The sequence below is a fragment of the Ctenopharyngodon idella genome, chromosome 21 (genome assembly GCF_019924925.1).
Source record: "Ctenopharyngodon idella isolate HZGC_01 chromosome 21, HZGC01, whole genome shotgun sequence".
NCBI lineage: Eukaryota > Metazoa > Chordata > Actinopteri > Cypriniformes > Xenocyprididae > Ctenopharyngodon > Ctenopharyngodon idella.
In genome coordinates, this window is record NC_067240.1 from 25,952,967 (window position 1) to 26,025,055 (window position 72,089).

A 72,089-nucleotide genomic window follows, 5' to 3' on the forward strand; every position below is an offset into this window, starting at 1 on the left:
TATAACAACAATTAGTTTTCTGTCTATAAATATATCAAAACAGTTGTTCCCTTGTCTATTAAAACATGTAAATATTAAAGCGTCTTTGGTGTTTCCATGGTTTCTACAAAATAAAACCAGAAACCGAGGGTAACGCGGGTATGACGCAATTGACAGGCGATTCCTCACACGTCCCGGAGCCATGGTTGAAATTGCAATTTTCTCACGATTTACAAATAGTTGCAAACATTTGGGATATTGTAAGTACTCAAGTGAACAAAATATATAACACTGGCCTAGTGGTTTTTGGATATTTTACTGCAAAATTCTTACATATTGCACCTTTAAGGTCTGGACTCAAAGGTGCCAATTTATGATTGAAAATGATTGTTCATGCTACCTTTCAACCATTTTCACAATTTGAGCCTGAGGAATCATGGCTTTGTCATCAGTATGGCCATGATACGTCTTCCTACATGGATGTTTAAGAAATGAAAAGCTACACACTGTTAAAAGAACTGTTGCCAAACAGATAACATGCTAGAAACATAATAATCACAGCAATAATGGTCCAGTCATAGACTTTTAAGGTTTGCCAATTTAAATCCAAACAGCGACTTTTGCTTGCCAGTGTGTGTAGTGAGCGCTTCTTCCCATAGAGGACGCACTTCAGATTTATACAGCCTAAACGTACACATTGACGTTTTCATCCCCATGACCCGGAAGTTCTGCTGCTATTTCTTGACACGTAGTTAGCGGTGTTGGCGGACTCTTGGGCGATTAACGGTGTGAGTAAAACTGCAGAATTTACTTCATTACATCTTTATGTTTTTGCTGTATTGCATGTTTGAAGTTGTGTGTAGGACAGTGTTTGAACGGTGCTGACAGTGACTGTATGTGCCGTTGCAGTGCTTTTGTTGAGCTGTGCTAACTCACCCCAAACAAAACAAACGTTTTTATTGCTAAAATCATCTTTAAATGTGTGGGACTTCTACAAATATGTGAAAGACAGAATTAGCACAGCGTGCTTTTAGTAAACATACAATCTGGTCTATAATGTGTACTGCTTATCTAACCAAAAAAAAAAAAAAAAAAAAAAAATTAACGTGGTTTTTGGACTTGTATCATTGTAATAGCAAGTTATTTTACATATTTCATGGTAATACCATGCTTATTTGCACATGTACTTTAGTAATACCGTGGTTTTACTATGGCAATATCATTGTACTGTTATTGTAATACCATAGTTCTTTCCAATAAAACATAGTAGGACCATAACACTTTCTGGTCCTTTTTTGTAAGTATAATCTTTCAATACCACGATATTAAAATCTGATTCTGTCTCGTTACCATAGTACCTTTTGTGTATTTTGATTCTTTATCCAGATCATTTGTGTTTGATTCATTTATATCATCCATCTTTTTTTGTCAATGTATATAATTTGCATGCATTAATCTTGTTTGTTACAACAGCATTTGTGTGTGTGATTTAAAAATGTAGTTGGTTTCATCTTAACCAAGTTCTCCAGCAGATCTCCACCCAAGTAACCCAAATGAGCTTCTTGTCTTTGATACTATTAGATAAAAATCAGTTTTAATAATATTGTCCACTGCTGACTGATTTTTTTCTGCTTGATGTCTTCCAGGCTAATTGCAATGTCAGGGTTTGACAACCTCAACACAGACTTTTACCAGTCTAGTTACAGTGTAGATGACCAGAACCAAGCAGGATATGGCTACAGCAACACAGATGACCCGTACAGCAAGTAGGCCTGAGCCTTGCACAAAATCCTGATGTTATTATTATGATATAGCCCTGTTTGTCAAGTCAGTTTTATTTGGAATGCTCTTTTTCCCAATACATATTGTTTCAGAGCTGCTTTACAGAAAATCATGATCTTTAAGTTAATGATATCTTAATATCTTACCTCATACCTTATGTCGCATTTAGCAGATTTGAGGTGGTTGATGATATAGTTTACATTTTGTGATGATATAAACAATGCAGCAGGTGAGATTTGCTATATAGTATATATCTCTTCAGGTGAGTATACTGTATGTGGTTAAAGTTTGATATACTTATATATTCAACTTTATATACTGTATAGAGCTGTGCGATCATTTAGTTTACATTTTACAATGATATAAGCAATCACGCAGCCGAAATTTGCTATCTAGTTTGCATTGCTTTGAGTCAACTGTATGAATGTGGTTAAAGTTGCATGCAATATATATTAGGGCTGGCTTAAAAAACTAAAGATTTTTGTAGTCAACTCATTTCAGTCATTAGTCAACTAGTCGAACTTTTTATGATAGTAATAAATTACTTAAAGGGATAATTCACCCAAAAATTTGTCATTACTTACTTGGTAACCAGACAGTTGACGGCACCCATTGACTTCCATAGTAGGAAAAAAAAAATACCATGGAAGCCAATGGGTGCCGTCAACTGTCTGGTTACCAACATTCTTTAAAAATATCAACAGAAGAAATAAACTCATACAGGTTTGGAGGGTGAGTAAATGATGACAGAATGTTCATTTTTGGGTGAACTAGGCCTATCCCTTTTAAATATATACTTGGGGTTAGGGAGTGGCATTGGAAAACGGTTTCAGGACTGAGAAATAATATTGTATGCAACATTGTTCTACATTACAGAGGAATAACTAAACCATAATAATGAGCATTTAAAATATTAAGTGCACACGCATAAAGCTTGACGCAGAGCATTGGCAAAAGTAATGATTATGAATGTGTCAAAAATCAGCAAGGAGACTGTCTGAACATTTTAACAATTTATTATTAAACTAGTGTTTTCTGAGTCAGTGTTGCCTGATGTAAAGATGAAGTTGACGATGCTGACTCGTCGTCTCTACAGTATAGTGGATGCAACTTTACAGAGAAATTCACATTAAGCTCTCCACATGAACACTTGGATATGCATCTAATAATAGCGCACATTTATTTTGGTTAAATAAATGTCGCTTGAGCAAGCGGGCATGTAAAGAAGCTACTATTTACAAGTTTCAAATGATGAGCCATGTCTGATGTCGATGAATGTTAGGCGAACGTTTGGATTTAATACCAGACAACTGGACATAATTACCATATGGGACCAGCCTATTAACTTTTTTTTTCTGAGACCGAATAATTACAATTTGGTCGACTCTTAGGAGGCAGCCCTACTATATATCCAACTTTAAATCTATATAATTGGTTGATAACATAGTTTACATTTTGCAACAATATAAGCAATCACTCAGCTGAGATTTGCTATATTGTATGTATTGTTTACCTGAGTGTAATGTATGTGTTCTGGTGAAATTGGATACACTGTTTGACTTTAATTATATCACTTGGCTATAATATACAAAACTTTAGGCAGTAATCAACAAACCATAATGCAAATTTGTGTTTGTCAAAATTAGGGATGCACCGATATCAATATTGGTATTGGGCCCGACACCAAGCTCATGTACTTGTACTCATACTCGTAAAAATACCCCCGATACCAAAGACCGATACCTCACGTGATGTAACTGACAGAATTTTTTGTGCAGAGATATACCGGCGGCAGCAGCAGAAACAATGTCAGCCTCAGAGGTGTGGAAGTACTTAATAATTAATGATGACAACACACACATTGCGAACTGCATGCTTTCAATCACAATTGATTAGTGAAGGCGGGATAGGTGGAATCGCGCTGAATGACACAGACCAGAAGCGCTCTCTGTTGCACGCGCGATCAGTTGTCCTCGCGCCTGAATGGTCAAATGCACACATAGTTGTCAAAATGTCCATTGTGTGGAGTATCTCATGTAAATACAGTCGGTTATGGCTTAAGTCGACGTAAACATTTGGGTGAAAACAGGATATGTGTCAGTATCCATGGACTCGGTCATAAAGGGACCGTAGCCTATATTTGTCATTAATGTTAATAATACAACAAAAGATGTTAAATAAATGTATACATGGTAAATAAACCTACTGTACCTGAAAAACAAGTTTATTTAATTTGTATCTCTATAGTATTTGTTGTATTGTTTGTAATTTGTTTGTAAATTTCTTTTTATATAACAACAATTATATATATATATATTGGTAATTATGCCCTGTGAAGGTTATTGGACACTGTGAAATTTTTGTTCTTTAAGTTTTTGACAAGCACATAAAAATTATTACTTTTTTCATTAGAGTAATGATAAAGAAGCTGTCCTACATTCATTAATCTCACTGTGTTGTTCTTGGAAAACTGCAACATCAAAAAAAAAAAAAAAGAGAGAGAGAAATTAATAAATGTATAGGTATCGGCGAGTACTAGGGGGAAAAAAAGTATCGGTACTCGTACTCGGTCCTTAAAAAATGGTATCGGTGCATCCCTAATCAAAATAGACAAGGTGTTTTTATTTCATATTTGTAGTAAAATAACAAGCCCTACATGTTGAGTATGAGAATGTCTGTCACCTAATTATGACACTAAATCTTTCGTTGCATCCGACAGACCTTATGGACAGTATGATTACTCACAGCCGATGGGCTACACGGGACCTCCGGGAATGATGCAGCCCCAGCAGCCGTACATGGGGCAGATCTTCCAGCCCACGCCAGCGTTTACACCAGCCTCCCCTCAATCCATGTACACTAGCAGCTTTGAGGACGAGCCCCCATTGCTGGAGGGTAAGTGAGACCTGCAACTGCTTTGATCTTGAAATTAGCTGATGATAAATAAAATGAAGCTCATATCTTGCTTTCATTGACATGAACTCTGTTAAATTTGCATATAGGAATTGAAGATTAGATTTGGATTCATTTTGAGGAGACACAGTTATGTTGCCAAGTGTAAATGGAACAGTTTTAACAAAACGGATAAATATCCAATCAGTAAAAACCCATGAATGACCAGGTGTAAATAGGCCTGTTGGAAATCTGTTCTTCAAAGTGTAATTTAAACCTTAAAACAGACAAACTAAAGGATTTTGACATTTAAAACAAATGTTAGGAAAAATTGCTTCATAAATATTTTTAATAGGTTCTGCACTATTTCTATGCTAGCCATTATGAATATTTAAAATATGTTTGTGTATTTGTACAAAATTGGGGGGGTTGTGGATCAGTGATTACCTCAGAAACTTAAAAACGGCATTTCATGAAGGGTTAAAGGGTTAGTTCACCCAAAAATCAAAATTCTGTCATTATTACTCACCCTCATGTCGTTCCACACCCGTAAGACCTTCGTTTATCTTTGGAACACAAATTAAGATATTTTTGATAAAATCTGATGGTTTAGTGAAGCCTCCATTGCCAGCAAGATAATTAACACTTTCAAATGCCCAGAAAGCTACTAAAGACATTTTAAAACCGTTCATGTGACTACAGTGGTTCAACCTTAATGTTATGAAGCGACGAAAATACTTTTTGTGCACCAAAAAAACAAAATAACGACTTTATTCAACAATATCTAGTGATGGGCGATTTCAAAACACTGCTGGCAATGGAGGCCTCACTGAGGCATCAGATTTTATCAGCAATTTCTTAATTTGTGTCCCGAAGCTGAACGAAGGTCTTACGGGTGTGGAACGACATGAGGGTGAGTAATTAATGACAGAATTTTCATTTTTGGGTGAACTAACCCTTCAAATGATACAAATGTGTATTTGCTAAATGCTGACGGTACAGAAAGTATTATAGTGTTTGCCTTTTCATTACTGATAAAATGAAAACAAGGGCTATAATACTTTTTTTGTATTGTTTACTTTCTTTGTTTAACAGTTCTCTAATGATGAATTAGTTAGGACCGTTAAACTGAGACCTTAAACTAATGAAGACGGTGTGCTCAGGCTCTGGCGGTCTCAGCGCCGTCAAAATAAAAGTCCCGCTTCCGACACATCTGGCAAACAGAAAAACTTATCTGCCGATATTTAAAAAATGCTAAATATATCGGCCTTGGCAATAATCAGTCATCCACTATTCCAAACCCATATGATTTTCTTTTTTTCTGTGTAACACAGAAGAAGAAATATTGAGAAATGTATTTCCCACACTTTTGGGAAATGGGAAACTGGGCGTGATACAGAAGTAGTCCATACAACTTGTGCCCTGTATTTCAAGCCATACAGTATGAACAGTTTGGCTGTCACTCTTAGAGATCATTGTAATAACATGAATGTGTTTCTGTAGTTTTACACTAACACAAGTAATTTATATTATTAATTAATAATAATACCTAATGATCACTTTTTTTCTTTTCCGATAATCCGTTTTAAATCTGATGTACATCACAAAATGGAAGTGTGCAAATACCTTTGGGGTCACTAGATCAATATATGGATCTATTTTTAAAATTGCAGTAGAAGAAAAAAAATCTCTCACACTCCAGCTCTACTGAATGAGTCTTCTCACTGCTGTGTTTGCATCGTATAATGCCATTATCAAAAGTAATTACTGTAATTCTTCTGAATTGCTGTGAAGTTTGAGACTGAGAGGAACAGGAAACTGCACGTTATTAAACAATGCAAATGCAAATTTGAGTATGCTTAAATAACATATATATATATATATATATATATATATATATATATATATATATATATATAATATATATAATATATATATATATATATATATTAAAAAAAAATCGTAATTTCATGTGTAAAGTCATAGTTCACTTTTGGGTCAAAATGGACCCAAAATGATTATATCTCTTACACTTATTTTTTCCAGATTTTTTTTGTATTTCGACAGTCTTAACACATTTACAAAAACTGTTTGCTTTTATATATTGTGGGTCAAAATAGACCTGAAAAGTTTGGTTAGTCCTTGTTATTTGTGAATGATAAATGAGGAATTTTTTTAACTCATGACATATTTTTCTGTAGTACTTTAGTACACATGTAGAATCATTTTCAGAATCAGTGATTCCCTTCTCTTAGTCACACTGCTGTGATTCCCAGGGGTGAATTTATTCTTGTTTACTGAGAAATCAATAAAGCATTGTCTCTTGCGTCCAAAAGCCAGAACTCTGAGAATAACTTACTGCTTCAAAAACAAATGTGTGTCACCTGGGGCTGTGTTTAATACAACCACATCTATGTCCTTGCATACTGAAGTTAAGTAGTCCTTGTGAAACCTACTTGCCCCAGATAATAAGAGCTGTGCTTAAAATGAACCACCAGTCGGCAGAGAAACTTGGAGAAAGCCACTTCACTGATTACTGCTGGCTGCTGTTATCATCCAGTATCGGAAGAGCATTTATCATGCTGTGCAATAATGTCAATCCTGTCTTATTCTAATGTTCTGCCTTATTAGCAGTGCTCGCTGAGGCAAGCATCACTATTACCGCTATTAGCATTACTCATTATCGTTAGAAAATAAACAGCGAAGCAGTTTTTTTTTTTAAATTGTATAAAACTTTTAGATAGTTTTGTCTGGAAAATCAAAACTGCTAAAACAATAAATTATATCATGGAGATATAGGATTAGATTTGTTGCATATTTCCAAATAAATAGGTTACGATTCACAATTCTCAAATTAAACAAATAAATAGATTGAGATCTACAGGTATGTTAGAAATTTCGCATACATTTGTGGACTTTGAAACATTTCAGGTGTCAAGATGCCTGTATTATAGAGCCCTGTTTCCACCTGGTATTAAGATGCATTTTGGTCGATCGGATCACAAGTAGACGAGGGAGACACATTCCTGTTTACACCTGGTGTTTTAATCCGTCTCTTTTGTCCACTTTCAACCACTTCTGTCCTGTCCTTTTTTTTTTTTTTTTTTTTTTTTTTGAGGGGAGGGTCTATGGGCGAGTAAATGTATGGGTTTTTTCAGATCTTTCGATCTAATGGACAAAATAAGCTCACGCAATTTACATATGAACGTGACTGGAGATGACAGAAAACGTATGGAAAGCATTAGCTTTCATTCCTGCTCTGACAGCCTCAAGACCGGCCGAACGCTGTGAGTGTGTTAGAAATCAGGAATGATGAGAGAACATTGTGCTTGGTACGTTTTTCATCTTCAAACCAAACTTGGGTCTTCAACTGACAAAGTTCAAATCCCGTCTGGCTAGTGCGCTTCCCATAATGTTTACTCATTATGTCAGTAGGTCAGAGAGTAGGCGTTCTTTTGTGGCTGTTCGAAAACATTCAACCACATGAGTGTTTCCACTACAAAAGCAAACCGGTTGAACGAGTTTTCGACTACCTCTGGAAGTGGACGAAAGTGCTTAAAACGTTTTACACCCTGTTTACACCGTCTATTTAGTGTTGTCCACTTATGATCCAATCGACCAAATCTATTGAAAAAATATCCAAATCTACAAAAATATTTTGAAGAATGTTGGTAATCAGACAGTTGATGGTAGCCATTGACTTCCATAGTAGGAAAAAAAAAATACTATGGAAGTCAATGGCTACCATCAACAGTCTGGTTACCAACATTCTTCAAAATATTTTCTTTTTAGTAGAAACTCAAATGGGTTTGGAACAACTTGAAGGTGAGTAAATGATGCCCAAATTTCATTTTTGGATGAACTATCCCTTTAAAGCTGCAGTCCGTAACTTTTTTTTGTTAAAAATTTACAAAATGCGTATACTGAGCGAGTACATAATGAATCCATTTTCCCAACCATGTTTTTGTCTTATCCTGAATCACTACAGTACACTTATAATAAGCGTTTATATTTTGACTATTTTAGACTGGTAAGGTCGCCACTGCTGCAAAGTATCCCAGTACCTGTATGACTTGTAATAGAAGTAAACAGAGAGAAGTAGCTCCGGCTACAATGTTCTTCCGCAAGACGCATTCAGTTTTGTTTATTAACCTGCTAGAGCGCCAGAAGTTACAGACTTTAAGTTAATATTTCACATTGTCCAGTTTGGGAAACCCTGCCCTAGTAGCATGGCGGTGCAGGGCAAACACCACTTATTCTTCAAAAAAAAGTGAAAATCTATTTTCCATTTCCAGAGCTGGGGATCAACTTTGACCACATCTGGCAGAAAACTCTGACTGTGCTGCACCCGTTGAAGGCAGCAGATGGCAGTATAATGAATGAAACAGATCTGGCTGGTCCCATGGTGTTCTGTTTGGCCTTTGGAGCGACGTTACTCTTGGTAAGAGGCAAGAGTTTTAAATGGCTCAAGACGAATATTGGTACATTTTAAGCATCTTTTTGAGCTTCGGAAGCATTTTTTTATTAATTCATTTATATTCTGATGAGGATGATAAATCTGACAAGAATATTTTTGTTAAATGATAAAAGTGGCAACCGCAGGACATGTTTTTCTTCCTCATTGTAGACGGGTAAGATCCAGTTTGGTTACGTGTATGGTATCAGTGCCATCGGGTGCCTCGGCATGTACTGCCTGCTCAACCTCATGAGCATGACGGGGGTTTCATTTGGGTGTGTCGCTAGCGTTCTCGGGTACTGCCTGCTCCCCATGATCATCTTGTCCAGTTTCGGGGTCCTCTTCTCCTTACAGTAAGTCATACTTTACAACCTTTTAAATTACAATTTGAAATAGTTTTACTATAGTTTAAAATGTAATTTATTCCTTTGTTGGCAAAGCTGAATTTTCAGCATCATTTCTCCTGTCTTCAGTGTCACATGATCCTTCAGAAATCATTCTAATATGCTCATTTGGCGCTTAATTATTAATCCAAGTTCTTATTATCAACGTTGAAAAGAGTTTTTGCTGCTTAATGTTTTTGAGGACACCATGATACTTTTTTTTTTTTTTTTTTTTTCAGGATTCTGATTAGAAACTTCAAAAGAACAGCATTTATTTGAAATATAAATCTTTTGTAACAAATTTCTTTACTCTTGATCAATTTAGTGTTATTAATATTGTATTATTAAATTTAAAACTCCAAACTTAGTAGTTTAGGGTAGTGTATCAAAGTTTCTACAAAAATATTAAGCAGCAAAAACTGTTTTCAATGCGTATAATAACAAGAAGTGTTTCTTAAACAGCAAATCAGCATATTAGAATGTTTTCTGAAGGATCATGTGACACTGAAGACTGGAGTAATGATGCTGAAAATTCAGCTTTACATCACAGGAATAAATCTTAAACATTTGACCGGTTGTGTGTGTGTTTTTAATGTACAATAAACTATTTAAAATATAAATTATTAATACCATAATCTATAATAAAATATATTAATATTAAATATTATAAAGTGTTTTTTTAGCGCTGCCCCCTAATATTCAATCAAATGTTAGTCAATTAGAAGAGGCTTGGTCTACCAAATTTTAATTAGTCAGTTGGTCGCAGAAGAAGAAGAAAAAAATCTCCATAGGAATTGAAGTCGCTTATTACATGACAGACAGATCCTTAACACAGCTGGTCCATGTGGTAATTATATTGGGCAGGAAATCCAAAGTGTGGAATCATTTCAAGAGGTTAAAGGGCGACCCCAAAAAGGTGACGTGCAAACATTCTTATTAATCAACCTTAAACGTGGCTTATCATTTGAAACATGTAAGTAGTACCCTAACGCTACATGGCCACTCGCTCTAACATTAACTTACACATAAAGATAAACATATGCTATTATAATGCGCATATCTAAAGGACCTGATATACTCATGGCAAAGTTTTTCATTTTTCACTTGGGAGTAAAATACTGTTAGCGAACATCCCCACGTTGCTGAGAGCAACATTTAGTTGAATATATAAATATGAGCTGCGCACTTTCCTTTTAAAACAAAATAAACACAACCAAAATGACAGCACTAAGAAAACAGCAGTTAAGGAAGCATCTGATCATTGTGATGTGGATATGTTTGAAGCAGCTCTGCAATTCAGCGCTTAAGTCGCGTCACGTTTATTTATTTAGCACGTTATACAATAGATTGCTTTAAAGCAAGCAGCTTTAAATTATTATACATGAAAAAACTGTCAGTGTCTCCTTCAATTAGAATTACAACTTTCTACTATAAAGCGACTGTCCAGTGTATTCTTGTTTGTACTTGTGGATGTCTGACCTTGATGAACTGAATGGAAAGCTTCTCCACTTAATTTCTTCTGTGTCAAAGAAGGCGGAGCCACAGAGCTACATAATCGCCATAGACCAATGGTAGTTTGATGGTGTTTACCAGCCAGAGCAAACTTTTCTGGAAAGTTTGCTTTGGCAAGCTGTTTCGGACACAACAATCTTCGTTTTGTTCAAATTGATGACACATTAGTTTGTTCTTCGATTTTGCTTGAAGTATATTGGGGCCTTAAAGGGATAGTTCACCCAAAAATGAAAATTATCCCATGATTTACTCACCCTCAAGCCATCCTAGATGTATATGGCTATCTTCTTTCAGACAAACACAATCGGAGATATATTTAAAAATATTCTGGCTCTTCCAAGCTTTATAATGGGAGTGAAGGGGGCTCGAGATTTTGAAGCCCAAAAAAGCACATCCATCCATCATTAAAGTACTCCACACGGATCCAGGGGGTTAATAAAGGCCTTCTGAAGTGAAGTGTTGGGTTTTTGTAAGAAAAATATCCATATTTAAAACTTTATAAACTATAATAACTGGCTTCCGGCATCGAGTTACGAGTTAGTTGTATCGAAATCCTCTGACATTTCTATTTAAAAATTCTCATTTTAGACTTCTAATTCATGTTTTATTTTGCTCAATCCTCTGCGCTTCCATGTTTGCCAAAACGTCATGTGTCAGGTCAAAGTTCACTCTTCCGCCGGAACTCGACTCATGTATGGCCATTCGCTGGAAGCCAGTTATTTTAGTTTATAAAGTTTTTAAATATGGGTATTTTTCTTACAAAAACCCATTGCTTGGCTGGATGGATGCACTTTTTTGGGCTTCAAAATCTCACCCCCCATTCACTACCATTATAAAGCTTGGAAGAGCCAGGATATTTTTAAATGTAATGCCGATTTTGTACTTTTGAAAGAAGATAGTCATATACACCAAGGATGGCTTGAAGGTGAGTAAATCATGGGCCATTATTTTCATTTTTGGGTGAACTATCCCTTAAAGTTTTCATTACGGCTGCCCCCTATATATAGCTAGCTATTTTATAACAGACCTTGCTAACCTGGTGTTTTCCTGTGTCTTTCAGGGGTATGATGGGTATCATTTTAACAGCCGCCATCATTGGTTGGTGTAGTTTTTCGGCTTCTAAGATCTTCATCTCTGCTTTGGCCATGGACGGGCAGCAGCTGCTGGTGGCATATCCCTGCGCCCTGCTGTATGGAGTCTTTGCCCTTATCTCTGTTTTTTGAACTCTCAGCCTCTTTTAATGGACAAAATGACCTCCAATACGCAACACCTTTTATTTGAGGACTGCTTTTGATAACACCCACCACACACCCGCTCACCGAGTGTGTCCAGTGTTTATCATGTTCTGTGAGAATGTGGCATTAATTTCTTCTGCTTTATTCTTACCTGCCCACCTACTCTGAGAAATGTTCTTGCTTACATAATGCAGGTTAAAACTCGGTTCTTTTTCTTTAATGCGTTCACTGAATTATTTTGTTCAAAGTCAGAAAATGAAGTGTGTTTATCGAAGAGAAGAATGTGTAATCGATGCAAAGGGCACAACTCTCCTCCTACACAACAATGCTTTTCCCTCCAGAACGGAGTTTGCAAAGTACAGTAGTAATTTTCTTTCTTGGAATTGTTTTCTTTTACATTCCTGAAATGCTGTCGATTTATTCTGCCTGTGTTCATTCATAGACTTGGGTCAGTAAGAGTGCCTACATGTTCAGACATTTTCACACCATTTCCATCATGTACTTGGCAAATTAAATGGAATGAAAAAAAAATACTCTTTTGTGCATCTTTTGCAAGTCGATTTGAAGGAGTAGTTCGGCCATAAATAAAAATGCTCTCATTTACTCAAACCTGTATGACTTTCTTTTATGAATTATATAAGGAGAATTTCTGAAGAATTTCACTGGTTATTATGTTCAACTACCCCATTCATTGGATTTGGATGGGGAAAAAAGCATGTAAAACTTTATCTGTGTATTCCATTGGAGAAAGTAAGTCATACTTGTTTAAAATGAGTAATTGATGGTGAAATTTTTTTGTGAACTTTCCCTTTAAGACTTTATTTCAGACTTCTGCAGGTTTTGAGGTTTGTGTTTCCAAATGCATTTCACCCACTAACACAATCTCACGTCTGCAGATTAGTCTTGGTGAACTCTGGCTGAATTTTGTTTCCATTTCTGATTTATTTTCTTCCACACACTTATCTTTTGAGCCAAGGTTTAGCACCATTCCAAATAACTTGAGTCAAATTTACAGAGCAAATCTTTCTGAATACGTATAGGCTCTTTGTTCATTTTAAGGGGCCACGACTGTCCTCTCAGATGGATGGGTATATTTATATACAATGTAACTTTGTTTTGTATGTCCAGAAGAGTAAAAATGTTTATATCAATCCTGTCTTGTGGAAAATCCGTGGCCAACTGGTAGGGTGTTAAACGTGTGCTGTTTCACAGGCTGTTTTAATTAAATAAAAGTACAACTTTTGTTTGAACACTTGTTTGAATTGTCCTTATCCTTCTTTCTTTAAAGCAGTGGTCCTCAATCTTTTAACTCCACATTGTCCATGATATTTGAAAGCCCTAGTTGCTTGTGATATACTGTGTAAGGATTAAGCCACTGCTTTAAAGGGTTAGTTCACCCAAAAATGAAAATGTGGTTCCAAACCTGTAAGACCCGAATGGAGATATTTTTTTAATGAAATCAGAGATTTCTGTCTCTCCATTGACAGTCTACGCAACTACCAATTTGACGCTTCAAATGTTCATAAAGAGATTATAAATCTAATCTGTAAATGGTTTAGTTCTTTCTTAGTCTCTTCCAAATTCTCTGAAGAGACACGATCGCTTTATATGAAGAGCAGGTTTAATTTATTCACATATAAACATTCATCAGCGAACATAAACAGAAGCTCAACCGTATTTGCTTGACGTGCAAGAACAAACATGCTGTGTAACATGAGAATAAACCTCATTGGTTCTTGCTGAAGCTCAAACGTGCTGCATAACAAAATGAACCTCATTGGTTCTTGCAGAAGCTCAAACATGCTGCGTAACACACAGGAATGAAACTCATTGGTTCTTACGGAAGCTCAAAAGTGTTGCGTAACACGAGAATGAACCTCATTGGTTCTTGCGGAAGCTCAAACGTGTTGCGTAACACACAAGAATGAACCTCATTGGTTCTTGTGGAAGCTCAAACGTGCTGCGTAACACAAGAATGAACCTCATTGGTTCTTGCAGAAGCTCAAACGTGTTGCGTAACACAAGAATGAACCTCATTGGTTCTTGCAGAAGCTCAAACGTGCTGCGCAACACGAGAATGAACCTCATTGGTTCTTGCAGAAGCTCAAACGTGCTGCGCAACACAAGAATGAACCTCATTGGTTCTTGCAGAAGCTCAAACGTGTTGCGTAACACAAGAATGAACCTCATTGGTTCTTACGGAAGCTCAAACGTGCTGCGTAACACAAGAATGAACCTCATTGGTTCTTGCAGAAGCTCAAACGTGCTGCGCAACACGAGAATGAACCTCATTGGTTCTTGCAGAAGCTCAAACGTGCTGCGCAACACAAGAATGAACCTCATTGGTTCTTGCAGAAGCTCAAACGTGCTGAGTAACACACAGGAATGAACCTCACTGGTTCTCGCACGCGTCAAGGGAAACATACTTGAATTTCCATTTACCACAACTGATGTATGAGTTGAATGTTTATATTTAAATGAAAGCCTAAATTAAATCTGTTCATCATATAAAGTGATTCAGCCTCTTCAGAAAATTTGGACTAAACCACTCAAATTGGATTAGGTTTACAAACTTTTTGAAGCGTCAAAGTGGTAGTTGTGTACCTGTCTATGGAGGGACAGAAATCGCTCAGATTTCATCAAAAAGATCTTCATTTGTGTTCCGAAGATGAATGAAAGTCTTATGTGTTTGGAACGACATGAGTAAATGGATGACAATGTTCATTTTTGGGTGAACTAACCTCAACATGTGTGTGAGTTTTACATATATGGACAAAAGAAACCATACAGTTTTCAGTGGCATAAGGGCGAGTAATGATGACAGACCTATTCTTTTAAGCCAGGTTTAGGTCTAATACTAACATTAAACACCACTCTGCACTTCAGAAACAAGACCGCCATAAATGATCTTGTCAGATGAACCATTACCTTCATACTTTGTTCTTTGAAGAGAACAACAATATACTGTCATATCACTAGATAGATAGATAGATAGATATACAGATAGATGTTGAAGTTCACATCTGCTCACATCTCACTAAAGACAGCTGGAAGGAAATTCCAGCTGATGTCATGGGCGTCTTCCTGCCTGAGCCATTTCCTCTTGTAAAGCCAACTCAGTTCATTTGTAAGACAGCAGATGGCAGTGTTGAGTTATTCTAATCGATTCTGTCACCAGCAAAGGTTACATAAGGTAAGCCCAGTTCTTTTTTTTTCTTGCTCGAGGGCACAATAGTGATCAACCTACAACTTTTCAGATAGCAACCCAAATATGTAAACGACCCCATATGCATATATACTTCTGTGAATAGCCACATTAAGTGATGCAGACAAACTTTCATCTACTAATTCATTCAGCACTGACGTCAACAGACATGATCCAGTCTCGAGATGATATCATCATATATAAATATATGCAGCATTCATTTGCACGTATTTATCATAATTGCTATATTTATACAAGACTTAATCATTTGAGGCATAGACTCAGATTTTTTTTTTTTTTTTTTGTATATCAGCAGGGTTTCCTAAAGTATTAATGTCCTGTGTATAACATTAAAACATGTTTGTGCCATTTGAGAGCAAAGCAATTCATACAATAGACATGCCACATCTTATATTAGGCCTATGTGACTGTATTTGACTAGGTTTACACAAGATATAACACTTTCTTCAGTTTTGGAGGGAAATCTGCAGAATGGATTTTAACTTGGTTGATTATGTAAAACTGCGTACTATAATCATGCTGTTGTTTGAAGGTTAATGCTGTTTGAAGCTACTAATACTAACTCGATAATTCAAAGAAGAATAAGTTGTACTACATATTTACTAATGGTAAATTAAGTGTTAGACATTTTTTCTCATGTAGCGTTATGTTTATTGCATTAGCCCTGAGAGCATTATGCTAACTTTACCAACAAGCTACGTTTTAAAATGCTACCATTATTGTTCCTGTTGTTGTTGTTGTTGTGCAAAATTTGGATTTACATAGGCCTAATCCAGCTATGACTTTTGCATTACTTTTTTTTTTTTAAAGGGACCTTTTATGCCCCTTTTCACAAGATGTAATAGTCTCTGGTGTCCCCAGAATGTGTCTGTAAAGTTTCAGCTCAAAATACCCCACAGATAATTCATTATAGCTTGTCAGATTTGCCCCTATTTGGGTGTGAGCAAAAACACGCCGTTTTTGTGTGTCTCTTTAAATGCAAATGAGCTGCTGCTCCCGCCCGCTTTCCAGAAGAGGGCGGAGCTTTAACAGCTCGCACTTCAGTTGCTCAACAACAACAAAGCTGGAGAATCTCATGCAGCCAAAATGAGGATTGTCAGTAACGGTGTTCAGCCTTACATTGTTCAAACCAGAGTTGGACACTGATGGAGAGACTCAGGAAGAAGTTACAACTTTTAGAATGAAACTGGATGTTTCTGAATGGTTAGTGGATAAATTTATGTAGTTGCTGTGGAGTTGTCTACTACAACAACTCTTCCTCTTCTCTAAAGCAGCCCAACATGGCCTCGCTCCCTTTGTTGTGTGTTCTCGGGGGCGGGGTTTATGTAAATTTTAGGGCTAGTGATGTCACCAACCCGGAAAGAAGCTCGTTGTAGTCCCTACCAGCTGTTTGTTGTATTCCTTAAAAAGTGATTTCTGTAAAAGAAAATATCTCCTTTGCATTGAACTTTGAGCGTCGTAACTTTGCAGATGTTGTTTATGCTCAAACAACAACATTACACACTAACTAAAGTTAAAAAGTGAAATCATAATAAAGGACCCCTTTAATAACGCTATTAGCATGGTTTAATTAGCTACACAAGAAAATGAGATCTCTGACGTCGATCTCGGACGTTATGAATCTTGATTCGGATCGCGTGTCAAACCATCAAACTGCTAAAATCACGTGACTTTGGCGCTCCGAACCGCCGATTCGACACAAAAGATTCATAACGCTCCGAAGCTTCATGAAGCAGTGTTTTAAAATCGGCCATCACCAAATAAGTCGTTATTTTGTTTTTTTGGCGCACCAAAAATATTCTCGTCGCTTTATAATATTAATAATGTACCACTGTACTCACATGAACTGATTTAAATATGTTTTTAGTACATTAATGGATCTTGAGAGAGGAAATGTCATTGCTGGCTATGGAGGCCTCACTGGGCCATCGGATTTCAACAAAAATATCTTAATTTGTGTTCCGAAGATGAACGAGTGTGGAACGGCATGAGGGTGAGTAATAAATGATATTATTTTCATTTTTGGGTGAACTAACCTTTTAAACAAACTCTTTAGAGATCTAATTGTGCAAAGATGGGCTGTATTTAGCTGTTTATATATATATATATATATATATATATTCTGCAGAGTTGGCATCAAAAAGTTAAAACACCCCTGATCTAAGCAATACCAATTTCTTCTGGGTAGACATTAAACTCTTATGTGACTTGTTTTAGGAAAAAATATGGCTTGCTTTGTGCCCTTTCAAAATGGCAGATGTTATGTCTGTGAGAAGAGCGAACCAAAAATAATGAACTCAATGAGCACGATTAGAGTGTGAGCGTGCACAGGCAGACATTGCATTTGGCGGGAAATGCAGCTATTGGTATTCAGCGGCGCGAGGCATTATGAATATGTGAGCTGCCAGCACATGAATATTCAAGGCATCAGTGTTACTTGAGCACTAAGTGTGACTTCCTAATGCGTCCGCTCTTCATTAAGTTAATTGTTGCACTCGTTGCATAGACTCCAAGTGGATTCAGAAATCAATGAGCTGCTGCTTTAGTAAGATCGCCATCCATTGTGTTTATGTCGGCCAGCTAAGGTGTTATGTGAATAATAAATATGATTGTTTATGTGAACTAAAATGAGATGCACACTTCAGGGTCAAAGAGATATAGAAGAGTTTAGGATACAAATCATTCAATTTAAAGAACCACACAACACTGTCTTGTAAAAGAGAAGTTTATTCATTGTTATTTTTCCACAAATGAAAGTCACATGGAAGGTGCACATTCCAGTGAGACTGATGTTTGTTATTCTCCGTGTTTCTGCAAATAAGAAAGCATGAACTGGAATTAGACAAACAATGCTTTGTTTAAAAATGCCGATTTTCTTTTTCTTAAAGGTTTAGTTCACTTCAGAATTCAAATTTCCTGATAATTTACTCACCCCCATGTCATACAAGATGTTCATGTCCTTCTTTCTTCAGTCGAAAAGAAATTAAGGTTTTTGAGGAAAACATTCCAGGATTTTTCTCCATATAGTGGACTTCACTGGGGTTCAACGGGTTGAAGGTCCAAATGTCAGTTTCAGTGCAGCTTCAAAGAGCTCTACACGATCCCAGACGAGGAATAAGAGTCTTATCTAGAGAAACGATCAGTCATTTTCTAAAAAAAAAATAAATAAATTATATATTTTTTAACCACAAATGCTCATCTTGCACTGCTCTGCGATCCGTCAGAAAGGTTATACATGTGATGTAGGTGGAAGTACCGCAGTAGGGCGAAAAATCTCATTTTCTCCTCCAACTTCAAAATTGTCTAACATCGTTGTTTTACCTTTTTTTCTTTTTTGTAAAGGGCATTTGGCTTAATCTTTGCACGTTCGCTTTGTAGACACTAAATCTGTACTTTCACCTACGTCACGCGTGATTTTCCAACGTGATTACGTAATGCGTGGCGCAGTACAAGATGAGCATTTGTGGTTAAAAAGTATATAAATGTTTTTTTTTTTTTTTAGAAAATGACTGATCGTTTCTCTAGATAAGACCCTTATTCCTCGTCTGGGATCGTGTAGAGCTCTTTGAAGCTGCATTGAAACTGCAATTTGGAAAAATCCTGGAATGTTTTCCTCAAAAACTTTCATTTCTTCTCAACTGAAGAAAGAAAGACATTAACATCTTGGATGACATGGGGGTGAGCAGGACATTTTCATTCAGAAGTGAACTAATCCTTTAACTTTTCCTCTGAGCATTCTAATAGGAGTAGTGTTGCCAAGTCTGTGGTTTTCCCGCGGAATTGGGCTACTTTTAAGTTGTTGCTGTGGGTAAAAAAATTTTCCGCAGGTTGATTTCCACCTTCGTACATATGATTTTGGCGCTCCAACACCTCTAAAACACTCCCTAGATGTACAAATTCAGCGGAAAATTTGGCTGCTAGATGGAGAAAATTGCATCGGCTATTTTTGGGCTAGTTTTGACTGGTCATTGGGCTACTTTTGTTGCACAGACCTGGCAACCCTGAATAGGAGGGGCCCACGAACAGGATGACCCAAAAATGAATGTCATTTATTACTCACCCTCGTGCCGTTTTACACCCGTAAGACCTTCGTTGATCTTCGGAACACAAATTAAGATATTTTTGTTGAAATCCGATGGCTCAGTGAGGCCTGCATAGGGAGCAATGACATTTCCTCTCTCAAGATCCATAAAGGTACTAAAAACATATATTTAAATCAGTTCATGTGACTACAGTGGTTCAATATTAATATTATAAAGCGACGAGAATATTTTTGGTGCGCCAAAAAAAACAAATAAAGAATTATTTAGTGATGGCCGATTTCAAAACACTGCTTCAGGAAGATTCGGAGCGTAATGAATCAGTGTATCGAATCATGATTTGGATCGCTTGTCAAACCGGCAAACTGCTGAAATGATCTGGCGCTCCGAACCGCTGAATCGACACGCTGATTCATTATGCTCCAAAGCTTCCTGAAGCAGTGTTTTGAAATCGGCCATCACTAAATAATTCGTTATTTTGTTTTTTTTGGTGCACCAAAAATATTCTCGTCGCTTTATAATATTAATATTGAACCGCTGTACTCACATGAACTGATTTAAATGTTTTTAGAAACTTTATGGATCTTGAGAGAGGAAATGTCATTGCTCCCTATGCAGGCCTCACTGAGCCATCGGATTTAATCAAAAATATCTCAATTTGTGTTCCGAAGATTAACGAAGGTCTTACGGGTGTGGAACGACATGAGGGTGAGTAATTAATGACAGAATTTTCATTTTTGGGTGAACTAACCCTTTAATGTTTGTAGAATGATGTGGAAATGGATCTAATATCCATGTTAAACTAAGGCTAGCAAGTTTGTAATTGGCAGAAGGTTGTCATTGGACTGTTTGAATTTAGGGGGAGGAGCTTCATCTAAAAAGAGAGGCCAAAATGTTTGGTGGGTAGGGAATTAAGAGTGTTTGTTGGGCCTATAGCCACCATTTTGCTTTTCTTTGTATTAAGTGTTATCTTTATTGTTTCTTTCTTTTGTTTTGTTTTCTTTACTTTGCCTTATGTTGAATGACAATAGTCCCTGTTACAACATTTTTGGAACATGCCTTGCCAAAATTAAAGCAATCTCAACAGACTTCTGTGTTTTTGTTTTGTTTTTTGTTTTTCTTTTCTTGCTGTCTGCCGTACCATGTTCTTAGAAATGTAGGCTACTCTTTGCGTTCATGTTTTATATGGTTGAAAAACATTTACACCATTTTTAAGAAAAGTAAAAAGTAAAAATTTTCCAGTAAAAAGTAACGGAGTGTCTATTTACACTAAGTGCAAATAGCGTCCCTTGTTGGCAAACACTATTTACACTAGCTCCACCCACCAATGTCTGGTTGGGTGACTCAAGTTTTAAAAAAGATGAAGAACTCAACGTCTTCAGTGGTGCAGCAGTAGTGAGTAAGGCTTACTTTCAACAAGATCGACGCGGGTTCGAATCCGCCTTTTGCCGAGCTCGCATTTATTTTTAATAGAAATGAAAATAATGTTCTAAAAGTGGAAATAAACTGCGAATGAGTGTTTTTAATAATATTAAAAGTGTTTATTGGGTAGGGTTAGGGGAAGGTGCAGGGAAGGATTTTATTCTCCCAATAAGGCAGCATCCATTTAATAATTTTAATAAATATAATCATTTATACTGTATAATATTATTGCATCCGGTTAATGTACAAAAATAATGAGGTGCAAATAGTATCTGCCAATATAAAGTATATATAGCATCTAATTACTATTTACTCTTATTGCAAAGAACTGATACTTTTACATGGTGTAAATACAATCTATTGCAATTTTCACCTAGTGTAAACAGCTTCTGCCAAAAAGTAATAACATATGTTTCTGTGTGATCACATCTTAATCATTATTTAAAAAATATTCTTTCAAAGTCAGTCTTCCAATGAACAGTAAGAACCTATTTGTTGACATTAGTTAATGCAATATCTAAAAATGAGCAATACATTTGTTACAGTGTTTATTAATCTTTATTAACATTAGTTAATAAAAATAAAAACTGTTTATTGTAAGTCCATGTTAGCTCAGGTCCATTAAATAGTATTAACAGATACAACTTTTGATTTTAATAATGTATTTATTAAATGCTGAAAGTAACATTATTTAAGATTAATAAATGCGTTAGTTTAGATCTATTTTTCATTGTTTTTTTCCCTGTGAAAATGATTTCTTCATGCCTTAAAAAATAGCTTGAATGTAACTCTACAACCTTGCTTCATTTAGTATACACAGAACCATGAATATGCAAATTAGCCCCGCCTCCACTCTTTTTCACATCAGCTCAGAATACCTGATCCACTCACTCAATTTTACTGTAGTATGTTAAGCAATGTTACACATGTAATGTTACACAAACCATGTTCCTGTTTGCCATCTCAGAGTCAGCAGCTGCCTTCTGAAAATCAGCATCCTTAGAAACACTTAACTCAGAACGTCAGTGGAGAAAGGAATATATTTCATCATAACATCGTAATATACATCATATACATAATTCACCCACTAAATTGCTAAATGTACCCCAATTTTTCATATAAACAGAAAAATATACCGGGATAACCTGGCTTCTCTTGAGACCCCCATGCTTCACAGCATAGTTAATGATATACTAAAGCCCGCCCCGCATGTTAATGTGATTGGTTACAACATATTTCTGATTTAGAGAACAAGGGCGATTTCAAACTGTGTCTTTGGTTCACTGCAGTTTTAAGGAGAAAATACTCACCAATGGTGTTGACTGATGAATTTGCACATGGTTTGTCTTAAAGCATATTAAAAACACCACATGGACATAAAACATATTAAAATTTGATATTTACCACAGGGGGTCTTTCACTACCAGTGGCTTTTTTTTTTTTTTTTTTTTTTTTTCAGTTCTTCCAGGGAGTCTCCCTATGACCCATTTTTTGAGGAACTTTTTTTGGGGTGGGCGTGGGGGGGCTACAGAGTTGGTTTAGTCCAGTGCCTACTCTAGTGGGAATTTAGTTTATTTAAGTCAGACCCTCTCAGCCTTTGTGGAGAGATGAGGGGTCAGTGAGTTGGTCGTTTGTGGGTCGTTTGTGCTGTTTAAGCAAATTTACTTTGTTGTTTGTAAGATAGAACTAAATGTACGCAGAGTAAAGCATTTGTAAATAGTTTTTTCATTTTTTTTTTTTTCGTTATCTCTGCATCACATATGTAAATAGTGGATGAACACAACCTTTATGAATTTTGAAGCATAAATACAGTCACCAGACGTCAAAAGCTAAACGTAGGCTAAAAACAAACTACACTTCGGTCACATGATCTTCAACGTCACCATCACTAAGCTTCCGACAACTTTTTCAGTCTTTGTTTAAAAAAAAAAAAAAATCCCTTTAAGTTTCAGTTATAATAGTATACAAGAGCGCAATTATAAACAAAATTATATTTAATGTCCTTGACAACCTCTGTAGTCCCATTTAGCCACTTGTTAGCCTCCGTCTTTCTCAAAACAAGTAAAAGCTTTTAAAAATCAACAAGGGTGATGTATTTTATGTGATAGCATAAAATGTGAAAATATCTTGAGCTTGTGTTCACCACAGACCTTATTTTAGACATTTAACCAAAAAGCCATTCAAAAAATAACCCATTGACTTCAGGCGATGGAACCAGATGTGCTAAAATGCTAATTCGTTTCCAGTTTTGGCCTACAAAAATACACCATCCCTGCAGAACTCTATACACACAAATACTATTGAATTTTAAAAAACACTCAGCAATGTGATTATTTGATTGAGTGATAAATCAGCTTAATCAGTGATATTATTAATAGATTTTCTATTGTGCGTCTTATCACCCCCTCAACCTGCTTCCTAGTGTTTTTACACGTAGAAAATAGCAAAAATTACATATTACATTGTCCAGTTTTCTCCCTGAACGATGTCAAATTCAGTCTCAATTTATTTGTAAAGTACAATTAAAACAACGCATGCTGACCAGTGTGCTTTATAGCATAACATCTTCAGATGTTAAAAACCATAGAAAACAAATAAGTTTTAAGCTGTGATTTAAAATTTATATACAGTGGGTACGGAAAGTATTCAGACCCCCTTAAATTTTTCACTCTTTGTTATATTGCAGCCATTTGCTAAAATCATTTAAGTTCATTTTTTTCCTCATTAATGTACACACAGCACCCCATATTGACAGAAAAACACAGAATTGTTGACATTTTTGCAGATTTATTAAAAAAGAAAAACTGAAATATCACATGGTCCTAAGTATTTAGACCATTTGCTCAGTATTTAGTAGAAGCACCCTTTTGATCTAATACAGCCATGAGTCTTTTTGGGAAAGATGCAACAAGTTTTTCACACCTGGATTTGGGGATCCTCTGCCATTCCTCCTTGCAGATCCTCTCCAGTTCTGTCAGGTTGGATGGTAAACGTTGGTGGACAGCCATTTTTAGGTCTCTCCAGAGATGCTCAATTGGGTTTAAGTCAGGGCTCTGGCTGGGCCATTCAAGAACAGTCACGGAGTTGTTGTGAAGCCACTCCTTCGTTATTTTAGCTGTGTGCTTAGGGTCATTGTCTTGTTGGAAGGTAAACCTTCGGCCCAGTCTGAGGTCCTGAGCACTCTGGAGAAGGTTTTCGTCCAGGATATCCCTGTACTTGGCCGCATTCATCTTTCCCTCGATTGCAACCAGTTGTCCTGTCCCTGCAGCTGAAAAACACCCCCACAGCATGATGCTGCCACCACCATGCTTCACTGTTGGGACTGTATTGGACAGGTGGTGAGCAGTGCCTGGTTTTCTCCACACATACCGCTTAGAATTAAGGCCAAAAAGTTCTATCTTGGTCTCATCAGACCAGAGAATCTTATTTCTCACCATCTTGGAGTCCTCCATGCGGGCTTTTCATGTGTCTTGCACTGAGGAGAGGCTTCCGTCGGGCCACTCTGCCATAAAGCCCCGACTGGTGGAGGGCTGCAGTGATGGTTGACTTTCTACAACTTTCTCCCATCTCCCAACTGCATCTCTGGAGCTCAGCCACAGTGATCTTTGGGTTCTTCTTTACCTCTCTCACCAAGGTTCTTCTCCCCCGATAGCTCAGTTTGGCCGGACGGCCAGCTCTAGGAAGGGTTCTGGTCGTCCCAAACGTCTTCCATTTAAGGATTATGGAGGCCACTGTGCTCTTAGGAACCTTAAGTGCAGCAGAAATGTTTTTGTAACCTCGGTCAGATCTGTGCCTTGCCACAATTCTGTCTCTGAGCTCTTCAGGCAGTTCCTTTGACCTCATGATTCTCATTTGCTCTGACATGCACTGTGAGCTGTAAGGTCTTATATAGACAGGTGTGTGGCTTTCCTAATCAAGTCCAATCAGTATAATCAAACACAGCAGGACTCAAATGAAGGTGTAGAACCATCTCAAGGATGATCAGAAGAAAAGGACAGCACCTGAGTTAAATATATGAGTGTCACAGCAAAGGGTCTGAATACTTAGGACCATGTGATATTTCAGTTTTTCTTTTTTAATAAATCTGCAAAAATGTCAACAATTCTGTGTTTTTCTGTCAATATGGTGTGCTGTGTGTACATTAATGAGGAAAAAAAATGATTTTAGCAAATGGCTGCAATATAACAAAGAGTGAAAAATTTAAGGGGGTCTGAATACTTTCCGTACCCACTGTACATGAATGATGATGTGAGTTACTATTATATATTTATTTTATTTTATATTAAATTATACAAATTTTATTTCTATAGCACATTTAAAACAACTGCCGTTGACCAAAGTGCTGTCCAGCATAATTAATACAAGCAATTACATACAATCACACAAACAAAATGAAAACCTGTTCACTCTAATTGGTTTTAAAAGCCATACTGAAAAGATATGACTTCACATTAGACTTAAAAGCATCCACAGATGGAGAAGATTTAATGTGCATTGGAAGAGGATTCCATAAGCGTGGAGCTGCCACAGAGAAGGCCCTATCACACTTTGATTTTAATAGCTTTAGGAACATGAAGAATCATCTGACTAGAAGATCTCATATTTCTCTTATTTTGATACGGTATTAAAAGGTCAATAATATATTTTGGGGCAATACCATGCAACGCTTTAAAAACCATCAACAAAACCTTAAACTCAATTCTGGATTTTACAGGCAGCCAGTGTAAAGAAACCAGAACTGGGGTAATTCTTTCTCTCTTCTTTGTACGAGTCAAAAGTCTGGCCGCGGCATTTTGCACTAATTGAAGGGAAGATAATTGACCCTTTGCGATGCCTATATATAAAGAATTCAGTAGTCAATGCGTGATGAAACAAATGCATGAATAACAGTCTCCAGGTCCTTAAAGGAGAGAATAGGTTTCAGTTTAGAAATAATTCTAAGTTGATAAAAACCAGCCCTAACAACACTAGAAACCTGTTTATCTAAAACCAAAGCTGAATCCATAATAACACCCAAATTCTTAACATGATCTGAAACACTTATTGACATAGAGGCCAACCTACTTATAATATCCTTAAAGAAATCTATTGAAATATATGTACAGATGATACATAATATTGTATTTGCGAACAATTGAGCCTAAAGGGCACATGTACAACGAAAATAAAATAGGCCCAAGTATAGAACCCTGTGGCACACCATATATGTAAATTAGCTGATGTAGAACACAAATTTCCAATACAAACTGAAAACGATTGATCCTTCAAGTATGATTTAAACCAGTCTAAGGCAGTGCCCTTAATACCAACATCTTCCAAGCGCCGCAATAAAATGCCATGATCAGTGGTATCAAAGGCGGCTGTGAGATCAAGTAGAATAAGGATAACTACCTTTCCAGAATCAACTGCTTATAAAATATTATTAAAAACCTTAAGGAGAGCAGATTCTGTACTACGAAGGGACCTGAAACCTGACTGGAACATGTCTATAACAGCACATCTAAGTACGGAACAAGTTGTGATAAAACAACTATCGATAAAAAAGGTAATTTCGATATAGGTCAGTAGTTACTTAAGACTGTACAATCTAAATTATATATTTTAAGAAGTGTCTACACTACTGCGAGTTTAAAACAGACAGGAACATTTCCACTGATCAAACAAATTTAACAGCTGAGGAGGAATTGAATCAAACAGGTGTGCCACTGATGTTCCAACTGTGATAAAGAAATAGGTTCAAAACTACTAAATGAACTTAAATGAATTAACTGTGAGGAAATAGTTTGTACTGAGATAATCTGTTCCTGAAGATTATCAACTTTATTTACAAAAAATTGCAAAAAATCCTCACACATTTTTTGATTAGCCTCTAGATGATTAGGAGCAAAAGAAATCACTTTATTAATCATATTAAATAAAATATTCAGTTTCTTTGAATTTTTATTAATTATATTTGAAAAATATTTAGTTTTTGCAGCCTTTACAGTAGACTGAAAGTTTGCCAAAAATTCTCTTAAAATTACAAACAATACAAGCAGCCTGTCCTTCTTCCATTTTTGCTCAGCCTTTCTGCAAATTTGTCTAGAAGTATGGATTTCATTATTCATCCACGGCTGTGACTGAGTTTTTAGTTCCCTATATTTTAAGGGTGCAATCTCATCTAAAATTTCATTACAAACAGAATTAAAAGAATTAAAATACTCATCTATCATGAGGTCAAGAGGGGAAAACTCTAAATTATGATAAAATGATGAGGCCAAAAATGCCTCTGAAAATTTGTCAGCTGTAGAAGTAAAACGAGTATAATGGTCAGACCTATTCCTTACTGCATTATATTGTATATTATTATATTATAGACATAATAGTAATAGTGTTTCATATTTTTAGATGTTATATTAATTTTTTTGTTATATTAAGATTTTCTTATCAAGGTGATTAAATGTTGTGTAGCAAAAATGAGTACACCCTCCTAAAAGTTACTAAATAAAACTAAATAAAAATTTTCTGGTGTAAGCTTAAGGCAATATTTGATCAACAGGTAAGTATGTTCTTAGCTTCTTAGCACAAAAGAGGACAGTGGTACAAGAGGATTACCAAATCACTGTTTTAAGTGTGAAAATATAGCAAAAGTAACACAGAAATTCAAAAACAATGGACTTGTGACAAGGCCCCTGAAATAATCAAAATTCATTTTAAGCTTTCATTTAGTGATGAGGGATTTTTTTTGCTAGACAAAGAACAGGAGAAATACCAAGCGAGTGTCTCAGAGCCAGCAAAAGCTATGAAAAGAGTGACCGTTTATCTCACAGAGTAAGATGCAGCCTGCAGAAATGACATGCATGGTTGTTGTTCTCACTGGAACTACCTACTGTAGCCAAAGCACAATAAAGTCAGTTAGCCATTTCCAAAACCCATATTTACAAAATATAGATTCTGGGAATAAATACTCTGGTCTCATGAAACCAAATCAATCATTTTGGATCTAACAGCATCCAAAATGTTATGGTGTTGCTAGAGGAGGAGCACAGTGAGAAGTGCCTGGTTCCCACAGTAAAGTTCAGTGGTAGTAAAGCTCTTATGTAGGGATGTATGAGCGCTGAAGGTGTGAGAGAGTTGTGCTTTATCAATGCTGTCATGAATTCCCACACCACTGTGTAATTTAATACACAAACTTGAAATAGAAGATGTTACTCTTTCTTCATTCCCTGCATTGTTGGGCATTTTTCAACATGACAATGAGGATATGCATTCTCCCAAGGTGAAAAACCTTCTGTGGACATGTATTGCTCTCAATCTTAACACTCTTGAGCGCCTGTGGGGGATTCTGTAGAGACAAGTTGAGCAACACTCCCCATTAAAGATCAGGGCATTTAAGGAGCTCATCATCCAAGAGTTAAACAGGACTGATGTGACAATTTGTCATGAACTTGTACACTCCGTGCCAAGAAGGGTCAGAGCAGTATATTCAAAATTATGGAGGGCATACTAAGTACTAGAATATTATACATTTGTTGAATTAAATCTAGGGTGTACTCATTTCTGCAATCCTTAATTTAAACAAAATTGGCTAATTTACTTATTTTATGGCTATTAATGACATATATTTCTCAGTTTTTATCATGTATATGTTTAATACATTTTAGTTTTGCCAGCTTTCCATGAATTGTATTAGTGATCATAAAGAAAATACATCTTTTGTATTTACTCATTTATGCTGTGCACTGTATATATTCTCAAGTTAAGCATTTTTACATTGATTCCAAAATAATAACTATAAGAACACAGTAACAAATTTCAGATTACATCTATTTTATTCATCTAATGTTCAGTTGTTCTTTTTAATGTTCAACTTAATTTCGGATCATCAGTCATCAAAGCTCGGTAAACACTGTGTCATGCTGGTCAGACACGGAGATGTACTTTTAATTTTACCACGCCATCTGTTCACTAAGGTTCACTAAGTCATTTCAGCTGATTTTGATGTGACATAAAGCGGTGATATCTAAGTGGGTGAGTTTAGATTTTTTACTTTTTATTTAGTCTTCCCTTTAGGACCATTAGTTCATTCAGACTGATTCACAGACGCTGTACACACACACAAAACAAGAGGCGTGATTTATCTCGTGAACAGCCAATCTTAGCGAATCACATGACTTTTCTCCATTTACCTCCCACCAAATTCAGCTTATGTTTTGAAAACGAGTGATTTATACACATTTTAATTTCATATATCATAATATTTCCTTTGTTTTATTTTTGTACTGTGGAATATTTTGTCATCTAAGTTTTTGAGGAGGCACTGCGTCCCTTGCCTCCTCGGAGTACACAACCCAGTTTAACTTAACAAATGGAAACTTATTATTACGCGTTACCAAAATGACCTAGATTCAAACCCTGTCGTTATTGTGCTATAAGCATGGCACTTAACCAACCAAGACTGCTCCAGAGGGACTGTTTTTGCAGTGAATGTGCTGTAAGTAGCCTTGCGTAACAGCCATTTGCTAATTAGCAAATAACGAATAATTGGAAGTTATCATTGACAAGGGCTATACCCTGCAAGTCATTTTAGAGGCTGTTTGTTTTGTGTGAACACATTAAAGGATCATGTTTGTTTAGCTTAATTATAGCCAATTTGATTGAAAAATATGATAAGCTTTAAATGTTTTAATTGAGTGTATTTTTGAGCTGATTTGTCCTGCCTGTTTATTCATTGTTAAAAGGTTTCGACCATTGTGTTTTTCGGTTTTGGTTCAATAAATGTGCTTTCATTAAGGATGTAACCAAATAGTCAATTTAAAATTGAAGGGGGAACAATTGTAATAAGTTAAGAAAGTTGTATGGCCAATGAAAAACGTTTTGATCGACAACTAACCTTAATATTTTTATCAGAGATGGGGAGCTTCGGTCAGCTTTAGGAGAGCTTTAGGGGAGCTTTAGTAGAGTTTAGCTCTAACCCTGATAAAAACACCTGCATGTAGCTTTCTAGTAATCCAGAAGATATTGATTAGATTGTTCATTTTTGATTAGGGTTGGAGCCAAACTCTGCAGCACAGTGGCCCTCCTGGACCGAAGTTAATTGAAGTTGAAAAGAAGCGGACATAAAAAATGTGGATGCTTTTAAGAGCCCTCAATAAACTAATTTGTGACTAGTAAAACATTTACAATAATTTTATACATTATTAAATATGTTACTTGAAAAAAGTTGAATTTTGTCAGAATACATGTCTACTTTTGGCCATCAATGAAGACATTCTCTCCATCAGAATAATTACAAAATCAGCAGGATGTTCTAATGGGGTCATGCTAACCAGCAAAACTTTTACCTAATGGCAATGACTCACTATTTCTATTTCTAATTGTGCAATCTCTTGGAAATCCTTGAAAATGTTGCCAATCAGGACACCAACAAGGGGGTTTTCAGGCTTGTAAAAGTTTTTACCTCATACAATTAATTCAGTTTGTAATGGTTTTGTAAATTGTTTTGTAATGTGTTCACATATTCATTTATTCAGTCTTGCAGTGTGACGCCTCCACATATTTCAGCATTCATTATAATAAAATGAGATTACAAAAAAATACCCATACTGTCAGCATTATACAGTGGATATAAATACACACCCGTGTTAAAACAGCCGGCTTTTGTGATGTAAAACAAAGATAAACCACATCAGAACTGTTGCATGTTTAATGTAAAAATTACAATACCACTGAAAACCAAAGTGACACATTGAGAAAAAAATAAATAAATGAAACATTTATTATGATACTGTGGCTGAAATGAGAAATGAAGAATAAACAGAAACAGTCTTTATTTTTAATAATACACAGAAGATAACTGGAGAAGTCACATAAACACAACCACATAACCATTAACATTTACAGACAATACCGGACAATGAAACAAAGGAAACTAAGGGCTTAAATACAAGGGAGAGTAATCAACTGAACAGAAACAGGTGCGTAGAACTAATTGACAACCAAGGAAACTAACTAGGGAACACAGGCAAACCAGAACAGGGAAAACAGAACGAAAACACAATGAAACTATGGCTACGTTCATACTAGCCGTGTTTCCATTACGCTTTAAATTGCGCAAACTGAAATTGCGAATTGGAAATATGCTCAGTGGAAGCACATCAATTTCGCAAAAAGTCCCATATATCGCAAAAAAGTTTTTACGCTCGCATGAGGTGGTTTTCAGGCAATTCAAAAAAGGAATATTTGGAACTGGAGACACTTTTTTCGTATTTACAGGTCACCTGACGTACAGTCATATCATCATTCTTTAAAGATACCACGGTATGTTTGTACAGAAGACGGAAGACGAGAGAGGGGTGCATTTCTTTTCTTATTTATGCATCTCTTTCCTCGTGCCTCAGCTTCACTCTATAGATGCAACGGGTGGATGCAAGAAAAGAAAACGAGGACGGGATAATCGGAGGAAATCTTATTTGTATATTGGAAAATTCTTGATCCCTCGAGCGATCTGGGAACCCTTAAAGTTTGACATGTAATACTAATAGTATTAATATTAACAATTAATAATTAACATAATAGATACTAATAGTATTAGATGTCTATGCGCCTGTGCATCCTCGCTCATAGCTCCTCCAAGCTTCCTCATGCCTCGTTCCTCACCTCCTCGCGGTGCATTTATAGAATTGAAATGGCCTTCGAGATTTTCTTTGATCGTTTTCCAGGTCACAGGCTGGAGGATGGAGGAGCGAAGAAATGAGGAAGCATCCATTGGAGTATTGAGAAGCACCCAAGGAAGCATATATGAGGGAGAAGGGCTTCTAGAAGCTGTGGCAAATATTACACTCAAAATAAAGCTCTCAGATAGAAATAGCTTTTGGAAAATGACATATCGCGAGAGGAAAATGACTCATCGCGAGAGTTTTAGTCGCATGACATTGGTTAATGAAAACGCCGTCATGTCGCAATAGTTTTTTATCGACATTTAGAAAATATCACAAACGTTTTGACCAAATCTGTAATGGAAACACGGCTACTGCCAGTCCAAATACGATTATTTGTGTATCTGACTGGAATCTGATCTAAATTATTGACTCTCCACACTGTGTATCGCAACTGTTCAGATCTGATTTGTGAGTCCCGTGGCGCTTTTTCGGTTGCCTGGAATATCTGCATTGGTTTCTATGGCACTAACATTGTGTTGGTAGGTATATGCCAAAAACAACAACAACCACAACATGGAGGGGTTTGCAATAGAGATGTTGTCTTATTTACATCATGAAAATGTGTAGCCGCCGCACTGGACTACTGCATCTTCTGAAGCAGCAGCAGAACCGTAGGCTTGTATGAGGCTTCATTCCGTGCTGTCATCTCCGCCGGTTTCAAAACATGTCTCCATTATATTGTCATTTTCTGCTTGTCCGACACTTAACACAACCTTGTTTCTGCAGCAACTTTCAGCATAACAGCGTCTGATGGTTGTTTTACGTGGTGTGAGAAAGTCACATAAACCACTCGAAATCCGATCAGAGCGGTCTGACTGAAATGGATTTCCAGAAATGCTATTTGAATAGGATTTCAAACCACATATGAATGTAGCTGAAAACAGATTCATAAAAATCACATTTTATGTTCACACTTGCTAAATTAGATCGAATTTCAATCAAATATGCGCAAAAATCTGATTTGGACTGACAGTCTGAACATAGCCAAAACCAAAATAGAACAAACATGTTACAGTACATATCATAGGCATTATTTTCCAAAAAGTTTTTGAATATATTTTTAACAAATATCATATATATATATATATATATATATATATATATATATATAATATACTGCTCAGCCAAAAAAAAAAAAAAAAAAAAAACCTGTTTTAAATAGGCAAATACTTGCTAATACTTGTCTATGACTGGATCATTATTACTGTGATTATTATGTTTCTAGCATGTTATATGTTTGGCAACAGTTCTTTTAGCCAAGATTGTGAAAGTTGTGAAAGAATAATTGGGAGGGAGCATGAAGAATCATTTTCACTCATGAATTTGCACATCTGAGTTCAGACCTTAAATTCATTGAAAGTCTTTGGGATGTGCTGGAGGAGACTTTACAGAGTGCTCACCTCCTGCGTTGTCAAAACAAGATCTTGACCAAAAATTCATGCACCTCATGATGGAAATAAATGTGATGTTATTTCCATCAAGAGGTGCATCAATTGTTGATCTATATGTATATATCTTTTTTTTTTTCCCCCTAGCTTTAATCCCGCTCATTTGCAGGGTCCACTTCTTCAAAATTATCTGCACACACACATTGGATTTGGCACATGTTTTATGCCAAATGCTCTTTCTGACGCAACACAGCACTGAGAGTGCTGGGACACACTCACACTCACAAACACTCCTACGGCCAATTTGACATATCCGATTCACCTAACCTGCATGTCTTTGGACTGTGTGTGGGAAACCGGAGCACCCAGAAGAAACCTGTGCTGTCATGAGGTGAACATGCAAACTCCGCACACAAAGGACTCCTGGCCTAGCCAGAACTCGAACCAGGGACCTTCTTGCTGTGAGGTGACAGTCACTTATTAATTCATAAATATCTTTATAAAAAAAGTCAAATTATCTGATATTTTAAAGTAACCATAATTTTTACTGAATATTGCATAGTTAATTATAAATGATTTCTCTGTGCACATCATTATTTTTTATTAATTCATGTATCCTTGTAATCTTTAATCAAAATAACTTTCCCTCCCTTATGCTGTAACGTCTCTTCTCTTCTCTGATGACTTGTTTACTGGCATGAGGGCGGGGCAACCTGTCACTCACATGAGATCCACTAATAGCAAACTAGAACCATCCAATCAATTCCCAGAAAAAATCAAGTCCCGCCCTACATTTTTTTCTTGGTTGAGAAGCTATGGCCCCATCCCAAATGGATTATATATATATATATAAGCAATAAGGTACAAGAGGCTGTGCTGTATCATGAATAATTCACGTCTGAAGGGCGTTGTTAGGCATGATGCGAAGCAGATTACCACACAATATAAATATTAAAGCCAGAAATATGTATCAATGCAACTTTCATGAAGTAAACGTATTCTAAAAGCCTTCCTTACACCGGAAAAAAAATAGTCCCTGACCGTGAACAGCAACAGAAGTTACATTATAATGCCATTAGATGGCGGCAAAGACTGTCTTTATGAGTGTGTCAGTTAGTAGCGAAGACTTTTATATTGAAAAGACTGAATTGTTTTGAAAATGGAACAAGACGCAACTGACAAATGCTTTGACTAGCGCTGTCAGTCACGGGAAAACCCCTTAACTGTTAAAAGGACAAGATAATACATCAGACATTTAAACATTTTTTTTTATTATGAACATAGACTGACCTGAAGGATAATGCTAAATCTGAATGCAGGTAATAAACTCGCTCACTCAATCTTTTTCTCACAATACTCTACTACATAATACAGTAAGCTATCAAATATCAATTGAGAACATAGTTTAAGTTGCTAAGAGTGGTTGCTAAGGGTGTTGTGTAGTGATACACAGAACCGTTGGGTGAAGCGGTCATAGCCGTGTTTTATCATGAATAAAACAGCTATTGACCAATCAGGATCAAAGACATAACTAACAGTTTTATAAATATATTTATATATTGTATATCTCATTTGTTTCCTTTATTGTGCATTTTCACTGCAGCACAAAATAGGCACTCCACTTCTGAATTTTGACTTTATTAAATACAAAAATGCCAGGGGTATACAAAACAAAATATACTGTATGGTTACAGATCATAGAAGTACAAAACATTATAAGAGCCACAATAAAATGAACTAAAATGAACTAACTGAGAGAAGGGGGAGTGAATTTTATAAAGAAGTGGAAAAGTTAAATGTTAATTTATGTTCCAGACTTCAAAGTTCAGCTTTTAAAGAATCGAATTCTTTGTTGAAATGGCGTGGTTTGATCGCTGAGTCATTTTTGCAGTCACGATAATGTCTCAGAAGTGAGAGTAATCCCAGGAACGTGTGTTGGCTTGTGATCGGGTACTTTCAATAACAAAACAGACCAGATAGATAATTATCTACAGACCTGATCTTTGCGTGAGTTGCAGATCAACCGTCCCTGGATTAATCATAGCATCATCATTGTTAAATGCTTGTTTTGACAACACCAAAGAGGCTTTTCAAAAAAATTTCCGTCGTCTCATGTCTAATCTCATTTCATTTTTGTCTTTTCAATGAAACGACTCAGAATCATGTATAATTGTCAACACTTTAAGGATCATGAATGACTTAACACAGATAAATTGGGAGTTGAAACACTATTAATTTTGCTGGCTAACTGAGTTATCTTCACAAGTTTGTTCTTATTAGTGTCTGAAAGCATATTAAAAACAAAACAAGTGGCACCATACAGAAGAACTTCTTCTACGAAACAGAAGATGATGAGGTTGAACAGACATGTGTTTTAATGAATTAACATGACTGACACGTTAAAAATGAGTTATTCATTCCACGTAGCTGTCCATGGTCAGTTTAATTAACGTTAACTAACCTGCTCAGCAGGACTCTCTCTGAACTCTTACCCCACCCTGACTGGGAAAAGAGAAGTCTAGCCTTTACATGACGACACTAAAGGATTAGTTCATCCAAAAATTTAAATACTGTTATTTATTACTCACCCTTGTGTCGTTTCACATCCGTAAGACCTCCGTTCATCTCCGGAACACAAATTAAGATCTTTCTGATGAAGTCTGAGAGGTTTCTGTCCCTCCATAGAGTTCCGACACAACTACCACTCCAAGGTCCAGAAAGGTAGGAAAAAGACATCATTAAAGTACTCCATGTGACTCCAGTGACTTAAACTCAATTTTATGAAGCGACGCGAGTGCTTTACTTACAAAAAACACAAATTACGACTTTATTTACAAAATAATATTATCCAAAGCGTTCACGCAACAATGCCAGCTCTTGCGTTCACAAAACGCATGCGTCGTGATGCTCTTGTGAACACTCGCACATGTACGTTGAGTTGACGCGCGAGTCGTGACCATGCGTTACAGATTAAGTTTTGTAAATAAAGTGGTAAATTATGTTTTTTGCACAAACAAAGCACTTGCGTCGCTTCATGACGTCACATGGAGTACTTTAATAATGTCTTTTTCTTATACTTTTCTGGACCTTGGAGTGGTATAGTTGCGTTGGATCTCTATGGAGAGACAGAAACCTCTCAGACTTCATCAAAAAGATCTTAATTTGTGTTCCAGAGATGAATGAAGGTCTTACAGATGTGGAACGACACGAGGGAGAGTAATAAATGACAGAGATTTCATTTTTGGGAGAACTATCCCTTTAAGGCTGCGTTTACACTGCAAGTCTTAATGCACGACTCTGATCTTTTGTCCATATCCAAATTTTTTGTCCCGCCTGTTTACATTCATTTTAGACATGACTGGTATCTGATAACAGTGTTTATCCCCACCCAAAGTGATTGTTTGTGATCACTGTACTATGCGACTGTCACAGAACACAGACTCAGGAGAATGGGGAGTACAATGATGAAACAGTTTATTAACCAACAGGGTGAAATAAGATAGCTAACATAGCAAATCACAACAACCAGAGTGGATGAGGAATGATACAGTCCAAACAGGTAAGTTTCACCACACATACCTTGATAATTGCTGAAGATGATGATGATAATAATGTCTCTAATCTTTGTAGGAGCTAAACAGATGATAATGGTGAAGTTGGGAATCCAGGGGAGCAGGAACACAGATGAATGGAGCACAGGAAGACGATACAGGTACTGTAAAAAAAAAAAAAAAAAAGTTGTTGGTTTAACTTAAAGCAATTTACCTGGCTGCCTTAAAATTGAGTTCATTGAAATTAAAAGTTTGAGTTAATATAATGAAGGCGATTGATTTAATCAACAGAAAATTAAAATATTATGTTATCTGAACCACATTAATTATTGAAGTTAATTTTACAAAAGAAAAAACGTGATAACAAATCATGAAAATATTTTTTTTACAGTGTAAGAGCTAAGAGCTTCTGTTTACCACTGATGTGTGAGTTGATGAATGTTTATATGTGAATAAAAGCCTAAATTCAAACTGTTCCCTTATGTAAAGCAATCAAGTCTCTTCAGAAAATTTGGACTAAACCGTTCAATTCTTAGTTTTACGATCTCTTTATGAACTTTTTGAAGCATCAAAGTGTCAGTTGCGTAGTTGTCTATAGAGGGACAGAAATCTCTCAGATTTCATCAAAAAGATCTTCATTTGTGTTCTGAAGATGAACGAAGGTCTTACAGGTGTGGAACGACATTAGGGTGAGTAATTAATGACAGAATTTTAATTTTTGGGTGAACTAACCCTTTAACTATAAAAAAACAACAACTGAGTTTTAGTGCGAGCGCATACAGGCATGTCATAATACACCATTAAACGCTATCTCTGTGGGCTAACGTGTTGCCCTCGCCTTGTGGTGGAAGGCGAATCAGATATTCATGTTTAGACGCAGGTCAGATGTTCAGATATCGGATATGTTTCTGATTTGAAACCACACTAAGAGGCTCAAAATGGATGTGAAAAAATCGTATCTCGTGCAGATTTTTGTTTACATGTGTGCAACAAATTCCAATCTGTGTCAGATGTGAGTAAAAAAAATCGGATTTTTTTGTCCCAGTGTAAACGCAGCCTAAGTTTACACTAATTTATGCTATAGCACCCCTTGTGGCAACGCTGAGAATGCATTGTGCATAGCGTGGCCAGCAATATCATGGGTTCGATTCCCATGGAATGCATAAAATGATAAAACATATATCATGAATGCAGTGTAAATTGCTTTGGATAAAAGCATCCGCCAAATAATTAAAGTGAACAACATGTACAAAATGTACAGGGGTTTGTATTCACTTATTTGTGTAGTATTTTGAGCCAGAAGACTTTCCAGCAGATGCAAATGGACCACATCCTAGTGTTTGACATTTCAGAAGCATCGAAAGGCTTTCCAGTAACATTTTAGTATACTCGTAATCTACGCATTTAAAGTTCAGCTGCTTTACAAATGCCTTATAACCAGTTTCTTGGAAAGCATGAATAAATTATGATATTTTACAGAAATATAAAAGCATAAATGTGTTAAAGTACATGAGACTTGCCAGAAAGAGCTGCAACACTTTTAATGTTGCCTTAGGTCTCTTTACAGCCTTGATAAGATGAGATTTGTCTTATGGCACAGTGTTTAAAGTGTTGCTTTATGGTTAGCATTTTATCTGAGATATACATTTGATTCAATAATGATCTATTCAATAATCAAACCTTCTCTCATTCCAATTAAATGAAATAGTAAATGGAGTCAAATCACAAACACCGAACTCTTGCAAATAAGTAAAGTTCAAATTTAAATATTGCATATTTTTTAAATAAGAACTTCTATATTTTATTATACATTATATTATGTTACATTTATTTAATAAGAAACTATATTAAATAAAGAAAATTAGGTCTTATTTAGATTTTTTTTTATTTCCTTTTGTTCTTTATGATGGTAATTATGATGATAATTCTGCAATTAATTTCTGTAATTACTTTTATAATAACACTGTTGACCCATCCCTTACACCTTAACCCACTCTTAAACCTACCCATACCACCAAACCTGTCCCTAACCTTACACTGTAAAAAGTAATACGCTCTATCTACTCCATAAAATTTTGGCAACAGATTACAAGCAATATTATTAATTAAATTTAACAAATAGAATTGAGTTAGAATTAATCAAATTTATTCCTTAAATGTCAACCATTTAAAACAAGTAAAATTTAAGTAAAATTTAAGCAAAAATATCTGAATAACAGACAGACGTCAAAGATAAATTTAGAACTCTTAATTTTTAATTGCCAACATTGAAGATACCTGATGATAACAGAATCACTGAAGGAGAGAGAAACACATGAATTAATAGATGTTTAGATGTAGATGTTAATTTTATTTAAAATGTTTGGTCACCATTATGGTGATAAGTGTTCTGTTTAGTTGGGCAGTTTGACACTTTGTATTTTTTATGTCAGTTTGTGGTTTTTGTAATGGTGTTTGTTAATTTAAATGGTTGACTTTTAAGGAGTTAATTTAATTAATTCTAGCTCAACTCTTATATGTTGAATTTAATTAATAATATTGCTTGTAATCTGTTGCCACAATTTTATTGAGTAGATAGAGCGTATTACTTTGTACAGTGTACCCGTGTCCCACCTCAAAAGCAGCAAAAGAGTTTTGCAATACAATATAAACAAGTACATTGTACTAATTTTTTTATGTAAGTACATAGTAGTTAACTTAAGGCCACCTAATATAAAGCGGGACCCATTACAGTGAACGAGAATGAGAGTGAGGGAGAGTGTTTGATTGACAAAACTAGTTTGTTAAAAGTAGCATATGCTTAGCTGTCCTCTTTTTTCTGAACAAAACTGGAAGTAATTGGAGCTCTGTAGGCATGGGGGAATGTGGTATGGAAGCAGTATAGTACACAAAGCACTCATCTATGTAACGCGCTATGACAGCGCCTTAGATGAACTCTCCATTCTACATTATTTAATGAGTGGCCCTCTGTCACACATGGTTGCCCTGCCTGCCCAGGCAAGGATGCTAACCTGCACGATGCAGAGCCAATGCGCTCCCTGCTGAGAAAGAAAGAAAAGAGAAGTGTAGGAATGCAGAGGGACCCCTCGCTCATTGATTTGTCAGGTTTAAATTCAACAATAAGTGGTTCACCAATGCTTGATGAACATATACACATACATTGGGACCACACCTGCTCGCAAAAGTTGAATTATGTAACTGGTATCACATTGCAAACAAACACTGCCTTAATCAGAGTCATTCATTTATTATTTAATTCTGTTCATTCATGTAGTTGTAATTCATGGGTGGTTATTATGGTGATACGGTTATTATGGTAGTACTTCAACCACCAACTGTGTATTTTACCCAGAAATGGGTAACACGTCAGTTAAGATTAAATCAGATCTTTGTGGTCAGTTTGTTCAGACAGTCTACATATAATCATACATTGAATTTAGTCATAATGAAGAATAACCGGAGACTCGATTTACCTCATAAACTATTTTGGTAACACAGTATAGGGAAAACATATAAACTATTAACTATGACTTTTCCCTCGATAAACTCGTAATTTACTGCTTATTTATAGTTAATAAGGTAGTTGTTATGTTTAGGTATTGGATAGGATTGAGAATGTAGAACAAGGTCAAGACACTAATATGTGCTTAATAAGTACTAATAAATAGCCAATATTCTAGTAATATGCATGCTAATAAGCAACTAGTTAAAAGACCCTAAAATAAAGTGTTACCATTATTTAATTTTATTTCATAAATACATTTTTGTGCATTTCACAAATTATTCTTCATCAGATCTGAAAATATCATTCTGTTGGCTTTGAAGTGTTCATTAATCAATGATTTAATCATCCTTATGTCGTTTTAAACCTGTATGACTTTCTATGTTCTGCACAACACAAAATGAGATATTCTGAAGAATGTTGGTAATAAAATCGTTTTGGTGACCACTGACTTCCATTGTATAGACAGAAAACAAACAAGAGATAAAACAGACTAAACACTGAGACTGATGCTGCCTTCACTTCCCTCTTCTGAAGTCATGATAACGAGCTTGTCACATTCAAGTGCTTTGTTTCAAGTCAGGTTTATTCTTGCCTATTAATTGAGAAAATCTTATTAAAGCCAAAAATGATATTTAGCGTCCCATTCATTGACAACCATAAACATTCACTGCACTATCTAGTAAGCTTGCTGACAATTCCGTAATTTACTGAATAAATCCCACCTCTTGCTTGTTATAAAGTTTATGTTGGTTTATGTTCTTCTCAGTTTTCTGTGCTCCTGAGTTCCTTGTGATTTGAAGTAAAAGTTTGGGATAGTGTGGGTTTAGTGTGCGTTAACAGCCTGGTCTCATTGTTAATACATAGGTATTAATATGTAACTTTCAAATACACAAAACGTACATTTTTGTTCGTTTAGAAAGATGCTAAAACGTACAATATTGACGTAATTATGCCACTAAAACGTAAACATACTTACGTTTTTAAAGCGAAAAAAATTTACGAAAATATTTACGAATCTTTCATGTCATAAAGATATATGTATAATTTCCATTTTATCGTTTTGTACATAAATTAAGATCTCTGAACCTAAATCTACCCATTTTATACAGAATGTTAAAAGAATAAAACATAAAGAACAGACATGTGTAGGAAAATGACAATTTTAGTAAAAATATAACATTAAAACGATATTTTGAGCCACTAATCCTACACCTACCCCTAAACCTACCCATAACCATTTCTTTAAACTACCTACTGTTATAAATAAAAAGAATGACAGACAAACAAGCGTAATCACAATAATTTATTTTTTGCGAAAATGTCAAAAGTGGTACCAAAAGTAGTTCAAATGATGATGAGTTCCAGTCACAGTCCTCTCTGGCGGTAATAGTTTTTATAGGGTACAGAGCAGAATTTAACTTATTAATCCATGAAATTATGATAAATCCGGCTTCTCTCCGTGAAGGCGCGCACTCATTTCAAATGTCAATCCACTGAAACACGGCATGTCGCAATCTGTGACGAAGGTGAGAACCAATGAGCGTTTGATATCAGTGCCGTAAACCATGTCGTAACGCTTCTCGAGAGTGGCGCTACTTTCAAATTTGAATCATAACGAGCGCGAGCTTTGACTGTGACTGTCGCTGTTGCTGAGAATGAAGATGAAGATCGATGGATAAAGGGCTGAATTTGGATCTGTTCCTTACAAACATGGATTCTAAAGATTTGGAGTACAGCGAACAAATAAAATGGATGTGATTTGTGAATTTATGTTGTGCTTTGATGTATGGTATTGTCAGTCGCTGCATATGAGAAAACGCCTTCTGTGTCTCACAGCAAACAAACTAAATATTACAAAATGGTTAAACAATTACATAAATTTTATTCATAAGGTTTCAAATTGTAGTCTTGTTTTAACATTATGTAATCCTCCGAAACGAGCAGCACAAGTCACGAACAGAAATGTTATTTCATATTAAGTAGATGAGTAAACTGCTTTCAATAAATTCGACTAAAAACATCGTTAAATCATTAAAGCCACGATTTTAATATTAATACATGGGAATTCATATGCATTCACAGTTTACGTTACATGATTTACGTTTTGTTTTTTGTTTTTTTTTGCTGTTAATACGTAAGTATTTTTACGTTTTAGTGTTATAAATACGTCAATGTTGTACGTTTTTGTGTGTATGAAAACGTAAGTAAATGTACGTGTGGTAGAACCACAATTTACGTAAAAATACACACGTTTTCTCAGATCACGTTGGCGTTAAAGGGTTAATTCACCCAAAAATGAAAATTCTGTCACTAATTACTCCTCCTCATGTCGTTCCACACCCGTAAGGCCTTCGTTCATCTTCAGAACACAAATTAAGATATTTTTTATAAAATCCGATGGCTCAGTGAGGCCTGCATTAACACTTTCAAACGCCCAGAAAGCTACTAAAAACATTTAAAACAGTTCATGTGACTACAGTGGTTCAACCTTAATTTTATAAAGTGACAAGAATACTTTTTGTGCACCAAAAAAACAAAATAACGACTTTATTCAACAATATCTAGTGATATCATAACACTGCTTCAAGAAGCTTTGAAGCTTTACAAATCTTTTGTTTCGAATCAGTGGTTCGGAGCATGTATCAAACTGCCAAAGTCACATGATTTCAGTAAACGAAGCTTTGTTTCGAAGTATTTCGAAACATTTAGAAATTTCAATGGTTCATGTGACTTTGGCAGTTTGATACATACTCCGAACCACTGACTCGAAACAAAAGATTCGTAAACATGAGGGTGAATGACATGAGGGTGAGTAATTAATGACAGAAATTTCATTTTTGGGTGAACTAACCCTTTAAGGGCACTAAGCTTTGGCGTTTTTAAGACCAGGGACAGTCTTGCTCACTTACTTCCTGTTTCGTGCATGTGCAAGTGTGGGTATTAACATCTACCTTACTAACTATAAACAAGCAGTAAACATGGAGTTTAGTGAAAATTGGACCCTAAATTAAAGTGTGACCAAATCTTTTTCTGACATGACAAATTAAATCAGTAATATGTGCATAACAGTAGAAACAGTCATAACAGTCTATGCTGTTTTCTGAGGACTGACCATTTTTGATGTCCAGTGGCAATCACAAGCAGGAGCCCGATCAGCAACCTTCAAGTTAAATTACTGTCGTGCATCACATGATGTCAAGTCATAAATTTCTTGTCATTCCCAGTCCTACGGCCAGTGCCAGAGAAGAAAAACCTGCTTGTCCTCGTGACAGATGGAGCATAAGATCTACAGTATGTAAAACACACCACAGTTTTTCCGTCCATCTGCTGTTTGTGGCATAAGAGCCAAGAGGAAATAAAAATCTCAAATAAGAATTTTATATATTTTTCTTTTCTTTGTTTTTTTCACATAATGAAAGTCAATGGGATCCAAAACAACTCTGGACCCAATTGACCTTCATTGTATTTAAAAATAAATAAAATAAAATAAAATAAAATAACCTGAACTATGAAAGAGCAACTTCTTGGCAATACAGTTGTTCTTTGGAAGTGTACAATTTATCAGAGTTCCCAGAAAATAATTTGAATGTGTGTTTGTGTTTCTTTTTATATCATACATTTCCATCTTCTTCCTCTTTATCTCTTTTTTGATACAGGTGTTTCCACATTCCTAACCTGATGGTTTCATATCTTTCCTAAATAGTGTAGAAATTGTTTAACAAAAGTGTTTCTCATTTTTGTTTACTGCACCCTGTCAATATATAGTGAAACACACATGTTTCACAAATTAAACCCAAGAGATAATTCTCCATATTTTTATTTCCAGGCCTAATTTTTGAGGGACGTTCACCCCCACGTACAGGTTGCTTTCCTTAATGAAGGTTTAATGCAGCCCTGTACCCCCCTTGTTTTCACATCTGTTAATATTTGGTTGTGTTCACTTCCATGGTCTCTCAGTGTCCAGCCACATGTACAGCGCTGTTTAAATAAGAGAAAATTGTTGATATGAACAAGGCATTGTGAACAGCTGCGTCCATCGGAGAGTGGGTAAGGGAACATCACCCACAGAGCATTCTAATAGCTAATTAAAATGGCCTCTTCCTAATAGCATCAAATTGCCTCAACAAATAAACAAGAATTCTATTAGGAGACCAAGAACAAAGGTAATGAAATGCTTGCATTTTAGACGCAAAGATAAGACGGTTAAAAAGGTTCACGACGAGCAAAATCAATAGTGCTGTGTAAAAGCCACTATAAAGGCAATGAAACATTTAATTACTTCTTAAAAGCATAAATTTTAAGCTCTAAAATTCTTTTTAAAATACACATACTAATTTTGTCACATTACCTAAGATTTGATCATAAAAACAGATTAAGGGATTTTTTTTAATAGTAATCCTATAATTGTTTTGTGCAGTAATTTAAGATGAAGCCTGTTCCTGTTATACTGGATGCTTTAGCCTAACAGCCTTTGTAAAAAATGCATAGGTCTACTTTTATGAATGCATTAAAATATTTAATATGTAATATTATATTACATCTTGAAAGGCCTTAATGTTGGCAATTAATCTAGGTTAGATTCTATTTTTAACTTATACGGTTATAGTACTAGTACTAATACTAGTAGTGATTATATATTTTTAAATTATAATCCAACAATTATACTTCAGTAATCATGAAATAATCATGATTACAATGATCATGAAAGCAGATTTAGAGAGTTATAATTGATGCAACCATGTTTCTGATTTATGTTTTAACTTATTTAAGTTTATAATTGATTTGTGTCTTCAGCAATGGCTATCTATCGTATCGTTCCTCTGAGCATGACTGCATCTTTCCAGATCGTTGCTTACCAGGTTCTGACTTTGTTTACTAGAAATGACTACAGCAGTTAGTTGTTATGGTTGACACACATCTCGGGGGTAAAACCATAGGTGTGACTCATGCTTCACTGTTGGTCAGACTGCAGATTTTTTTTTCTTCCCGGTTTTGTCATAGACCTACTACATACTTCTCATACTAAATGATTAATGCTTTATCAAAATCAGATATTTTTCCTGAGCCAGTTTTCTGAGGCCTAGTCCACATGTACATGGGTATTTTTATAAACAGATTTTTCCCTCTTTCGTTTAAAAAAAAATCGTATCCACACAAGCCCGGTTTTAAAAAAAAATCTCCATCCACATAAAAACGCAAAAACTCGCTATGAAGCGCTATCAAAAAGCCATGTTGGCCAATCAGAAGCTTGAAAAAAAATGCATTACCAGTTCCGGTATTCTAACAACATTGTCATTAGCATTTTATTATTATTATTAATGCCATAAACTAGAACAATACAATGTGACATATTCATTCAAAGTAAAAAGAACATTGTCATAAGCAGTGACCTGCGTAGTATTGCATTCTGACGCCTCTGTTTTGCAATATAACGGGAGAACTGTGCATGTATCTGTAAAAAAAATAATAAGCCCTGTTAGCACAGTTAGCAGCAATATTTTGGCTACGTCCATCACAGCGCAGACTCACCTCATGTAATCAAAGGAGATTGCGGAGCACAATATGACATCAAACAAAGGAGATAACAGTGCGCACTCCGATGTCACTGGCCAAAATCTCCGGTTTCACCATCTACACGACAACGCTATAACCGGAGTTTCTAAAAATCTTCACCCTGGCCGGAGTTTTCAGTTTTCAGTAACCAGATACTGCGTTTGCGTGTGGAAAAACCGCATAGAAAAAGCTGTGCTTTTGAAAATACCCATGTTCGTGTGGACAGGGCCTGAATCCTTACTAAGGCCACATCCACACAAAGCCAGAGCTTTCCCTGTCCAATCTTTTCCCCCCTCATCTCAAGAAATATCTGCATACACACAAAACCTGTGAAACCGACTCAAAACGATGTAGTATACATGCCAGATCAGTATGTGATGCTGTAATTCAGCCACAGAGATACATTAAAACAGAGAAGACTTGGAGCATGTGCATAAACTTTACACAAACTTTAGTAAAGTTTAGAAATAAAGCTTTACTTTAGTAAAGCTAATAGGCTCAGTAGCTTCTGCAGCACGAACACAAGCATGTAGTCCGCTATTGTTGTTGTTGTTGTTGCTGTTACGTGACGGTGTCTGACTAGAGTCAAGATGATCATCGTTTCACAAAATATACGGGTTGGCTGTACACATGAAAACGCAAGGGCGACGTTTTCATATTTATCCACTATGGCACCCGGTTTAAAAAAATAGTGGTTTCAGGCTCCGAAAACACTGGATCCATCTGGACGAAACGCCAATACGATACAAAATCTTTACGGATACATCTGCGTCTTCATTTGGACAGGCTCTAACAGTTCAGCTGTTATACTGTTCATACGCTAGTACATTTTTAATACTGATTCTGAATCAATAGTGGTATTTGCTAAGACAAACATCGCTCCCCAAAAAGTTCTGTGCTATAACTTACCAGGGCTGTGTCCGAAATCGACCCCTATACCCTCATTGACTATTCCCTATATTAGTCCACTAACATAGTTCACTTGAGGGAGTGAATGAAACCGAGTGAGTGAATTCGGACACTGAGTGCGCAGGAAGGGCTGCTGCTGTGATTGCTGTTTAATAATTATTTGAAACTTCCAAACTGGCAGCTCCAGTAGTAAGATTTAAACTCTGTCATGGAAACTAAACTTAAAAAGGAATTTATACCTGTATGACATTACGCTGTACCCACATTGGACCAGCGTTTTGGAACATGGTTGGATCGATGATTAAGCTGCGGGCGCTATCTTCTGATCAGACGCGGGAATTCATTCAACGCGCAACTTTCACAGTGCATTGTGGGTATTCTCTAGCTGTTGATAGTACATCGGTTGAACACTTGTTATTGTGGTGCATTGCGGGATTGAATGAGTGCGCTCATTAGCGTCCACTATGGTTTCGGACAACAATACAAATGGCTGTTTCGGACACAGGATCCTTCCAGGATACAAAACCATTTGAAGGTTATGAAAATCCACCATATTTTAAATTCCATTTCTTCATAATATCATAATATAATATCATAATATCAATATACTGTATATATACATACAGTATCTCACAAAAGTGAGTACACCCCTCACATTTCAGCAACCATTTTAGTATATCTATCTATATTTTCATTTGGATGAGTTAAACTTTATGCTTCTGTACATTTCACTTTAGTTCAGCTAGTGTTGAGTGAACCAAAACTTGTGTGGCATATTTGGGTCATGTCAGGTTCTTCACATTTTGTATTATATTGAGTAAAAATCCAAGCTCTTATACAATGAAGCTGCCAGAAAAACCTCAAGGAAATATTTAGTATGTTTCACAAGAAAGCATGCATGATTTGCATTGTGGCTTAAACATAAACAGTCGTCATTTCTCTAAATATATATATTTATAACTATTATAACTGAATAGGAAATAGGTCAACTTACAATAGGAAAGAAAACCATTTTCGTGAATTTACTTCTTATGTTCATGTAAATCACTGAAAGCAGATTGTATATTTACTACTAGTCTTATGACTTTAAACCTTACCAATTTGATTTGAAATGTGATAAAAACATGTCAAAATGGATAAATCAATGAAGCATGGCTAAGACTGAATGGCAGAAAAGCACATTAAACTAAATGAGGCTGTCTGCATGAAAGAGAGTAAAATCTGTACACAGTCATTTTTTTGCTGGGTGTTAGTGAAATGCATGGGGTTGGCATGGCAGCATCTGAGGAAGAGGACAGTCCTTATGGCTATATATACTGTAGATTCTCTCTAAAGGAGCTGATATTTTCCTCAAGTCTCCTCAAAGATACTTAATGAGGCCTTTTGTGTATTTGCGTGCTATTCAGAACCAACCTTTGCCATTCACAGCACTTCAGACCCGCATCAATCTGTTATAAAAGACCAAGAATATTTCACCAACAGTTGTCATATTTCTAGTTAAGATAACATTTGTGTGTGACCCGTTCTGAATATGTACCTGGTTGTAGTATCCTGTCTGTGTGTGTCAACTAGTGGTTCCCTCCAATTCCCTCTCCAGTATCCCCAGGAGTAACACTGGAAATGCACACAGCACAGCATCACTGTTTTGACACTGGTAGTGGATACAATTATTCCAGTGTCAAGGCTGAAATAAAACAGTAGATTCCCCTTTAAAACCGTAAACTGACAAAGAAGAAGAAATTAAGGATACGTTTACATGACAACGATGTACTTAAAGGGATAATTAACCCAAAAATAAAAATTCTGCCATCATTTACTTATCCTCAAGTTGTTCCATACCTGTATGAATTTCTTTCTTAATTGGGCTTGGAGCCTGAGCGTCTGACCAGGTGCGTGAGTCGGCAACACAGTGCGTTTCAGTGGGAGTCCTTGTGGAGTATGAGGGGATGGAGCTAGACCACTGCTGAGCTAGACCTCGCCTCTGGGAATTATTATTATGAAGATTTGGAAGAGGATATTCTCTTTAATCTCCGCTGGTCCCGCCCAGCTCCAAGTCTCCTGTGTCTCAAAAGATCCTTCCCAGCCTCCCTTTCCCACCTCCTCTGCCTATAACAACCAGTTTCTCAGCCCCCCACTGGTTCTCTTCAGTCCCTCAGCTTCTCCTCTCACTCTACCCTGCTGCGTTTATCTGCCTCGGATCTTCCGGTCTCCAGCTCCGCCTTGGCATGAGGATCGACCAGTCGGCTCCACCTTGACTCCTCCCTCCCTCCGGCTCCGCCTTGGTCAGTTGTTGCTTTGCCTGTGCTACAGACTTCCAGGTCTTCAGCTGTGCTTCGTCCCTTCACCATTTTCACTCTGTCTAGTCCTAGCACCCTGGCTCCATCTCAGACACTCATAGCTGCGGTTTGGATACTTAGGAGCCTCGTCTGGGGGAACCAAAACACACCAACAACTGGAAAGTTTTATGCCTCCGAGATAAGTGGTGGACATAACAATAGAGGGCCTGAACTGGGCAAAGCAAATTGAACTAGTCTTTGTCCACCATCTGCCATAAAGTACCATGTAGGAAACGGGACACTAAAGGTTGTCTCTCCAATGAACCACCACCGAAAGGTGCGTGATAAGCCCTAGGGGGTTAACCCAGAAAAAAAGTGATCCTGAAGAAACTCCAACACTGAACAAACTGGGCAGTTGACTGGGTCCAAATGGTGCTTCCTGCACCATAAAGTAAAGAGTTTACACATTAAGGCAAACAGTTTTCTTTGTGGAGGCCCCAGTGGAACTAGATGCATGAGGGAGAACCAGAGTGGACAGTGCATTATTTCCTCTGATGTGAACAAGTCCACTTCCGCCTGGCTGATTGATCTCTAATCAACTCCACTGTTTCTGCGTGGAGTCTCCATTCCCTGGACCTCAGCCCCTGCCTCAGCAGGATGTCTGCTCCCTGAATTAGGTGCCCAAGGATGTAAACTGCTCTCACAGAGGAGTATCTGGTTTGCCAAACTGCATAGAGGGTGCGACCGCAGACCCCCCTGGTGATTTATGAATGAGACTACCAATGTGTTGTCTGAGTGGACAAGAACATGGTAGCCTCTGAGATCCAGGAAATATCTCAGTGCTAGAAATACAGCCATCATCACCAGGCAATTTTTTAACGCCAAAAGAGGGTTTGCGCTGGCGCAAGCTGTTAGTAAATCTGGCCCATTAGGTGAGTGTGAGAGTGTCAGATGATGCTTTGTTTGTGGTGCACCAGCCAAGGAGTTCCACCTTGACAGTGATGTACAATCCAGGAAGATTGTGGAAAAATAACAGTCTCCACAAGAGGTGGCATTGTCAAAAGCATCTTCTGTTTATGTTGTCCACAGAATCTAAATCACATTGAAGTGAATTTTTTGTCAAAGTGAAGGTTGTCATCCCGTTTGCCTGCTGTTGTCTAAATGGTTATGTGCCTTTAATTGTGTGCCTACCTCTTTCTCCTCCCACCATCCCTGGCTGAGTCATATCTTCATACACTCATAGAGAAACAGTCTCCCTCCCACAACCATTCAGACATAGTATCAACTGGCAAAATCTCACAAGCTCCCTGAATACATCATGAAAATGTCAGGCTGACTGTATCAAATGAACTACATTAGGGTCAGTATCTAGAGCAGCATGTTCTGACCTTCACTGCATAACCTAAGAATGTGGCAGTCATTTTTTGGTTCTATCTAATTTATTCAAAATACAAAATATTGCATAAGCAGGAATTTTTTTTTACCTTTTACCTATTTATCATGGTTTATATATAAAAATGTTAAAAACACCTTTAAGGAAGATCTCAAATCATTAGGGACATTTTGCCTAAACTGCATCTATAACATAACTACAGCATAACACTTATACACGCTAACATATATAAAACTGCAAATCTACCATTTTCTACAGAATCTTGAAGCTTGGTGGGAGTGCTGCCTCTTTTTGGCCTGGTTGGGCTGCTTTTAATAACCTAAGATGCATCATTCTGTATAGCCACAAGATTCTCTCATCTCTGATACGGAGAGAAATGCTAATGGAATTTAGGGCTGAGTAAGTAAAAAAGAACATAATTAATTAGCATGACCAGATCTCTGTGTACCTTAAATTGCTTCTGCCAACAATAGAGTCCTCAAAGAAACATCAGTAAGTTTCTCTTCTTCTAACAGTGTGTTTGTGGTTACAGCACTCTGTTCAGAAGCATTGTGGTCTAGATAGAACATATTAGCTGTGGTTCTGTGTATTGATTTTACATACTGTAACAGGATGAAAGTATGTTTTTTTTTTTGTGCTTGTTGATAATATGTTTGCAAATATCTAATTTTATTTTGTTATAGATTGGTTAGACTAGTCTATTTGATGTTCTTTTCCTGAGAATGGAAATGACTGTATGTGATTCTTGTGCCAACAGTGGATATAACACACTTATGAATCAGAAAGACATATTTTACCAATGTTAATTTTAACATATTTTTTTACCAATGTACTTTTTTTATTATTATTATTTTTTTTTATTCTAATAATCCAGGACACTGGGATGATTTTGTATAGCAGCTTACCAGATACTTACACATTCTTGTATAACTCCAGATATTTTTCAGACAGAAGTTCAGTTTTGAAATTTAAAATTGTTACACCGCATACAGCCTTCCTAAACAAAAAGTGTCTTAGAAATTTAAAATCAATACATTGTTTTTATGTGTCTGAGTAGGCAGAATGATTTTAACATCACTTTGAAGCAAAAACTCTAGACTAAAATACACAGTTCCCAAAAGTCTTGTGAAAAAATTTTAAGTATGTGTTTTGAGGCCTTATTTCAGTGACATTTTTTTTTTTTTTTTTTTTCAAAAACCATGCATATACATAATTCTCTGAAAAATACAAACATGTACATACTTGCTGCTCACATTTTGTTGTAGCCTAGTTTGTACTGAATACAGTGTAATGAGACTTGTGTCATTAATATGTTTATAAGCAACTGAAAAAAGCACAAATGTCAGGGCATGTCAAAACTTCTCCAGGACCCCAAATTAGCCTCAGACCCCAGAGGGTTAAGAGAACTTCAAAGAAAAGATTTATAAAAAATGGTTTTGATTTAAAATGATTAATAAACCTACAAAAATGCCTAACTAACCTAACTTTAAAAATATTCTTTCCATATTTTTTTGTTGCAGATAGCATGTATGGAAAGTTTGCAATTTTATACATGTTTCATATGTAGAATTACACACAATGTTCAAAGGTATACCCGATGCACCTGTCTGATATGCATGTGTCTTCCCCTTTAATTTTCTGACTGCAATGTGTGAATCTTATTCATTTCCGGCTCCACCTCTTCCCTTTTGTCAATGTGTCTGTATGGGAGAGGTAGGCTTATATTAAACTCTAATAGATCTAGTTTAATCTTAGTTTTATAAATATTTTTATATACATTTTCTTTCAATTCATGTTATTTTCCCTTTATGATTTTTTTTCATGTTTTCATGTTAGGTTATTCATTTTCTTTCTTGTCAGCAAACTTGAAGCACATTTTCATTACATTGCACATTATATTTATTTTACAGTAATGAAAATGGCGAACGTACACAAAAGACTCCTTTATTTCTTTTATCAGGTACTGTATGTTATTGTCGTGTTGTCAGTTCTTTCTAAAGTAATTAGATTTTCTTGAATTTATCTCCACTTTGCCCCTTTGCCCGCGTATGGGAGAGGAATGAAAATGGCAAACTCACACAGTTTAAAAGACTGCTATATTTCTTTTATCAGAGATTGAATGACAAGTCGACCCATCCACTGATGCCTAATTATCCTGCAAAAGAAACACAACGCTGACAACATTATTTACAGATAACAAAAGCTGTGCATCCAATTAAACTAGTAAATACATCCATCACTTGTTAGAAGCTAGCTGAATTAAAGAGGACCTACATATTATGCCCCATTTCACAAGATGTAATATAAGTCTCTGGTGTCCCCAGAATGTGTCTGTGAAGTTTCAGCTCAAAATACCCCACAGATCATTTTTGATCCTATTTGGGTGTGAGCAAAAACATGCCGTTTTTGTGTGTGTCCCTTTAAATGCAAATGAGCTGCTGCTCCCGGCCCCCTTTCCAAAAGTGGGTGGAGCTTTAACAGCTCACGCTTCGGTTGCTCAACAACAACAAAGCTGGAGAATCTCACACAGCCAAAATGAGGATTGTCTGTAACGGTGTTCAGCCTTACATTGTTCAAACCGGAGTCGAACACTGATGGAGAGACTCAGGAAGAAGTTACAACTTTTAGAATGAAACCGGACATTTCTGAATGTTTAGTGGATAAATTTATGTAGTTGCTGTGGAGTTGATTCAACTCATCGACTAGCATGTGCCGTAATGTTAATCTTTTGTGCAAAACTACATTAGCGTCCACACCAGCGAACGATATCATTCTGTTTATTCTAAGCGCGTGCTGCAGTTTTGTCGTCTGTCACTTTAAATGCTGGCAATGTTTTTATCCTTCATCAGCTAGAAAAAAATGTTCTGAAAGTGATTGCTACTAATATCTTTTCTCTGCTGTTATTGTTATAGTTGTGGTGTGGACTCTGCTATTCTTTTTTATATTTAGAATGATTTTTAGAACTATATCTTTATAGTTATCGTTACAGTTATTGTCTGTGTTGTGAACGTGCCTTTAGGCAGATGCCAACATGGGCAGGTTAGGTGACATGCCATGAACAAAACTTCACAAGGTAACACAAGTCAGGCTGCATTGTTTTGGGTTGCCACTTGAGGTCCAATATAAAATCTGCATCCTGAAGACAAATAAAAGAAAATAAGTAACTTAAAATACACAACTTCCCTTATACACATAACTTTTCTACCTGTAATTTTGATGTTGAATGTTTTGATGTTGAGGGGGAGAAAAAGTATATGGGCATATTGTATAAATTAGAAAGAAATCGTGCAGTGCACAAAGTTTTGCACAAGGAAGGAGGAAACCACTTTCTGTAGTCCTAATCTTCCTTCGTTCTTATATCGATCTGCTCATCAAAATGTGTTGTGTTGCATCGCTATTGTGCTTGCAAAATAGATTTGTCAGTTAATTTATCTGAAAGCATATACAGCACCAGGGACTTCACGTCATCATGCTACATGTAGGAACACATCCATTTTACCTGCACAATTACAAAGTAAAAGCATAGCCAAATATGTCTACATGTGTTAATCTTGCTTAGCAATTACTAAGCAATTTGCTGAGCTCTTTTCATCTGGCCTACTCTCACACAGTTACTTAAAATACAGTTACTTTTACTTTTGTTTTTCTTGACAAAATAGACAGGACATGCTGCATGTTGCATTATTATGACAGGTTCTCAATAGAGGCTATTAACTAACCAGGCGGATAGCTTGATTATTTGGGTCAGTGGAGTTCTTGGCATTTTTAGGGAATGCCTCCCTGTCAGACGGATCATATTCATGCTTAACAGCTGCCGCTGTGGAAAGCTTAGATGAGCCAAAGCAAAAAGCCCCACATGGTTCCAAATAGTGATGCAATTTTAACACCCTCTAGCTGGTGTTTTTACAAGGCAGTGATGGAAAGCAAGCAACTGTGGGAAATGAACATGTTCTTCAGGGCTTTTTTATTTCTTCCCGCTTGTGCAAGATTTTAACTCGTTGAAAAAGAAAAAGGCAACCACTTCTGCTAAGCAAACAATTGCACTAGGAAGCTCATGAGCCTGTCTGCATGGTGCGCAGAATGACTGTGAGGTAAAGGAAATCATGGCTCACTGCTAAAATAAGCCAGGACTTGTTGCTCCAGTGAAATGAGCAGCAGGAGCTCAAGAGTTTTGAACCTTTAAAATGATTCAAATGTCTAAAATAATATAATATAAAAAAATAATAAAGATCATGGGTGTTAAACTTTTTGCCTGGGCCACAAATCTGTGATTATTTTTTACTCATTATATTCAGACTATTGTTATTATTAAAGTGCCCTTTTCCGTATATATTACCTTTCATGTAGTGTGTTATAGCTGTTTGTGACTGTAAAAGGTCTGCAAAGTTTCAAAGATCAAAGTGCAGGATAAATGGAGTTATTGTCTCCTGAAAGAAAGAACCGAACTGCCTGAAATGAGCTGTCAGTAATTCCAGTCTTACTTCATGCACAAACATAAGTAGGATTGTAAAAAATTACATAATGCAAGCCTATGGTCTTTACTGGCTGCCCATGAACAACGTCTACTTTTACCCGCCCTCAAACACTGTAGTTGTAGCTGAGGCCTGGAAGAATTTGGTTTGTGTTGCTATCATGTCGAGAAGATGTTGTTTTCAGCAAGTCCACTTTGCATGCACTTCCAAAGGATGAGGACTCAGGCTCGAATTGAAAAGGTAAAACCGACAAAATTGTTACTGTTCATATCACTTAAGTGCTAAGAAGCCTCTGGAGTTGAACCGTTTCAGACATTGTGAGAAAAGATACTGCAATGTGCACTTATGAGAAAATTGCAGAAATTGCAGATTGCAAGTGCTTTTTGAACTTGGATGCATGTAAACCTTTTGTAGGAGTCATCCAAAACAAAATAAGAAAACTATTAGGAACCTTTAAAATAGCATAAAAACTTTAAGAACTTGCTGCTCTGAAAGCAATAGTATAGATGTGTTATAGAATGTATTGCATTTTCATGGTGATGCATCAAGCTTGTCACGTGATTGTCAGTTATGATATAAGCTTTACTCCTGCGATATGGATAGTTATATACACATAATGTGTATGACATGTTTACACGCCTTCTATTGTGGATTACTCCCTTTCCTTTGTTGTCGTTCTTCTATTGTGGATTACTCCCTATTGGCTACTATTCTCTCCAGTCATCCAGTCTCTGGCAGTTAAGTATATTTACTGTTAATAAAGATACCCACAACTAAGTCCATCAGCTACACCAGCGTGTTCACATCCTTACAGAAGACTTCACCACAACATGGACCCAGTGTAATGGCATCTTCAATACAACCAGCACACTCGAGGCTCCTGTTAATGCCTTTGTCAACTCAGCTCAGCATGGAATTGCATCTCCAGAACGCTCAGCCGTCAGCTTGTCTCTCAGCCGTTCCCTCGCCTGCTCCCAATCTAAGCTGTAGTGGGCCAACCATTGAGGACGACTAATGCTTCCTAGAGTGCCTTTCACTTCCTCATTGCTGCCATTGCATGCTTCCTCCTCTGAGCCACCAGTCACGGCTAGCCTTCGTGCCATCTCCATCAAAAGTGTAATAAGTGGCCAAAGTATCTACTTTCCTCAGGAAAATGAGGCCCGTCATGATATCTTTAGCCCTCAGCAGGCCACTCAGTTACTCCTGCTCCGACCCTGGTGCGCCATTGAGCGGCTACCTGGCAATCCTCTACCCCATGGCCTTATATATCCTCTCTTGCTTCCACAACAGAAGGACATGAAGGAGTGTGTGGAGGAGGAACTCAACCAGGAATTTATGCATCCCACAACATAACTTGTCACTTCCAGCTTCTTTTTTTGTGGCCAAAAAAAGATGCAGGCCAGCATTGTTCACCAAACTCGACCTGCAAAGTGATCTCATCTGAATACGCAGAGGAGATAAGAGGAAAATCACTCAGGATATCGAGTGATGCTATATGAGCTGACCAGCGCTCCTGTGTTTTAAGGAATTATAAACAATCTTCACATCATTTCATCCTCATTTATATTGACAATATTCTGATCTTCTCCATAACCCTGATGTAACATCTTCAGCATGTCCGTCTGGTCCTCCAAAGACTACTTGAACACCAGTTGCTCCTCAAGGCAGAAAAGTGCTTGTTACATCAACCCTCCATTAAGTTCTTGGGGTATAACATTAGTTCAGAGGACGTGCAGATGGATCCGGGAAAAGTCCAAGCAGTTCAATCATTTTAACAACCTACAACCATAAAAAGCTTCAACGTTTTCTTTGTTCTGCCAACTTCTACCACCAAATCATCAAAAAATTTCAGTACCATTGCTGCACCACTAACTTCACTCCTCAGTATCCCAACCCCAAACCCAAAGACTGGAAGATCTTCACACTTCTGTATGTCTATTAGTCTCTCCTCTGGGTAACATTCTCAAAAAAATGGGCTGATGGAACAGAAAATCTGAGAGATCAGCCATTTCCTGAGGGCATACTGCCATCACCACCAGAACAGCTGGAACCATTTTCACCCCTGGGCCTAGAATTCCCTCTGTAATCCTGCCACTGGATTTATGCCCTTCCAACACATCCTCAGCTTATGGCTTCCCTTATTCCCATGGTCTGGAGAACCATCAGATGTACCTGCCATCTGGTTCTAGAGCAGAGGCCAGTTCATCATCAGAAGAGCCAGGCTGATGCTCGGCACTCCGCACAAACCAGCCTGGGCAGAAGGTTTTGCATTTCACAATACATTCAGCTTTGACTGCCTTGCAAAAAGTTAAAGCTTGTTAACTAAATTAGGTTAACCCTGTCATTTATTGCCTCTAAATGCCACCCAATTAAAGAACTGCACCCACTTTTCCCGCCTCACATCTCAAACCTCACTATCTTTGTCTTGTTCCACAGAGGCTGGTAAGGTTGGTGATCCCCCTCCAACTCTGCTCTTTGAGGATGACCCAGTGCAGTAAATCCTGAGTTCGTCCTGGGGTCGTCAACCACCCAGATCAGTGTGGACAGATTGTCCATGGTGTCAGGTATACACTTTTTCTTCACTCTCACATTAACATTGTCAAGTCTCACAAAGGACTATTGACCTTTACTGACTTTTACTGAAGTGTTACTCACCTCCTATGGTTGATTAGTTAGCATTCACTATTCACCTGGGATCTCTGCCAGTTAAGTTTCCTTACTTTCCATCAACAACAACAGTGTTTATACAAACACCATTATTATTATTAATTCACAATTACCATTAAGGCTTCAGGGAGGCATTTTAACCTAGCTGTCACATATGTTTTAGGTTTTGTTTCATGTTCATGTCTTATTTTGAAATAAGTCATAGCCATGCGTTTCCTATTCATGTCATGTGACTTCCTGTTCCCCTCTTGTTCATGTTTCATGTTTTCATTGGTTTATTGTCTTATCCAATGTTGGGGGTAATGCATTACAAGTAACTTGAGTTACGTAATCAGATTACTTTTTTCAAGTAACTAGTAAAGTAATGCATTACTTTTAAATTTACAACAAAATATCTCAGTTACTTTTTAAAATGAGTAATGCAAGTTACTTTGCTTTCCCATATATTGACTGACAGCTCTCCTGTCGCCATGTTGAGAGAAATCGAGAGAAAGTGCAGAGGCGTTGTGTGTAAACATGACTTATATTGTAATCCTAGACTAAATGTATTCATTTACTCTTCTCACTTGCAGAAAAACAGAGTCAGTATTCCTCAAAATGAATAAAAACAGTGAAATGCAATCACAGAATATTGCACAAACCTGCAATAATTAAATATATTGAATTAAACAAATATACTTTATGTATTTAATCTCACTTTATTCACCAGTTTCTTTCCAGCTGACTTTCAATTATCCAATTCAACCATACTAATGAGCAAAAATGACTTTAGATAAACATCACATTTGTGATCAGCCTGAAGCTTATTAATTACACGCTTGGTGTGAAATGGCCTTTTCATTTGCCAAAAATAGAACTTTTTTGTTGTTAATAAAAAACAAAACAAAAAACAAGCATGCCCAGCCCAGGTGAAAAAAAGTAACGCAAAAGTAATGTAACACATTACTTTCCATAAAAAGTAACTAAGTAACACAATTAGTTACTTTTTTAGGGAGTAACGCAATATTGTAATGCATTACTTTTAAAAGTAACTTTCCCCAACACTGATCTTATCTTGTTATCAGTTCTGTTTTGCCATTGAATTTTGTTATATGTGAATAACCACTGTCATGTATTTAAGCCCTCATGTTTGCCATGTGTCCTTGTCATGTATTGAAGTACATAAGCTGATCCATCTTCCACAAATCAGGTTATTGTTTCAAGTCAAGTTTATAGGTGTTCATGTTTATGCTTTGTTTTCGTGTTTTGGATTCTATTCATGGTTTATGTTTCACGTCCTTGGATAAATAAACTGCACTTGGGTTCACTTTACCATCGTCTATGTCTGCTCCATTGCCAAACTAACTACGTTACACTAGCCTTGACAGAAAGGTAAAATTATCTGAAATTTTAAGAGACTTATTGACCTTGACCTTCTTGCATTTTTCCTCATGTTGGCACCACATGCCTTTGATTTTGTAAGAAGTAATAATTAAAAAGATTTATGACAGAATTATCACTTTTGGGTGAACTATTCCTTAGACATTTGGAAAATATCTTTCTTCCAGCACACCATCAATCCTCTACTGAAGACCATTTTGCAATTATTGAATAGCTGCCTGCCCAAACCTAACAATATCTGGCTTAGTGGCTGTATTTATTAATGACCCATGATTGCAGTTAGATAAGGGTATTGTTGGATCAGTAATGATCACGTCTCACACAACAACCTGGAGTCTCTGTGTTCCCTGGTGCTACTTTACAGAGTCAAAGAACAGTGTGGTTTCTTCTAGTTGGCCCCTGGAGATAGTTTGTATGCTTTTTCTCTCCACTGGCATAATTAAACATCCACATGCCTACGCCACACCCGTTACCCCATAATGAACTTGTTTGCATGGGGGAGTGAATCTGCCTCGTCTCTTCACTCTCTAACAGCTTAGAACACCTTCCTATTTTCTCTACATTAGACTCTGCCTTCTTTACCTCAGCATTGTATACCTTTTAAATAGGAGTATGCAGGGTCTGATCTAGCACATCTGTCAGTGCTGGTAAAAATCAGGAAAGAGATGAACGTGTAGAATTCCTTGCTACAAGTGGACTGCTTACATAGCAAATAAATTCAACATGACATTCAATGATCTGAAGGTCAGAAGGTTGTCATAGTCAGCCATAGTATGAAATAACAGGAGACACATTATTAGCCAAGCAACAGTATGGTTGTTGAATTCTGTTGAAATCTTTCAGTCACACTTTAGTTTAAGGTCTATTTCTCACTTTTAACTAACTATTAACTTGACTTTTGCCTCAATAAACTCCTAATTACTGCTTATTTATAGTTAGTGGTTGTTATGTTTAGGTATTGGATTAGGGATGTAGAATATGGTTATGCAGAATAAGGCATTAATATGTGCTTTATAAGTACTATTAAACAGCCAATATCCTAGTAATATGCATGCTGTACTCTAGCTATGTTTGGAATAGCATACTACCATAAACGCCGATCAGGCATAACATTATGACCACTGACAGGTGAAGTGAATAACACTGATAATCTCTTCATCACGACACCTGTTAGTGGGTGGGATATATTAGGCAGCAAGTGAACATTTTGTCTTCAAAGTTGATGTGTTGGAAGCAGGACAAATGGGCAAGCATAAGGATTTGAGCGAGTTTGACAAGAGCCAAATTGTGATGGCTAGATGACTGGGTCAGAGCATCTCCAAAACTGCAGCTCTTGTGGGTGTTCCCAGTCTGCAGTGGTCAGTATCTATCAAAAGTGGTCCAAGGAACAGTGGTGAACTGGCGACAGGGTCATGGGAGGCCGAAGCTCATTAATGCACGTGGGGAGCGAAGGCTGGCCTGTGTGGTCCAAGCTACTGTAGCTCAAATTGCTCAAGAAGTTAATGCTGGTTCTGATAGAAAGGTGTCAGAATACACAGTGCATCACAGTTTGTTGTGTATGGGGCTGCATAGCTGCAGACCAGTCAGGGTGCCCATGCTGACCCCTGTCCACCGCCGAAAGCGCCAACAGTGGGAACGTGAGCATCAGAACTGGACCACGGAGCAATGGAAGAAGGTGGCCTGGTCTGATGAATCATGTTTTCTTTTAGATCACGTGGATGTCCGGGTGCGTGTGCGGGAGAAGAAGGCAAGCCAGCGGAGGCAGTGTGATGTTTTGGGCAATGTTCTGCTGGGAAACCTTGGGTCCTGCCATCCATGTGGATGTTACTTTGACACGTACCACCTACCTAAGCATTGCTGCAGACCATGTACACCCTTTCATGGAAACGGTATTCCCTGGTGGCTGTGGCCTCTTTCAGCAGGATAATACGCCCTGCCACAAAGCAAAAATGGTTCAGGAATGGTTTGAGGAGCACAACAACGAGTTTGAGGTGTTGACTTGGCCTCCAAATTCCCCAGATCTCAATCCAATGGAGCATCTGTGGGATGTGCTGAACAAACAAGTCCGATCAATGGAGGCCCCATCTCGCAACTTACAGGACTTAAAGGATCTGCTGCTAACATCTTGGTGCAGATACCACAGCACACCTTCAGGGGTCTAGTGGGGTCCATGTCTCGATGGGTCAGGGCTGTTTTGGCAGCAAAAGAGGGACCAACACAATATTAGGAAGGTGGTCATAATGTTAATGGTGGTCAAATATTCAAATGACCTACTATCGCAGTTTACAACAAGAGCGCACAACATAGAAACCTGTAAGGGGCCGTTCACATATTGTGTCTTTTGCATGCTCAAATTCGTTATTTCAAATGGAGGCGCGCTCACTCATAATGAAAGCGAAGTGGTCGCGAGGCGCAACGAGATGAAAAATTCTCAACTTTTCAGAATGCCGCAAGCGCACCGCAGGTCATGTGACAAGAACCAACCGATCAGCTTCGGCCTTTTCGTAACAAAACATCAAAAGCTAAGGCGAACAGCTGATCATAGCTGTACAGGGTGGTTTTTATATCTCATCTCCATAAATATATCTAGTAGTAAAGCTAATGCAAGGGCTAGAAATCAATTTATCCTTTGCTGAAACTTCCTTGTCGTCGTGGATAGCGCAGTTCATGGTTGCATAGCAACGACAGACGCCACGTTAGTGCAAGCGCTTTGGAAAGAAGGAGAAATGTTTTTTCACGTTTTTTGACGCGATATGTGAACTACCCCTAATACCACAATGCAATGCTCTTGACATGACCCTCCATTTCCTGTGTGATGGATGAACCGGAAGTAATTATGCAATGGTTCATTTGACAAACACGAGATATGGCGGGTCAAAGTGTATTGTAGGATACATTATTCCATGCGTACATTAAGCTCTTACGCTCATTTTGACAGATATTCTGTAGTAGATCATTTACATTCAGAAAATATGCTTACTATGCACAGAATACATAGCATGCAGAAATAGTAAGAACAGTATAGGAGCAACATTGCTGTAATGTCTGAGCAAACAGCTTGTGGCTACAGACACTCCTTTTTTTCCCTCTTTACAGAACCAGTTGGTTGTTGATTTATTTCAAGCAATATGTTGCACACCATGTTAGCCCATTTTATCTCCCATTTTGTCTTTTATCTATCAATGATTAAATGCAAACAATAAAAAAACTTTAACTATAATCACATAGTTATAGATGGGCTTAATGACAATAAAATGAGAAAATGCTTTTTGTTTCATTTTTGTTGTTGACATTAAAGGTTGTGCATCCAGTCACTTGGTAAGCTAATTTAGCTAATATTTATAGCAAAGTGATACTCTTCCTTTTTAGCTTGTTATTTATTTATTTTTTTTTAAAATCGCATTGTAAATAAATATATAATTTTATGACATTTTATACAGTCATCAGTTGTCCAATCTAAAATCTGAAGCAAAGTTGTGAACTACTGATGTTTTTCTTTAATTTTCTTCTGTAGGCTACCTCACTTCAGCAATTTGGGAACTTTGTTTCTGTCATTATAGCCTACACGAAAACATTTGCAGTCGCACAATTACTGGAATAGTTTAGTAGCCTCTGAATGCATTGTATTCATCATGCAATATTTTAACGTGACATGAGTGTACGAATATTGACATTAAACTGACCCCTTGTGCGCATGTCGCTTTTTCTTTACTCAACAGTCTAAAGTCTCACATTTTTAATTTATCTTTATTGAGCAGATGTGGACTAACAAGCGGACATGATGCAATACTGGACAGCTGTTACTCGTTTTATCCTAAGATAGAGACGGAATAACCATAGGCTATTCTTTCTCAATTCGCTTTTATTTCGGTTTTATTCCGTGAATGTGCCCTTTGCCCCTTTATTTAGCCTACGGACTGAACTGCGCCATCCTGAAATCTTTTCTCTTACAGTCTTCAGCTCTCCGTCGTATGTTCCCCGCATATATCCGAGATAACAGTTTCTTCAGTTCGTTGTGAGGCGCATGCAAAAGTTGCGTTATGATGTATGAAAGTTGCAGCGGTCGCACAGCTCTTGCGACTGCTAATGTGCATTAGCTAGCGCACTCGAGGTCGCAAACGAGTCCGTCTAATCAAACTCTGAAGTACAAAACGCTTTATAGCCGCGGTGGACAGTCTGTATACTGTGTCGTCGGTTTAAAATGACATAGAGGGAATGAATGACATAAGCAGCGTACACACGGAGTGACCGTTTCTGTTTCGACCGCATCCAACTGAAGCGGCGGTATTTGTGTGTTCGGTGACACTTTTGACATTAGCATCAGTGTCAGCTCGTTTGTCGATTCGGTTCGGATTTGATTAAGCTTTTATTGTGATTTGTATTCGCATGGCTGGAGGGTAACTTGTACTGGAGTTTTTTTGTTGTTGTTGTTGGAGGGGCGTTTACCGTGTTGAAGCTAGCAGAAGCTTTTTGACGGGTAGATCACGGGCTGTCGGGAGTTTGACAAGCAGCTTATGTAATGCTGGCGATTCCCCGCTCGACCTCAAAAGACGAATAACAACGAGTATTCAGAGCGCGGCTAAGTTTATTTCGTGACACGACTTGTATGCGTCGTCATTACGGCGCATTTTGTTGCTGCTGTTGAAACACCGTCGAAGCTGCAGCGCGTCTTGTAAAAATCTATTTACCATGCTGGAAGTTAAACGAGAAACTATTGTGAACACCATCTAAGCGCATGAACAGCTTTGGACTCGTATAGAAATGCATTTTTCGTCTTAAATCTCGTAAAGGTAAGTCTGTCTCATACGCTTGGGGTCATTTGCTTTCCATGCGTGTTGAATTGCAGAGTGCATTTTTTAAAATCACATACCATCTGCACATATTTTTCTTGTTTTAATGGTTAAATACCTTGAAATTTCGAATAACAACCCATATAGCTGTTCCTATAGCTCCTATATTTATGTTTCAAAGCTTTTTTTTGGAAATTTGCGTCATTTGGGCACTCCAGGCCTTTTTTTAAACGTTTAAATCATATACTTAGAATTGTTTTTAATTCTCGTTAAGTAATTTAGTGTATATTGGCATTTTGTTTGACGTTTATGTATGTTTAGCAAGTACATTAAAGCGGTTTGTCAGACTGAAGTTCATTTTGGATGCAGTAGCCAAGTTTAACCGAGAGGTGGGGTGCGGTGCATCGACTAATGCGTTTGGATGATTTGTATGAGTTTTAATGTCTCTACGTGCCTCAAGCCTTCATTATCTGAGCAAACAATCGCCTCATCAAGCTCCATTTTGTGGGATGAGTTTGTATACTTTGCAGTAGTTTTATAAAACGACAGAATTTATTACTGCTGCAATGCAGACTGATTCAAATAAGTTGTCAGGAGAAAAAAAACAAAAGCTCGTACATAGGTCAAAGGCAACTTAAAATGGTTGTTCAGCTGAAAAGTCTTTAAAATTTGCATGACTAGTTCATTATATCACCTCAAGAGAGCTTTTGTGCCAGCATATGAATAGAAATGTAGTTTCATATTATATTGTTTCATTCTGTTTGGAGCTGAGAGGAACTTCAGGTGGGAGACGAAGTCTGAATCTGTAATATTTTTTGAATATCTCGGCATCATCAAATAATGTCGGAGGCCTTGTTGCAAAATGTTCTTTTTCCTATAAAAACTTAGTTAGGTTTACACCTGCTTTATTTCAACATAAGTGCTATGTAAAATACTATAACTTAATAGCCACTCCTGCTTCATTTTATATGTAAACAATGTAATTTTTTTCATAAAATTAATTGCCCTTCTCATCTTTCTGTCTGTACAACAGGACTGAGATATGGATCGTGGACTAAAACGCAGCAGTAACAATGCTGAGAATTTAACTTTTGGGGAATGTATCGAGAGAGGCCTCGTGCCGGAAATTGGTGTCAGTGTGCCCGCTTTAAATGCATCAAAAGATTTCTCAAACGGACTGAGCGGTAGTGACGCTCAAAGAAGTCTGTCTATGGTGGATCCATCCTTAATGGGACGTAACATACAAGAACCAGATGCTAAAGTATTTAAACCATTCAGAATGCAGCAGCAGCACCAGCAAAAGGTAAAAGAGCCTCTTGGTCTCAACATTGGGGAGAACTTTTCACTCTTGGACGAGAGCATTGCAGACTTAAATCGTGGTTCTGGCATCCGGGCACTGGACACTTTTACAATGAAAATGGAGGAACTGTCCCCCATGGATAAAGATAGGCTGGATTTTCCACCCTATGGCCAACTGGAGAAGGAAATGGATGGTCACGAGAGGGTTATTGGAGACAACACCATGGACATCCTAAAGGATCTGGACTTACCCGACTCACTCACTGACCTGAATGAGTTCTACGTTGCCGACGAGGCTGCCTTTCTCTCCTCGCTGGCAGTAGATGATGCCCTGCTGGGAGAAGGCAACTTGCTGAAGGATACCAGCTCTGTTGTCACTGGCAACAGTGCAGCCTGCACAAATGTGAACGGCACAGGGAAACGGCAGCAGATGGTGGAAGCCAGTGTCAACATGCCGGTCATAAAGACGGAGAAAGAGACAGACTTTATCCAGCTGTGTACACCGGGTGTCATCAAACAGGAAAGTGAGAGGCGGAGCTACTGTCAGATGTCAGGGATGGGTGGGTCTCACGGTGGGCCCACCACGTTGGGAGATATGGGCGGCCAGGGATACCACTATGGAGCCAACACCACCTCAGCTGTGAGTTTACCAGATCAGAAACCTCCGTTCGGCCTGTTTCCTCCCCTACCCACCATGAGTGACGGCTGGGGCAGAGGAAATGGATATGGAGATTCATCTGGGATGCAGAGAGCCAATGAGACGGCACTTCCGTCTACCTATCCATACAGCAGGTAGGACTGACTTTTTTAAAGCTGTTGAATGAGCAGCTTTATGATTATTATGATGGTGATTTGGATAAATAGTGAATAATTTTATCTAAAATGAAATGAGGTTGAGGTTGTCCACATCATTTTGCATATTTCCCTGTGTTAACACAAGGTTCCTACGGTCATGGAACTTATGCAAATTTTAAAATTGTGATTTCCAGGCCGGAAAAAGTAATGGAAATGAATCAATTCTTTTCTGTAGTGAATATAATTTTTGTAGTTATGCTGAGCTGTATAATATTTCATCAGCCGATGAAAATTATGGAAAATTCTGGGCATTATCCTGCTGTATGTGGGTCATATTGACAAAGTGCAATTTGAATTTTGAAAGACATGCCAATTGTGGGACTAGATTTCTACATCATGCACAACTTACCAGGGAATTTTAAAATTGTGATTTCCAGACTTGGAAAAGTTATGGAAATTAATACACATTTAAGAAGTCCAAAACTTTTTATAAAGTTTTTATAGTGAATATACACTAAAATGTTTCACTGGGTGTAATTTCAATAAAATGACATTAAAAATCATTATCCAGACAAGTGTGGAAGTCCTGATGGCAGTGTGGAGTGCAGTGTTGGGAAGTTTACTTTGGAAATGTAATAGGTTACAGATTAGAAGTTACCCTATTTAAAATTTAATATGTAACTAAAAATGTAACTAAAATTTCAATGTAACTAATTACATTTGATTATGTTTTGATTACTTTTCTAATTTCCAGCACTGGAACGCATTTTTATCACTCGCCATGGTGGCAACTCTTAGACAGATTGTAGTACAAAAACAAGATAATTGCGCATTTTTATCAGTTCTGATTTTTTTTTCTCAGAATTGGGGGATATAAAGTTGCAGTTGCGAGTTATAAAGTCAGAATTGTGAGATAAAAATGTGCAATTACCTTGTTTTTGTGTTACATACTTATTGGTATTCTAAAGTATTCAAAAGTATTTTTAGATTAAGTTACAAAACTTGGGTAATCTAATGAAACAAGTTACAAATGTATTTTGTAATCTGTTGTGAAATACATTTTAAAAGTAACCTACCCAACTTTTTTAAATTAAGTAACTCCGTTAACATGTAACTACACTCTAAAAAAAAATGTTGGTTTAACTTAAAGTAAGTTACCTGGTTGCTTTAAAATTTTAAGTTCATTGAAATTAAAAATTTGAGTTAATACAATGAAGGCGATTGGTTTAATCAAGAGAAACTTAAAATATTATGTTATCTGAACCACAATTATTACTGAAGTTGATTTGACAAAAGAAAAAATGTTGTGATAGCACTGGTGGAGTGATTTTCTGTCTACCAGACTCATTTGCCTTGTAGTATTCTTTGAAAAACTGGCCACAAAACCTCTCATAACTGCATGATATTTGATAAAGCTGTTGTTTGCAGCTTTAATTAGCATGTGCTGGTCGGCTTCTTCTCCCAGGAGCCCACGTGTGCTGATCTGTATTGGTGCGATGCCTGTCCAAAGCAAACACATGGGCCTCGTGGAGCTCCCGTCGGCCCAGAACGGCACACACTCGCTCCTTTTTGAGCCTTGTTTCAGGAGGCTTTAAGCATTAATAAAATCATCGAGTGGAACTCTTGACCGCTATTGCTGTTGTTGGAGTTTGCAATATTGTTTTTCGGTGAGTGTGGAGAGGACTAGAAGCTATGAGTCATTATGTCTTAAAATTACCCGAGTACTGGAAATTATATACAAGTGTGTCTTGAGCAATATTACTTTGCTATTTGGGGTTTAGTTTTCAGATTAAATGAATAGTGGCTTTTTATGGCCAGCTTCGTTGACTTAGATGTAAATTTATACGCACTGGGAGATCCTAAAAGATATGGATTTTCTTGACCTACCGCTTATGCTTTTGTTCATGTTTCTGATCTGGATGTTTAATAACGATTGGTTTATTGAACTGCCAAGGTAAAGCATGAAAAACTGACTCAGTTTTTCCCATCTAACTTGATCCACTGTGTCTTTTGCGCAAGAAAAACCTTTAAACTTTTCCCATTGGCCGTCCTGAATGTTAATCTGGCAGTCTACTTAGAAAGCCAAATTAGAGATATCTGGGTCAGCATGATTCTGTCACTAAACCAACTTGGACTGTTTAGTGCTGTGTTAGGGGAAAGTTATCAGTGTTAGTTACCTGAAATCTCACCTGACTCTTTTTTTATGGACACATGTTTTTACAGTTTTTACTTGGCAGCACTGTATTAATGTTCCTCAAACATTCTCTAACACTGCAAATATTCCAGTTTAAACTTTTAAGTAATATCTGCCGTAGGTGTGATATTTTGCTGTTGTTTTTTCATAGACTTTGTTCTTATGAAGACATTTAAGATTAAAGTCTGAAAATCTCCCTGACGTACACTGATTAAATGCACTCAAAATGTAACAAGCAGTGATGCCTGCATCATAATATTTGCATACTGAATTACGTTTGGTCTTCTTTTTTACACCAGTTTGTGTCTTGAATTGTTATTGGTCGTCTTCCTTGCATATTTAACCATTTATAGCTGTCTTTACACTGCACATTTTGTGTGCAGCAACAGAAAGTAGACATGCTCTGCCATGATAACAGCAAAGCAACTCTGATGCAGCATTTTATTTACATAGAGCCAAAAAAACCCCTAAAACTATTCTTTCGGTGCCTTGCAAGCACTAGTATTTTTGTTGAGGAAATGCAAATCTAATTTGACCCATGTTACCTTAAAAAACCCACCAAGACAATTTTTGATTTTATAAACATTTCTACTTTTTTAGTCTTTTTAGATATATTTTTAACCAGTTTGCTTTTTTCAGGAATGTGATTTCCTGCTGAAAAGTGATGATAAATCAAACATTTTATAAATTCTCATTTACATGTAACAGGTCAGATAAGAGGTGGGCCATACTGATCTGTTGATCAGGTTTTCCACACAATGGCACACAATAGTACAGCTTAAATAGCCAGTAGCCTTTAGTTACAGCCATAAATCATTATTTGCTCATTTGAATTAGAGGTAATTTGGCACTTGCAATTAGTGGGACAAAATTCATTTGACTTCCCTGAATTCAAGATGAGTAATCATTATTTTTGGTCCGTTTTCCTCGAGGATTAAGACTGTACATTAAAATTTAAATGAAAAATTTACATTTGAATGCAAATGGTACATTTGAATGTTAGGTGTGTGTCAGGCAGATGTACAGTACCAGTTATCAACATGAGACATGTTGGTGACGTAGGTGATGTGGTTACGTTTTAATGTTTTTGTTAGCCTATCCAGTTCAATTCAATGCATCATGACTGCATTGTTCTTTCAGAACATGAACCCCAGTACAGAGAAGATTGGTTTCACAAAAAAACATCACGGAAAGTTCACACAGAATGCGTTATTCCATTCCACTGCCTTGCGTTTCACATTTTTAAGTGCAAAAATGCATTCTGTGTGAATGGCCCCTTAAAAAGTGCTGCCTGGGACTTTGATTTCTGGAGTATCAATTTTGAAATTGCTGACAGTTCTCGTGTTTACATAATACTGTACATAACACTGTCTGTTCAAGAGTTTTCCTCCAGAGTTGCCACGTCCGCTTATAATACGCGACTTTGGGCTTAAGAAATCACAGGTCACGGGTTGCCTTTTATGGGCTTATTTTAAAAAACATAGGAGATGATGGATGGTGCAGGGAGGAGAGGGACCTAACTTAATTTTAATTTTTAATAATTAAATTTTTAATTTAATATGTTTCAGGCTCATTTATTGATAATAAATAATTGATTACAAATAATGTTGGTGATAATAAATAATATAATAATATTGGGCTTGTTTTTGAAGCTGCGTTTGCTTATTTGTCTTGCGAGAGTTGGCAGCTCTGTTTTCCTCATATTACTGATATGATTTGATATAATAAGAACAGGCTTATATGCACTTTTTTAACTAGTCAGGTTCTTTTGCATTACATTGTGCCTAAAACACAATGCTGTTTTGTTTATAATTGTTGATGCAATTAATATACTTATATTTGTTTTATGAATGTTAAAGCATTGTATACTTTTCTTAACAGGCACTTAAGCTTTTTCATTGCTTTGAATAAAAAATAAATAAATAAATAAATTATATATATATATATATTTGAACATTAGTAATATTCAAGTAAAAAATTGAACTTACTTTTTTCATCCCTTTTGACTGCCCTAGTACATTTTAAATGTGTCTGTCTGCCAAAACGTAATTTTACAAACTTTTTTGAGTGAATAAGCATAAATGGTTTCAAAGCTAACAGAAGTCTCTAATAATAGTGCTTAAGAAACAGTCATAATAATAATTTATTATTAATTACAGCAGTCCTTTAATGTACTTATGCAGTGCAGCTAGAAAACTTGGCCTAGTATTTAAAACAATAATCACTTTAAACAGTGCCAGTGAGTCATGTTTGTCTTCGACTTATCTTTGTTAACTTTAGCTGTTTCCTAAATCTCACCTTTGGTAATCTTTAATGCCAACATCTAAGTTCTCAGGTTTGTTTCAACTTGTTTTCCAATCTGAGAATCAATGAAATTTCCAACAGCAGGCCTTAATACTAGTGGCTATCTCATACTTCAGCAGAAAGAAATATCTTGTCCATACCGGTCGGTTCTGCTCTCTTTCCTGTGGGCAACATGCCGGCATGTTTGTTGCTTCCCTTCACGTTGACAGTCTCAGACTGCATTTAATTTGGATATTAATTCTCCCCAGATGGATGTTCTCTGGAAAGGTCAAAGGCAGTCTAGGTCTTCTGCAAAGGAGTCAAACAGTAGTTTATAGCTGTTGAAATTCTAATAAATATCTAGGAATAAATCAGTGTAAATGATATCTCTGCATCTGATAATAAGTAGTTGATCTTGACAGGGTTATAAACCCTTCATAAAATATTATAGGGTATACATTAGAGGTCTGCCAATATCAATGTTTTCATTTACCAATACTGAAAACTAAGACAAATGATTTTTAAATCAATATATTGACAGAAAATATAATTAATTTTATTTTTAATTAATCAAATACTAGTTATTACAAAAAAATGTCTCAGGTTGCGTATGCAACACGGTCCCCTGAGAAGGGGAAGGAGATGTTGCGTCTTGGTGTTGATGCTATAGGGGAATGCCATAAGCGTGACCGGTGTCTGAAGCATGTGTAGAAGCACTAGTGTTGTAGTCAAGACGACCTAATCCGAGACCAAGACCAATGTGTGTTAAGACCAACACAATCTGCTGCCCATTCTCAACTTGGAAAGTGCCCAAGCAGCATCGCATTTCCCGGCAACATTGCTCAAAAAGTTGTCCCGTGTATCATTACCTATACACTATATAGAGCTGTTACCAATCAAATGAAATCACTAACAACAAAATTCATCTTTGCACAGCAGAGGTGGCACAGAAGCTGCATCTGACTTGGTGAAATATAATGTTTTGTTGAGAATGTTTTAAAAATAAAATTTAGTTTATTGAATGTTTGTATAAAAGCAATATCATGTTTGCAATCGTGCTCAAATTTGTGAAAACAGCTCTCTTGCCCTTGTGATATTGCTTAATTATATCATATGTTATAATATAAAAATCCAGTACTTTTTTTGCAATCATATCTTGAATTTTGTGGGCATTTGTATTAATTTTGTTGACATTTTTGACACAATCCCTCAATGATTTCTGACCCGGCACATCGGTATAAATAAATCAAATTAGAAACAGTCATAATTGCATTGGAAGCAGGAAATTTTACATCTAATCACATTAATGATGTTAATAAATAAATCAGACAGTATACTGGCAATTTAGTGAAATCCTCGGCAGTTGTGGTCTTGACCGGTCTTGAAACAAAATCCTGAATCCTGTTAGTCTGAGACAGAGACAAGAACAAGACCTTCAAAAAATGGTCTTAAGACCAGTCTCAAGTACTACAACACTAGTAAACACACCAATATTCATTGGCAGACAGCAGTCCATGACGTCACACGCAGAACCCTCCAGGACAACCTATGGGATTTCTATATGCATTCAATATGCCAGTATTTGATCATTTTGAAAGTTTATAATTTATAAGTAGCCTCTAGTGTCTTTTGCTATGTTCATGTCTTAGACCTGTAGAATTTATTTTTGCACATTTTTTAATCTTTTTTTTTTTTTTTTGATATTCTCATTTTTGTGCATGTCACTTGTTAATTTTATTTTATATACATATAATATACAGTAAAATATGTTTTAATAGTTTTCTGTCTCTCATTTTATTATTCACCAATGCTCAAAGTATTATAGTGATGTAATCTACTCCTTTAATCCAGTGTATGTTATAGAATGCCAGAAAAGGTTTGCTTGTAAAACATCTCTACGAACTGAAGAATATTTCTGCTTGGAAATGAGACTCATTCGTCTAAACACTGCCCAAATGCATAATGCATGAGTCAGGCGAACGGTGAATAATTGGCGTTTCTTCTGAA

General features: G+C 36.8%; 2 protein-coding genes and 1 long non-coding RNA gene across 5 annotated transcripts in view; all 3 read left to right on the forward strand.

Moving 5' to 3' along the window:
* Positions 1–603: 603 nt before the first annotated feature.
* Positions 604–13,489, forward strand: yipf5 (Yip1 domain family, member 5). Its single transcript, XM_051878550.1, has 6 exons — positions 604–765; positions 1,626–1,745; positions 4,481–4,656; positions 8,949–9,094; positions 9,281–9,462; positions 12,065–13,489. Exons 2-6 carry the CDS (start codon positions 1,636–1,638, stop codon positions 12,225–12,227), a joined length of 777 nt encoding a protein of 258 aa, XP_051734510.1. The 5' UTR covers positions 604–765; positions 1,626–1,635; the 3' UTR covers positions 12,228–13,489.
* A 27,786-nt stretch (positions 13,490–41,275) lies between these two features.
* The window catches only part of LOC127504122 (uncharacterized), a 1,137,365-nt gene continuing 1,106,551 nt past the window's right edge, over positions 41,276–72,089 (forward strand). Inside the window, exon 1 of the long non-coding RNA XR_007927287.1 lies at positions 41,276–41,597. This is a non-coding gene — a long non-coding RNA (uncharacterized LOC127504122). The remainder of the gene's footprint in view (positions 41,598–72,089) is intronic.
* LOC127504097 (glucocorticoid receptor-like) overlaps positions 62,448–72,089 on the forward strand; it is a 78,441-nt gene continuing 68,799 nt past the window's right edge. For 2 of the 3 annotated variants that reach the window (XM_051878526.1, XM_051878528.1), the window contains exons 1-2: positions 62,448–63,511; positions 64,545–65,602. In XM_051878526.1, coding sequence (XP_051734486.1) covers positions 64,554–65,602 — 1,049 coding nt within the window. In that variant the 5' untranslated portion in view covers positions 62,448–63,511; positions 64,545–64,553. Of the gene's footprint in view, positions 63,512–63,828; positions 64,295–64,544; positions 65,603–72,089 lie in introns of those variants that run through there. The other variant, XM_051878527.1, reaches the window with a different exon arrangement.

Coding starts and splice junctions, on each gene's coding strand:
- yipf5 (XM_051878550.1), top strand. CDS start 1,636: ATGTCAGGGTTTGACAACCTCAACACAGACTTTTACCAGTCTAGTTAC. Junction 9,095..9,280: donor TTGGAGCGACGTTACTCTTG/GTAAGAGGCAAG, acceptor TCCTCATTGTAG/ACGGGTAAGATCCAGTTTGG. Junction 9,463..12,064: donor GGGGTCCTCTTCTCCTTACA/GTAAGTCATACT, acceptor TGTGTCTTTCAG/GGGTATGATGGGTATCATTT.